The 72089-nt window shown below is 39.7% G+C and overlaps 3 protein-coding genes and 1 long non-coding RNA gene across 6 annotated transcripts in view; 1 reads left to right on the forward strand and 3 right to left on the reverse strand.

Annotated features, from left to right (window-relative positions):
* Positions 1-19186: 19186 nt before the first annotated feature.
* On the reverse strand, positions 19187-20556 carry LOC145790069 (heavy metal-associated isoprenylated plant protein 43-like). The gene is made up of 3 exons (XM_082867927.1): positions 20388-20556; positions 19955-20030; positions 19187-19676 (listed from the first exon to the last, which is right to left on the reverse strand). The coding sequence occupies exons 1-3, from the start codon at positions 20391-20393 to the stop codon at positions 19414-19416; spliced, it is 345 nt and encodes a 114-aa protein (XP_082724053.1). The 5' UTR covers positions 20394-20556; the 3' UTR covers positions 19187-19413.
* Positions 20557-26937: 6381 nt separating this feature from the next.
* LOC114260250 (alpha-glucan phosphorylase, H isozyme-like) lies at positions 26938-30893 on the reverse strand. Its single transcript, XM_028200334.2, has 6 exons — positions 30669-30893; positions 30408-30525; positions 30194-30322; positions 29498-29716; positions 29204-29380; positions 26938-27181 (listed from the first exon to the last, which is right to left on the reverse strand). Exons 1-4 carry the CDS (start codon positions 30848-30850, stop codon positions 29630-29632), a joined length of 516 nt encoding a protein of 171 aa, XP_028056135.2. The 5' UTR covers positions 30851-30893; the 3' UTR covers positions 26938-27181; positions 29204-29380; positions 29498-29629.
* Positions 30894-63789: 32896 nt separating this feature from the next.
* On the reverse strand, positions 63790-70477 carry LOC114260249 (uncharacterized). Of its 2 annotated transcripts, XM_028200332.2 has the most exons (7): positions 70266-70477; positions 69751-70150; positions 68783-68845; positions 68220-68315; positions 66756-66814; positions 66260-66350; positions 63790-64026 (listed from the first exon to the last, which is right to left on the reverse strand). In XM_028200332.2, exons 2-7 carry the CDS (start codon positions 70039-70041, stop codon positions 64012-64014), a joined length of 615 nt encoding a protein of 204 aa, XP_028056133.2. In that variant the 5' UTR covers positions 70042-70150; positions 70266-70477; the 3' UTR covers positions 63790-64011. The 2 variants fall into 2 exon arrangements, with proteins under 2 accessions (XP_028056133.2, XP_082724652.1); XM_082868526.1 differs by having other exon boundaries at positions 69751-70444.
* Positions 70478-71328: 851 nt separating this feature from the next.
* LOC114260252 (uncharacterized) overlaps positions 71329-72089 on the forward strand; it is a 2743-nt gene continuing 1982 nt past the window's right edge. Inside the window, exons 1-3 of one of the 2 annotated variants that reach the window (XR_003628578.2) lie at positions 71329-71412; positions 71560-71638; positions 71739-71829. This is a non-coding gene — a long non-coding RNA (uncharacterized LOC114260252). Of the gene's footprint in view, positions 71413-71559; positions 71830-72089 lie in introns of both variants that reach the window. The other variant, XR_014328712.1, reaches the window with a different exon arrangement.

Raw genomic sequence — 72089 nt, forward strand, 5'->3', positions numbered from 1 at the left:
CCAAAGCTATCTCCTTGATGAAAGCATATTATCAGCACCTGAAAGTTAGTTTTCACATAGGGTGAGTTAAAACCCAGTAAAGATAATTTTAGTGATCTATATGATGCTTAACAATGCCATATGGTGAATGCACAAGAATGCTATTACCAAAACATGCGTTTTCTCTTTTTAAAATATGTTATGATGGAGTGTAAATCACAATTAGTATATTTCTTTTCCCTCAAAATAGAAAACATGGCAGTAAATACACGCATTAGAAATCTCTAGATACATATCTGTAAGTAGACTAAAAAAGTACTACCAAAGCCATTTCATCGATAATTAACTAGAAGGAAGACATTTTAACCGCACATGTTTTTGGATTTTTTTCAAGGGCACATAGGTTAACTTAATTAATCATAACCACACCCCCTAATTAGATTTACCACGATATTCACCAATTTTTCTCAAAACAATGTTTTTCAATGCATAAGTATAAAACCAATGTTCAAATTGAATACATGAGTGATTGGATTCCAATTAACCTAGTTCACAAGCAATTTCTACAAGCAATGCTATCATTCATCGATAGCCAAAAACAAATATCTTTATCTAAAATAAAGATTTCAAGAGACAACTATAATTTCCATAACTTCAACATACAACAATCATATGTTCAAACTAACCTTTTTCCAACTCAAACCAAACCATAATATTTTCCAAAGATTTCATCATTTTTCTTTGTGTTCCAAACCAAGAATCATCAAGGGTTTCCATAAAACCAAAACAAATATTTCTTACAACATTTTCCATTTTAAAACAATTTCTTCAATTCCAAATACCATAAACAATTCTGACAATATTTCAAAGACACACATCCCAAAACTCCACTTTGTGAATCAATTCAAACCCCTAATCAAGTCCAAAGCTTTCCAAAGTCTAGTTTAATCAACTAACACATAATGAAAGTAAGTAACATTAAAACCAGTAAAGAAATTTCTATCTCAAAATTAGATGAAAAGAGGAACAAAACCCCAAAATTGACAAAGACAAAACTCAAAATTTTTAGATTAAAATGGTCCTCTCCTCAAGCTTTACCTTTAATCACAACACACTATGGTGACAAGATTTACAGATTGAAGTAGATCAGAAGTTTTAGGAAAGAATTTAGAGAGAGATGAGAGAAAATGGAGTTTTAGATATTTGTAGAGAGAATGAATCCAAAAAAATGAGTAAAAAGATCTTTTCTTACAGCTTTATACAAATAGACCGCTAGAGTGATCAAAACACCGCTCAAGCGTCAAACAAGAAATCGCTCAAGCGACCAAAACTAGGCTCAAGTGAAGAAACCAAACTCTAGGAGTGTAAAAATGGCTCATGGCTCGTGGGCGGCCCGAGGCCCTACTGCGGCCAAGGATGGGCCCGACCCGCTTAGGCCCAAACCCAAGCCCAGCCCGAGCCCTTGGGCATCGTTTTGAAGCTCGACCTAGCTCTTGGGCTTGACCCATTTGGCCTAGCCCATCAACCCATTTAAGGTCCACTTAGGGCCCGGTCCACTTAGGGTCTAGTGTATTTTTTAATGGAAAATAATAAAATTTTGATAGAAAAAATTTTTAAAAATAAAAAAAATAGTCAAGCCCGCCTAAGCTAGGCCCAAGCCCAGTGGGCCGGCCCACCAGTCCGTCCAAAACCCGAATACATATGGGCCTGGGCTAAATTTTTGGCCCGTAGGTCAGCCCGGCCCGGCCCAAATTTTGATGGGAGCCCGCGAGACCCGACATGGGCTTGGCCAGGCTAGATTTACACCCCTACCAAACTCCGAAAAGATCAACCCTGTAGAATAGACTGCTTGAACGACTAAAACACCACTCGAGCGAAGAAAACAAACTCTCAGTAGTTCAGAATACAAACAGACTCCTCAAGCAAAAAAAACCCTACTCCCAAAAGTTTAGATTGCAAACTCAAAAACTGAGAGAAAAGAAAGACCACTCGAGCGCCAAAACAGCACTCAAGCAAACCTAAGAACAAACAACCAAAACTTTCCCAAAAACCCCAAATCCTACATGTTTCAACATAACTCAAACAAATCCTAAAACTTAACTCAAAATATAACATTGGACTAGGATAGATATCAACCATACCAATATGTACAAAACTATACAAAAGAGTATAAAATGATTTGGTCTAAGCTCGGTCCGCTATAACTTCCACCTACACCTTACTATCGTCACTACCACTACCACTAATGTAACTAGTAGTACCTTGATTTCAAGAACACAAACAAACATAAAACAAATGTTTTCTATGAAAAAAAATTTTTGAAAAAAGTTTTCCACCAAAACAAACGGAGCGTACTTATTATTGAAATTATTTTTACTTATCACAACATTTGATTTTAAAATAAAATCTAATCACTACTAGAATTAATTTTATTTACTACAAACGTGACATATACTTAATAGTTTTTTTTATATTTTATTTTATATATCCCTACTATTATTACTTTAGAAAAATAAGGACAATAATTTTTTAATAGTAGTTCAGGTCCTTCAACAAACTTGGTTAACCATTTTGGATAAAAATGGCCCCCTTACAGTTAGTTACCTTTTACATTTTTTAAGTGATTTCAAAACTTTAAAATTTAATAACTGTTGATTTACATATTAATTTTATGTAAAATTTATGCTTTTCAATCCTATTGACAAGATCTTTCAAACAATATCTATGAGTAATATGAAATTCTGAATAAAAAGATTCATGAAATTTTATTGTGTTTGTTATTACGTCACAATAAAATTTCTCTAGCATTGTATAGAGTGAAACTTCACTTAGAGGCAGAGAAATTCGCAAAGAAAACCCTATTTCAACACAGAGATAGAGAAAATAGCAAGAAGAAAGGGAGAGAAGAGATGAGAGAAAAAAGATTTAAAACTCCAACATCAGATTTGTACACAAATCGGCAATAATGAAACAAATCATAGAAGAGAAAGTAAAACATGTTAAATCTATGCATAGATCGGAGAGAGAGGCTATCGGTGGTGATAAACATCGATAGTATGGTAGACGACGAAGCATTGGTAGATGTGGTTGACCGAGAGAGAGAGAGAGAGAGAGAGAGAGAGAGAAAGGAACGAATGCCAGTGGATATGGTGACGATGCCAGAGATACGGTAGAAAGGGGAACCAAAGTTAGATCTTGAAGCGAGAGAGAGAAAAAGAGAGAGAGAGAGAGAGAGAGAGAGAGAGAGAGAGAGAGAATGAACTATTGGTGAAAAATTAGAGAAAAAAATTAGAATTTCTAAGATTAAAAGGGCATTTTTATCCATGTATGTCAAAATTTGTTATTATCCTTCTAAAATTTTAATTTTTAGGGACTTTAGCTACCAAACTAATTTTTATTGTCCTTTAAACTCTTGCACAAACATATATAGAGGACCTCTCCCTAATTTTCTTATTATATATATAACAAATTAAATCATAAATTAATCTAAATGCCTTAATTTATTATAATAAAATTAAATTATTGAACGTTTAATCAAATTTTTAATTTTTAACTTAATTTTTTATTTATTAACATTTTAAAATAAACATAAACATACATATATGTACATATATGTAACAAATTAAATTGAACATTCTAATTTTATACCATAAAATTACTTTATTTAATAAAATTTTAAATTAAACATATACATGCATATATATATATAACAAATTAAATCATAAATTAACCTAAATAACTTAATTTATTACCATAAAATTAAATAAAAAGTACCTTAATTTAATTTTTAATTTTTATCAAATTTATTATTTAATAATATTTTAAATTAAACATGTACATATATATATAAATTTTAAATAAAAAATTTAATTACAGTGTATTTATATACCTAGGATTGAGTGTATATATATATAATATTATATGTATGTACAGGATATATATACATGTATATCATAATATCTAATTAAAATTAAAATTAGGCCTGTTAAAAAATTATTTAGAAAACTCTATTTTCTTAAATGATTTTTGTGTTAAGTTTTTATTTTTATTTTTTTTTACTTAGTTAGGAGGTAAATTTATTTATTTATTTACAAAGAGAGTCAAAAATAGAAGACATAAAGGCTATTTTTTATTGTTAAAAAACAGGTTTAACGTTTCATTTTAGTTAAAAATCACGTGAGTATAAATGACTATTTTTTAAAAGACAGGAAGGTAAAGTGAGAAGCTTCTATTTGTACACATCATTTCCAGTTTGTCCACATATTTCTCAATTCACACTTAAAAAATAACATTTGGTAACTATTTCGTTTTCAGTTTATATTTATAAAAATTTAAAAACTTGTTTGATAACTTTTTTAGTTTATAAATGGTTATCTCAGTTTGTAAATTTGAGGAAAAAACGTAAACTCAAAAAATGAGTTTGCGTTAGTTTTTAAACATAAATTAAAAAATTTGACTAACAATTTTTTTTTCCAATTAATTTTTTTTTCAATTAATTTTTTTAATTATTTTTTTTTCAATCATAATGTGTATGAACTCACTGTCATAAATAATAAAAAAATAAATATAAATATTTTAGGCCTAAATAAACATATTTTTTAATTTATGTTTTTAGAATTTTCAAATATTTTGTTCAAACCAAACGCGCTTGTAATTTATATTTTTCTAAAAATAAACAAAAATCAATTTATAAAACTTTTGTAAACATAAACCAAAAATATAATACCAAATGCTACCATAGTATATGCTCACTCCACGCAGTTTTTATTCCAAATATATCTTGACAAATAAAAAGTGTACACACATTATTCAAAACACACCCAAATCTATACACACAAAACCTAAACTTAAACATCCATTGAAAAAAGTTGAACCACCATTTGCAAATAAAAAAAAAAATTTAGTTCAATCTACTACTCAAGTAGTACTACCGAGTCAAAAATAAAAATTACAATACCTAACTATATTGGCTATGACGATGATATTTTACATCGCCCAGTTGTGGGGATCAATCTATGAAGTTGAAGATCTTTTTAGCAAATTTTTTTTATTTTATTTAATTGCTCCCTTATCTAAAAAATAAATAAATAAATAGAAATTGTCAAATCTGTGTACACACATCCAAATTTAAACGTCCATTGAAAAACTTGGATTATCATTTTCAATATGTGTGGGTGAAAATCTGACCACACTGCCCGCCTAGTAATCAGCTGGAGAGCACCGACAGAATAGATGGCTTCAGCAAACCTGTAACAGAAAGAAAGGCCTTCGGCGGTGGTTCTTCCACCCTGGGACACTCCGACGATCAAGTCAGTATATTTCTCAAAGATAATCAAGCGTTAAACTTATTGCTCAAAATATAAATTGCATACCTTAGACTCATGGGGGTGCCTTTCTTTTATAGTTTACTCAATCAAAGTCTCACTAGAAGTCTGACTTCTATGGATTCCAACTCAATGTCAACTTTGGACTCTTCATGAGATAAAGACAAACTCCCTAAGAGCTTTATCATTATCTTAGCAAAGTCTTCTCTTTACTCTAGGACTCTTGTCCCTTATCCGTTTATCTCGGATTCCGATATTTTCGGAGATCACCTCGGCCTTGCCTAGGTAACCTCGGCATAACTACCCGGACACGTGGCACCTCGGCTGATACGTCGGCATCACCATGCCACGTGTTGGTATTCAGAAAATACATCCCCACAACTGCCCCCTAGGTTCTATTACCTCGGCATTCTGAGGTGATGGAACCTATATCTGTATTTTCTTCCAGTACCTCGGCGTGAGAACTTTTCGGCCGAGATCATTCATTTTAGGCCGACATGCCTTCATCAAAGAACAAGAATTCAAACAAACTCCTCCACGCGTATGAGCTGTCATGTACCTTTTCTCAACCGTTCCCCTCACGTGTTTTATCCTTATTGGCCCGTGTCTGTGACGTGCCCATAAACCACGTTTTTTCTGCGCACGCCGCCTGACGTATGCGTTGCTCCAGGCGCATTTATTACCCTTTTTGCCGCCGTTTCAAGTTTTTGATAAAACTTTTCCCCCTTTCTTTTCGTCTCTTTACTTTTATTTTTGATTTTCTGGCTTTCTCTCTCTTAAAACTTTCTCAAATCCGCCATTGCTCTAGCTCCAAGCTCTGCAACCGTCTTCATTCTCCCTTTGAAGTTTTCGCAGTTCCGTCGTGTCTGCAACCGCTGCCTTACCTCGGCGACCTTTTATTCCGGCTTCATTTGTTCTAGTAAGCCTCTGTTCCTCTTATTCCCGATTTCTTTTATGTGCTTTCGTTTACTTACTGCCATTATTACGCTGTTCAAACCTTTGATTTGCTGAACTATTCATCTGGATGCCTCTTTTCCATGACTTTACTCATATCTTGAACACTTGCACTGTTTTAATACTTTTCTTGCCACTGTTCTTGACCTTTTACTTTTGTATTTCTTTCACTTTTGAAAACCATACCTCTGTTCTTCGTTTCTGAAACGTCATTCTTTGTTTCTTGTTTTCTGTTTTTCCTTTTCAGATCTGTGCCTTTGATTTTCATCTTCATAGTTCTTAAGCTTGGGATTTGTTTGTAGAACCTTTAATTTAGGGAAAACTGAAACAAATCGTACCAATACTCTCCTAGGTTTTTGCCGAGGTTCCAATAACCCTTTAAGAATACCATCTTTCTGAGACCTAGCCCTCCGATTTTAGGCCGACGTTATGGATATGTGGAGACATAGGGTAAATACCCCAACCAAACTTGAGTACTTTAGGCAAGAGTTCTCCATCCCCGCCGATGTCCACCTAAGATTGGTTGGGGATGATGACTCCATTATGCCTACAGACAACACGATGCCTTTTCCTATTGTAGCTTTTACTGAATGTGGACTCCGGCTTCCACTTAATCCCCTTTTTCGTGAAGTTCTCCACTACTACAGGTTGAACCCTATGCAACTTACCATCAACTCCTATCGAGTGATTAATGGTATCATAACCCTAGCTAGGCAGGAAAACGTTAGGATCACCCTTGCCGATATACAGTATTGTTACACCATGTGCCCCCTTAATCTGAAGGAAAAAGGTTACGTCTACTACCTCAAGCCGAGGTCTACTGAATTCAAAATTGTAGCCGACCTCCCAGACTCCAACAAGGGAGCCGGGGATGACTTTGTCATTGCTTCGGGAAATTGGGAATTTGGTCCAGACGAAGATGTTCACCTCTACCCTCTTTCTCGAACAGTTAAAGAGGGCAAGGGTAAGAGCCCAGCGTCAATACTTAGTTATTTCTTTTCCAAGTCTTTAAAGCTTTGTCTGTTTCTAATGTCTGTTTATTTGTCCTGCAGATCTTCATCAGCCACCAAAAAACTTCCGCCAATCCTTCTTCCCAGGAAAAGATTTAAAGACGCTCCTACATCTTCCAATCCACAAGCGCAAGGCTCCCCTATTACTGAATTTTATTCCGACATACAAATCCACATTGCCCGACGTCCCAAAAAAAAAGAAGAAGAGCCTATCTCCTCCCTCTGCTACCACTCTGCAAACAGCATCAACATCTCGGGCTGACCAAGGGTCAACCTCTGATCCAGCCGACCAACTGTCAACTTCAGCCCCATACTTAATCCCAATACCAGAAAGAAAACGTCGGCGACGACTCGTCAAAACTGCTGAGATGGGTCGCCTGAAGCTTGTTGCCCAAGATCTCCTGGCCGACCTTCCCACGGATGTTGACGCTCAACTGACGCAAACCATGCCCCCACCAAAGCCGAAGAGAATAAAAAAGGCTCAGCCTAAGGCCAAAGCTACTGAGGTTGAGGCTGAGGATGCTCTGCCCATCTCACAATTGGCAGAGAGTAAAAAATTTGCTTCTACTTCCGCAAAAAGGTCTGCTGAGGCCCAGCCATCAGAATCCACCCAACCAAAGAAGCTGAGGTCATCGTCTGCGACGACCTCGGGTTCCAAAAAATTTGATGTTCCTTGGGCTCCCCAGATTACTCTGGAAGATAGGCCCATAATGACCAATGAAAGCGTCGATGACATAAATGTCGGCATTGCCCTTACTACGGCGCTGCTCCTTCCTGGTGATTTGGAGCGGAATGCCGGGTATAGTGAATATGAGAACTATGCCCTAATGCTCCAGCACTCTGTTCAAGTAAGTGTTCATACTTGGTACTTTTTCTTCCATTCTGTTTTGCACTTAAAAATATTTTATAACACTTCTGTTTTCTTTCAGGCCATCCAGCATGCCCACTCATTTTCAATGCAATCTTTCCAGAATCGAGAGAAGCTGGTCGACCTGAGGAGGGAGGTTTCTGCCCTTCAAAAGGAGAATAAAACCCTTCTTTCAAAAATGAAAAAGCTGGAAGACCAGACTGAGGCTGCCACCAAAGCCCAAACCTTAGCCAAGGAAAAGGCCGAATCTGCTGAGGCCATCAAGACAGTTGCTGAATCCCAAAAGAAAGAGGCCGAGGCGAGAGCGGCCCAGGCTGAGAAGCAACTTCAGGAAGCCTTGGCCACAAAGGAAGCCGAAATCAAAGAGGCTGATAAGAAGGCATATGCTCAGGGCGTGGCCGACGTCACTGAGGATTACAAGCTTCAAGTCAGGCAGGCATGCAACAGGGGATTTTCCCTTGGTTGGATGTCCCTGATAAAAAAACTTGATCTCCCTGTTGACTCGTCTTTCCGTAATGCCGAAGCTATTCCTCTCCCATTTCCTCCTCTTCCACCTCCAAGTCAGGCCGAAGAAGAATTTGAGTCTGAGTCTGAAGCCGAGGATGAGGATAACAATGATGATGAGGCCTTGGTGAGGAAATCCAAGGATGCTGCTGAGGCCAAGGCCCATCCTCCAACTGAGCAAGTCATGGACTTAACCTTGGATGAAGAGGGTGATGAGGTTGGGAAGGCGCCCAAGGAAGCTGTTACAGGGCAATTATCATCCGACCTTCTCTTAGCTGAAAGAAGTCTTGACAAAATGCTTGCAGAGATTGATGCCGAGCTGGCTGCAGAGAAGGCTGCCGAAGTAGTTCCCCAGGAATCGGCCGAGGTCCAGACCCAAATCGCTCCTGAAACTGAGGAATCATAACTTTGGATGTCTTCCGTACTCTTTTTGTTTCTTTGGATAATATAAGCTTTTCTGTACTTCTGGTTTTTAAACAACGTAAGCTCTTCTAGTTAGCTGATGTATCTTCTGCTTCTGTTGAATACAACTTTATTTCTAGTTGGCCGTAGTGCCTTCTTTGCATACAATTGCAACTATTTTCGTCTGAATGCTTTAATCTTTAAGTTCTCTTAATTGTGTCTATCTGATTCTATACTTGGAATATTTTTCATGCCTTTCCATTTTGCCTCCTTTGTGCAATCTTCTCGGGTTTACGTACCTCGGGTACAATAACTACAAGCTTTACTTTGGCAAGATACTGTCCTGCAAACTTTTCATAAATTTCAACAAGTGTAAAACCTACACTATTCAATGTCAACTTTGCAAACTTTTTCTTAAGTTTTAACAAGTATTTTCAACAAGTAATTTGCAAACAGTGATCTCGGTCTAACCTACTTGTAAATTGCTACAAATTTCAACAAGTGTTAACATATACTGTAAATTTTTCTTAAGTTATGACAATGATCTACTTGGAAATTGCTACAAATTTCAACAAGTGTTTAAACAATATACTTAGCTTTTACCTCAACCTGTAGATTGCTGCAAATTTCAACAGATGATCACATGTCGGCTTAACGTTATCTTGTAAATTGCTACAAATTTTAACAAGTGAAGAAAAACAGTAATCTCGGCTTAACTTCAACTTGTAAATTGCTACAAATTTCAACAAGTGAAGATAAGGAATCAGCTTAATTCCAACTTGTAAATTGCTACAAATTTCAACAAGTGAATTAAGGAATAATCTCGGCTTAACTTCAACTTGTAAATTGCTACAAATTTCAACAAGTGAAGATAAGGAATAATCTCGGCTTAACTTTAACTTGTAAATTGCTACAAATTTCAACAAGTGAAGATAAGGAATCAGTTTAATTCCAACTTGTAAATTGCTACAAATTTCAACAAGTGAATTAAGGAATAATCTCGGCTTAACTTCAACTTGTAAATTGCTACAAATTTCAACAAGTGAAGATAAGGAATCAGCTTAATTCCAACTTGTAAATTGCTACAAATTTCAACAAGTGAATTAAGGAATAATCTCTCTTTTCTCTGTCCCCAATGTGAACCTGAGTTCTACTTGGGTTCTCATTATTCATGTCTCAAAAAATACAAATATGTGATGTTATCAATCATATGCGTTTTTAAAGAAAAAGGAAAAAGATTTTATTGATGACATCGGCCAAAAATTCTGCACATCTAATGATAGAAGAATTTCAAATTACAAGTATTCCAAGATCTTGGCAGTGCTTTGCCTTCGTTATCTTCAAGCTGATAAGCTCCATTGCCTAATACCGAAGTAATTCTGTAGGGTCCTGCCCAGTTTGGGCCAAGCTTGCCCTGTTTGGGCCAAGCTTGCCCTCTCTGGGATCTTTTTTGTTGCCGACGACTTTTCTTAGGACTAGGTCGCCGACTTGAAAATCTCTTGGATTGACTTTCTTGTTGTAAGCTCTAGCAAGCTGTTGCTGGTATACTGCGAGCTGAATTGCAGCTTTCTCTCTTCGTTCTTCTAATAGATCCAGATCTCGGGCTAAGATTATGTCATTGGTGCCATTCTCTACTCCCTGGGTTCTGATCCCTGGGATGCCGATCTCCAATGGGATGACTGCTTGGCAAAGGAGGATTCCCCTGTTAATCTTCTCGGCGTAGTCTGATATGCCCAAAGTACGTTGGGCAACTCGTCTACCCACTTTCCTTTTGCTGCCTGTAGCCTCTTCTTTATTCCATCCAAAATTACTTTGTTGGATGCTTCTGCTTGCCCATTGCTTTGGGGAAAACTTGGTGCTGAAAAGTAATTCTTGATCTTGAATTTTGCACAAAAGTTCTTGATGAGTTTGCTGTCAAACTGTGTTCCGTTGTCGGCAACTATTGCTCTTGGAATCCCAAATCTGGTGATGATGTTTCTCCATATAAAGTTCTTGACGTCCACATCTCGGATTTTGGCAAGAGGTTCTGCCTCTATCCACTTCGTAAAGTAATCCGTTGCTACCAGCAAGTATTTTCTCTGCCCAGTTGCCTGGGGAAGTTGCCCAACAAGGTCCATGCCCCATTGGGCAAACGGCCAAAGGCTGGATACTGGGTTTAGGTCAGCAGCTGGCTGATGTATCAAAGGTGCAAACTTTTGGCATTGTTCACATTTCTTTGCGTAGGCTTCAGCATCCTTCTACATGTAGGGCCACCAATACCCCTGGGTAATGGCCCTGTGGGCTAATGATCTGCCCCCAGCATAGCTTCCACAAATTCCTTCATGAATTTCATACAAGAAATCTTCAACCTGCAAAGGGTGTACGCACCTTAAAAGTGGTCCAGTGAAGGACCTTCTGTAGAGGTGTCCCTCTTCTGTTAGACAGAATCTTGCTGATTTCAGTCTGACTTTGTGTGCTTCTTTACGATCTTCCTGCAGCTTTCCTTCTTTCAGGAATGCAACAATTGCATCCATCCAGCTTGGCCCCATGTCCACACACATTGCTTCCTGTTCTGTGCTCTTTGGTTCTATGCTCGGGCCTGACATATAGTCGATCATAATTGTCCTTGTTTTTCCAGTCTGCATTGAACTTGCCAGGTTTGCTAATGCGTCGGCGTGGGTGTTGTCATCTCGGCTAACTTAGAGTAGTCGGCAGTTTTGAAATAAGGCTGCTAATCTGATGACCTCTTTTGCATACGCCGACATCCTTTCGTCCCTGGCTATAAATTCACCTATGGACTGGTTAACAATAAGTTGTGAATCACAAAAAACTATTACCTCATCTGCTTCTGCTGTTGCTGCCAGTTTTAGCCCTGCAATTAATGCTTCGTATTCCGCTTCATTGTTTGAGGCCTTGAACCCCAAACGGATGGACTGTTCTATTATTTCTCCATCTAGAGATATCAGCAGTACTCCTGCCCCCGCTCCTTGTCGGTTCGAACTTCCATCTACGAATAGTCTAAATGAATCGCCGATGTAGATACTGCAGGGTCTGAGTTTTTCCTTTCTTTGTTCTTTTGCCCTAGGCTAGGATTCCTTTTGCTTGTTGGGACAATGCTCATCCTGGCTTAACGGAGCCCGATGTTCGATGGTTTCAGGTGTGAATTCTGCCACGAAGTCGGCCAAAACTTGGCCTTTAATTGCTGTTCTTGGCCTGAACTCTAGGTCATACTAGCCCAGGGCTACTGCCCATCTTGCTATCCTTCCTGTTAAGTCTCCTTGTTGCAACAAGGACTTCAATGGGTGCTCTGTTAGGACCACAATCTTGTGCGCCTGAAAGTAATGGTTCAACTTCTTTGAAGCCACTACTAAGGCCAGCATTAATTTCTCCAGTGGTAGATACCTTGTTTCTGCATCGGCCAAGGTTTTACTTACATAATATACAGCTTTTTGCTCCCCTTTTTCTTCTCGAATTAGTACTGCACTGACTGCGTGTTCTGAAACTGCCAAGTATAAAAAAAGTTCTTCCCCTGGTTCTGGATTGGAAAGAATCGGAGTTGTGGTCAAGTACTTCTTTAGGTCGGTCAGAGGGGCTTCGCATTCTTCGGTCTACAGAAAGTCTGTGGCTTTTTTCACCAAGTTGAAGAAGGGTCTGCACTTATCTGAGCTTCTGCTGATGAATCTGTTTAGGGCTGCGGCCCTTCCAGTAAGCATCTGAACCTGTTTTGCTGACGTCGGGCTTTGTAGCTCTAGGATGGCCTTGATTTGGTCTGGGCTGGCCTCAATGCCCTTTCTTGTTACCAGATATCCTAAAAACTTACCTGATCCAACTCCAAACGTGCACTTTGATGCGTTGAGTCGGAGCCGATATGTTTTGAGTATATCGAAGACTTCTTTTAGGTCGGCAAGATGACCCTTAGATTCTTTGGTCTTTACGACCATGTCATCGATGTAGACTTCTACTATTTTGCCAATCAGGTGTTTGAACATCTTTGTTACTAACCTTTGATAAGTTGCTCCTGCGTTTTTCAACCCAAAAGGCATTACCTTGTAACAGTACAGGCCTTTAGGGGTGATGAACGTGGTCTTCTCCTCGTCTGGTGGGTACATGGAAATCTGGTGGTACCCCCTGTATGCATCCAAGAAACTCATCCTTTCATGCCCTGAAGTTGCATCTACTAGCTGGTCAATCTTGGGCAGAGGAAAGCTGTCTTTGGGGCAGGCTTTGTTGAGATTGGTAAAGTCTACACAGACCCTCCATTTGCCGTTCTTCTTCTTTACCACTACTGTGTTGGACAGCCATGTTGGGTAGTGAACTTCTCGGATGGCCCTGGCCTCCAGAAGTCTATCTACTTCTTCTTCTACTGCTTCGACGTACATTAACGTCGGTCTTCTGGCTCGTTGAATCACAGGCTTTGCCGACTTGTCGACATTCAGTCTGTGGCAAGTGACCTCGGGGTCAATGCCAGGCATCTCGTAAGGTGTCCAGACGAACACCTCAATGTTGGCTCTCAAGAAATCTTCCAGTTTTCTTTCCTCTTCTTCGGCTAAGCCTGAGTCGAGAAGAAAGAAGCGTTCTTCGTCGCCCTCCTGGACAAGGATTTTCTTTAGTGTCTCTTCACTTTTTTCGGTTGACTCCTTGCCGACATCGTCTAGGACCTCCATGTCCTCGTTTTCAATTTCTGCCTCTTTTGGTTTTCGAATGCTGCAAGTAGATTTCATTGCTGCCATGGAGCAATTTTTTGCCTGCAGTTGATCTCCTCTGACTTCTTCAATCCCATGCTCTGTTGGGAACCGTAGTAGTTGATGCAGTGTTGAGGGAACTGCCCCAATTGCATGCAACCATGGTCTTCCCAATATGATGTTATATGGCGAGGGTGTGTCAATCACCATAAATTCTGTCTTGATCTTCTTAGTACCAGCTTGTACTTCCACGCTTGCTGCGCCTAGTGGCCATGTCGGCGCTCCATTGAAGCCGACCATAGGGTTGCTGGATTGTTCCAGGTCGTCAGGGTGAAGGCCCAGCTCCTTGTAACATCTGACGTACATGATGTCACAAGAGCTGCCTTGATCTATCAGGATGCGTTTCACTTGGCATTCCCCAACCTGGAGGGATACTACCAAGGCATCATTATGCGGATGTTGGACCAACTCCAGGTTGGCTTTGGTGAAAGTTATCATTGGTCCTTGGCATTCTTCAGGCCGAGGTCTTTTGTATCCGACCTGGTTCACGTGCTGCAGGTGTTTTACTCTTTGGGTTTCTCCCCGAATGTTGCTTTTGTTCACTTTTGAGTGGATTACATTAACTACCTGTGGTTCTCCTACCTGTGGTTGCTGTGCTGGCGAAGGCGGTGCTGCTGGTGCTTGAGGCAATCTTGCCTGTTCTTCTCTTGTCCTGGCCTCATCAATAAGGTCCCTCAGATGGCCTTGCCTTACCAGGTCTTCTAAGTGTGCTTTTAAGGCTCTGCAACCCTGAGTTGGGTGTCCTTCTTCATTGTGGTAAGCACAGCGCCTACCAACGTTTCTTCCCATAAATTCTCCTAGTGCTCTTGTCGGTGCCCTGAAATAGGGTTTATTTCGTATTTGATCCAGGACTTTATGGATAGGGATTCGGAACACCGTTGTTATTGCCTCTTTACCCTTCAATTCTGTTTCTTGTTTGGTCAGCCCGTTGGTACCTCGGCCCCGCTTCGGCGAGCCGTTTCCCTTCTCCTGCTTTATCTCTTTGTTTCCCGACGTATCTTCCTCGACTCTGGCGTATTTCTCGATCCTCGCCATGAGTTCCTCCATGCTTTTCGGCAATGTTTTTGCCAAAGACTTCCGTAGTGGACAGTCATCTTTCAGGCCGTTCTTGAAAGACACGACCGCCACTTCTTGGTTGCATTCGGGTATTCGATTGAACACCTCGTAATACCTCTTCACGTAGGCCCTAAGGCCTTCTTCCTTGGTGATTCTCAAAGCCATCAAGGCGTCGACCCTCAAGGGCTGTAGTTTGTTTGTTACAAACCTGGCTACAAACATCTCGGCCAGGCCTTCCCATGTCTTTACACTTCCCTTCGGTAGTTTATGGAACCAATCAGATGCAATTTCCCCAAAGGATGAGGGAAATACTTTGCAGAGCAACGACTCGTTCCCACTGTATAATGCCATTGAGTTCAGGTATAGTCCAACATGAAAGTTGGGATCTGACTTACCATCATAAATTTGGAACCTCGGCATACTGAACCTTTTTGGTGCTTCGAATTTGTCTAGTTCCACCGAGAATGGTGTTCTCGGCTTAACTGGGAAAGTTACTTCGGCTTCAACATTCTGCTGCCTCCTTTTGAGGTAATCCCTCAAATCTTCTTTACTCCTACCTGGAACTCGACTATCTCTGGATTTTAATCTTTTTGGCGCACTACTCTCGGCTTCGTGGTGGGCTCGTTTTGATCTTTCTCCATGAGTTGTGTCAAAGCAGAGTGCTTGCCCTTGAATTTGCAGATGTTCTTTGGGCCCTGGTTCCTTCATGCAGTGTGTTCTTCAAGACTCTTCTTGCCTCGGCTCCTCTCGTCCGACTTCCCTAGAAGGTCGGTGAGAGTGCCTTCCACTCCTGGTGTGCTGAGGGGTTTCGGGGATTGCTTTCCTTCCTCCCATCTGGGTATTAATTGCTGGCATTGGCGTATCTTGCGGCGGGTATGGTGGCTGCATAACATTGTTTTGCATCATGAAGTTGACCACTGACTGTAGGTCTGCCAACTTGTTTGCCAAGTCTTTTACTTCCTCATCTCTTCGTAGGCACCTATCCCTCCATACCTGAAGATTATCTTCGTTATAATACTTGCTTCGGTCTGTTTGCTTCGAAGTACCACCCTCCTGGCCGACGTCTTTCTCTCCGTGGCCCTGGTCATGATTTTCTATACTGTGGTTGTCTCCTTCAATGTCAAGATCAATGGGTCTGCCACTCCTAGCGGGAGTGTCGCCCCCAATGTTTTCCCTTTATCCGTCACTGGCCATCTATTTTTCTAAGATTCCCACAGACGGCGCCAAATTGTGTGGGTGAAAATCTGACCACACTGCCCGCCTAGTAATCAGCTGGAGAGCACCGGCAGAATAAATGGTTTCAGCAAACCTATAATAGAAAGAAAGGGCTCCGGCGGTGGTTCTTCCACCCGGGGGCACTCCGACGATCAAATCAGTATATTTCTCAAAGATAATCAAGCGTTAAACTTATTGCTCAAAACATAAATTGCATACCTTAGACTCATGGGGGTGCCTTTCTTTTATAGTTTACTCAATCCAAGTCCCACTAGAAGTCTGACTTCTATGGATTCCAACTCAATGTCAACTTTGGACTCTTCATGAGATAAAGACAAACTCCCTAAGAGCTTTATCCTTATCTTAGCAAAGTCTTCTCTTTACTCTAGGACTCTTGTCCCTTATCTACTTATCTCGGATTCTGATATCTTCGGAGATCACCTCGGCCTTGCCTAGGTAACCTCGGCATAACTACCAGGACACGTGGCACCTCGGCTGATACGTCGGCATCACCATGCCACGTGTTGGTATTCAGAAAATACATCCCCACACAATACATAAGACTCAAACAATAAAGAAAAAAATAAAATAAAATAGGCTGACAATGCCCAAAACAATAATAAAAGGTGAGTTCGGAAATTTAGAATCAAAATTATAAAAAAAAAGGTTTGAAACTGAAGTATCGAGAAATAAAAATTTGTTTGGAACTTGATAGTTGAAAAAAAAAAAGATGTTTTCAGAAGAAAAGATAAAACTTTGTTCTTTACTTGGTTGTTGCAAAAAAATTCTTCAAAACTAGGTTTTTGAAAAACTAGTAATTTTTTACTCTGATTTTCCAAATGATGCTGAAAAAAAAAATGGACGATTTTAATTTTCAAACTGACATTGTTATTGATTTTTTGTCATAAATGACGATATCATTCTCAAAATTGAAACTTTCATTAAGCAAATCTTCAAACTAAAGCTTCGTTTGGGAACAGGCTTTTTAAGTAACTTTTTGACTAAAATGTGATTAAAAAAAACTAGTATATTTAGAATGATTTTTTGTCTTTTTATGAAAAAATGTGCAAAAAATAGAGAAAAAAAGGAATCTTTGACTTTTTAGTATTTGTTATTGATTTTTTGATTTTTTTAGTGACTTTTTGACTTTTTAACTAAAAAAATCACTTGTCAAACGAGGCCTAAATTATAATGGTGATATGCAAAGGAGAAGGAAGAATCTAATCTAAAGTAATTAGAGGGTTTGATAAGGGATTGAAAAAGATGAGCACCTTTGGAAGGTGACAATGTTGAAAAATCTAGAAATCCACTAGATATTGATTTGTGATTATGTATCAATTTTAAGCAATAAAACAATACCAATCAAACAATCAAGACAAATCGACACAACGATTTTAACGTAGAAAAATCACAATTGGAGCACCTCCAATTGTGATAAAAAATCACGGGCAGCAGCCACAAAACAATCCACTAAGAAGATATAAAGGAATTACACAGGTATACTCTCAATTACCTAGCGAATTTACGCCCGAATTAAACCCGAATTAAACCAACCCCTATGTGCCTCTTCCAGCCCCGTCTTCACCTCGGAATTGTCTTGACGATGAGCCACTCCAGAATCCACCAAAGTTTCAAACTCGAATTCTTCAGAATCCACCGAAGAACAACTCTCTCTTTTATATAGAATGAACAAACAATCCTTTGATGTATCCTCCTTAAACCATGAGTTGAATACTCAATGAAACATCAAAGAAAACTAGCAAAATAGCCCCAGATATAAACCGTAGAACCCAAGAAGAAGATCTAGAGGCGTAACCCTAGATTTGGAGCAATATGCAACATGCGAATTTATAGAATCTGAAAATCGCGAGGTCCGCTCGAGCGTGGGAATGGACGCTCGAGCGGGGACACTATATGACGTGTTCCAAACCAGGATGTACGCTCGAGCGGGGATTTTGACGCTCGAGCATGAAAACACGGATCACAGTATTTTTACAGACACGCATACTTTTGGAACTCACCAATCTCCGCTCGAGCGGGGAAATGTCCGCTCGAGCGGACATGCAACTTTGAATGCATTTTTGTATTTTTGCTTCGGGGGTGCTGCCCCACGACCCCGCTTGGGCGCTGCCCTGGACCCGCCAAGGGGCGCTGCCCCCTGGACCCCCGCGAGTTGACCGGACAGCTCAATCTCTGCCATAGTCAGCGAAGTGGCAATCTTGAAAGAATTAAACACCACAAACTTCTCTGCAAGGCACGATTTGAGTTGGATTCGCATCTAATAAATTCATAGACTCATTGAAATAAAAGTGCGAAAACAAGTATAACTGAAAGGAGTTTTGTCAAACGGAATTGCCAAGAATAAAACCTAACAAATGTAAACAAAACTAGGGTGATAATAGATTGGAAAAATCATAACCTTTGGAAGATGACAATGGGGTGAGTGAGAAAAAAATATTTTTGAAGGTAACAATAGAAGTAGGGTTTAGTGTTTTTTTCATAATTGATGTGTATTGAGATTTTTTATTTTATATTATTATTATTTCTTTTGGGAGATGTATACTGAGAAAACATGAATTTCAAATGAAGTATGTACTCTAATATCTATATTTGTAATTTTGTTTAAGGTTAAAATTGTAATAAATTTTTCTTTCATTAAATATGTGCACATGGTGGAAATAGAAGCTCCAGATAAAGTGCTATCCTGTCGTAATATAAGGATAAATGGATTTTGCCCTTTTCTTTTTTTAATATTTACAAATACAATAATGAACTATGCTGCACACTATTGAAGGTATAAATAATAACATGATTTCTATCTCTAACAACTTAATTGCTCCCTCCGTCCCAAAATAATGATCTCTTTTGGAGAATTCAACTTTTTTTGGTAGTACAATTATTGCATTTGAAAAAAGTTGATTTATCAATATTATTCTTTTGATAGTACATTTTTTAGGAATATCAATGTCATAATTGTACTTTTTATATTGTTTATTAATTTAAAAGAAGGGCAAAATAGAAAATTTATATTATTTTTGTACTTGATTTTTGAAGAGGGACTAATATTTTGGGACAATGAAAAATGGAATAAGAGACTAATATTTTAGGATGGAATGAGTACATTTTTTGAACTAGCGGTGATCAAACATCATATTGGAGCAAACAATAAATCATGCTATAACTGAATGAAATTGTACAAAGAGTTTTTCCAAAACTTGACACACATTAAGTTTTAAATAATAAAAAAAGTGGAACAAGATAATAATCATAAACTAGTTGTAAATAATCTCACACTTGTCTACCAACACGACATAACATATCCTATTAACAAAACCAAAAAAACAAAAAAACAAAAAAAAAAAAAAAGATGACTTTATCTCTCACAGAATGGAGCAAGATGATCCACCATAATAGGGAACAAAGGTGATGCCTACAAGCTCGCATTCCTTACAACAAGGAGGAAGACATATAGGAGGTTTGCAAGGTTGAGGTTTTGGGTCAGGAGGCTTTGGTGGACCAACACTGATTAGTTCTACTACTTTTCCAGTCTTTCTTCTCACTTGGGTTGTCACACAAACTGGATCAACATTTCCAATTACAGTTAGTGTCCCTTTTTCAGCATCCACTGATACTTGATCTATACCTGTTCAATCCAAATAACCTCATGTATAATTATATATCTTAGTCCATAATTAAAAACTGTGTTTGGATCATGGATTTTGATAGAGATTTGGAAAGAAAAACGAAAAATGCATGTAAAACGTATGTGAAATGTAATTATATTTCATTCATATTTCACTCATATTTTTCCTTCCTTTTTGTAAATATCCATTCAAATTCATAATCCAAACATAGGCTAAAAGAAAATTTCTCAAGGGTTTTAAAAAATGGGTGAGAATTAGAATATGTTGAAGCTCATGCCTGTAAGTTTTGTAACTGCCTTCAACACCTCTGTTTTGCATTTATGGCAGTAAATGCCAACCTTCAACTCTATTTTCTGCAAGGGGAAGAGATAATCTTCAGAAAATAGGTACAGAATCTGCTACAAGAATGATAAGGCAGCGACATTTATGTAATTAACAGCTAACTTGATAGATTTTTTGTTTTAAAATGATAAGCCCATAACACTGTCACATCATTATGTATAAATTTTTTGTATATTTTTTCTATTTGTATAGTATCACTCAGTATTGTATTATACAAAAGTATGTGAATATGAACATGTCGGGACAAAATTTCAGATACCCTTGTTAGGAAGCGAAAAAAAGATGAACATGAATTGAAGGAACTTGAATAAATATATCAAAGCTTCACCAAAATTTAGTTGATTTAGGGTTGAAGATGGAACATGTACCTTCATGGAAGTGCAAAGCAAGATGGTGAATGGAACTATATTATGTTCCCAAAGCTCAATGTAGAAATCTTTCGAAGCCTATTTGTAGGAATCAACAAAAGAAATTAGTAAAGAAGGCTTCTTGAAGTTTTTTGTCCCACCCTTTTATGCATGGAAATTAAGCGTTAAGTGGTTGACCAACCTTCAGTTTAGAAAATTTTTGAAAGGTAGTTTTGTTAAAAAATATAAAATAAAATAAAAACTATGATGGGTTCAAATCATCTTTCAAAATCAGCTCATGATAATTCGAAAAAGTACGAGGATAGGAATTCCAAGGGCCAGCTCTTGCTAGAATATGAAGTAAACATCAAAAAGATTATGAAATTGTCAACATAACGATAAATTTACATAATTATTATATAATCATTAGACAAAAAATTATGATTTTAGAAACCAAAATTTAAGGACAAAATTATTTTTTAGGGACCAAATGTTTTTGTTGCGAAAATTGTCGTTAATATATTTTTAGCAACAAAAATTAGACATTAGTGATGAATTATTATCTTTTTGGAACCAAATTTTTTGTCTTAAAAAATAAACCATTTTGAGATCAAATTATTTTGTCCTTAAAAGTCTATTTGTTAGTGACATTTTTAAAATTTTGTCACTAAAAGCCTTATTTTTGACTTTTCGGGACGACCTTTTAGCGACTATTCTCATGATGGTAGAAATTAATTCCTAAATGCCATGATGGTAGAAATTGGTCCTTAAATGTCTTTTACAACAAATTTTTCACTTTTAAAGACCAAAATATTTTTGGTCTCTAAAACTCTTATATATTGTAATAATAACATAGATTCTCTATTACAACTTTATAATGATATGGATCTAGCTCCATTTAAAACCGAGAGAGTGGGTGTTATTGAAATGATTAGTTATGACAACTAATAAGAATATAGGATATAATGTGAAATGAAAGATTGAGTTGCTGACTAAACTACAAAACATTACTTTAAACAAGTCTCGTCACTAAAATATATGACCCTTCTAAGTAAAGTTGAAGGCATAGTCTGTCAAATTGTTTGTTGATCTACATCACTTAAGGAGCTTCGACTACAACTGTCCTTCATATACATACCATAACCATGTCTTGCATTGTGAAGATATTGCTTTCATGTATTAATAGCTGACTATGATGCATACCCACCTAAACAAGAGGACTTTGAATAGGTCTTCTTTTAGGTCCCGCTTGTTTAGAGAGTTAGAGGGGGGATTGAGATTGGTTGTGAGATGGGATTCACTAATATTGTGTTTGTTTTGAGAGATGGGGAGAGAATTGATAATAAGCTCCGGATTAGGATAGGTCTTCCCAAGGGGATTCGGATGGGCCTCCAGGACTTGGTATTAGAAAAATAGTTCGGCGGACTAAAAATTTTTTATTTTTATTTATTTTTTATTTTATTTTTTACATGTCGGGCATTTTTTTTTGAACATTAATATTTAATTTTTTTTATTTTTTGTTAAACAAAAATCATTATTTTATTTGATTTATTTTTTTCTGGAAATTTTTTATTTTATTTTTATTTTTTTTATATTTTTTTTATTATTTTATATTTATTTTATATAAAAATAATTTGACAATCCCTACACTAACAACTATCATCAAAACAAATACAATTTTACTTAATCCCCTCACTATTAATCCTCTCTATTCTATCTCTGAAAACAAACAGAGCCTTACACTATTGCATCACATGCATGAGCCCACTAGCTATAATTTGCTCCAACTTTCCACAGAATTGAGTAGAAAACTTTATTAAATTTGAACTAAAGATATTGTTTCAAGGCTTAAATGAAAATGAAATTTTTTAATTGCAACTATTGTTTTTTTTAATTACATTTTTCTCTCTAAAATATTAGTGAATTCACACTTTAGCCTTAATTTGTTTTGTTACTCAAGTTAGTCCTTACAGTATATGATTATTCCTAGTATGTCCTTATTCCCAATGTTCGTCCAAATTTTAATGAAAAATGTCACGTTGGTGTCATGCCGCGACATGTGGCATCTTTTCCCACCCAAATCAAAGGAAAACCTTAGAAAATATGATAAAAACCACTTTTATGTGTTAGTATTCCATTTTTCTTTATTTACCAGCACAAAAAAAAAAAAAAAAAAAAAAAAGAAATATTTGATCCTTAGCTTGAATCGATTTGGCTACATGCCTAGCAAGGAATTAATTGAGAGAAGAGGGAAGAAGAAAATAAAAGTGAAGGAGAAGAGAAAAAAAGGCTTCAACTTCTTTGTTATTGTGGCAACATAGAATTAATTAATGAAGACATCTTGAAATTTTCACTTTCTAATTGTAGTAATTTTTTTTTTTTTTTTTTTGGTACTAAATTTTTAATAACCATATTTTAGTATGTGAAACATAGACACTCCCTCATAAATATGCACAAAAATTATAGAAGTGTTAGTCACACTAGTAATGCAGTTCCAACAAGTTACAATGGAAAAGCTCTACCAGTTTGATAAGGGTGCTTCTGATTTGTTGGCTAGAAAACCATATATGTATTGGTTAGGGGAAAAAAATTTTGAAATTGAAATTGAAAATCTGCTTATAATTGGAGAAAATTTTGAGTACAACTGGATAACCACCTAATTGGTGGGAAATTTTCCCTCATGGGGGAAATAATGAAGGGGCCAATGTAGGAAAGAAATTTTTAATTACATATTGCTCTTAGATTAGGGTTGGTTGAAATATGACATCGCACCATGTGGAATTTTTTGTCAAAATTTGGACAGACATTGATAATTGGGACAAATTAGGTACAATTAGATACTTTAAAAAATAAATTAGCTTAAAAATAAAAGTTAAAAAATTCAAGGATCAAAATTTTGAGCTTGCTTGTATTCTTGGTCTTAATGTAGATGTCAACGCGGTTGGTTTGTTTCATTGCATTATCATAAACTACTTAGTTGCAAGATCTTCCACTCAATCTCCCAACCTAAACACATCCTATATTAAAAAAATATATAATTTAAGAAAATCCAAACAATGCAAATCAGTAAATTCAACACCAACAACCACATCATCAATAGAAAAAAGAATTCATAAATAGTGGTGCAACTCAATCTGGTTAAGGGATTGCCAATCCTAACTTAAATTGTGTTGAGAGTTACTGAAATCCACTCAAGTCCAACTCTTCATCCGAGCTTGTCGACCCAAGACCAACCGAAACTCAATAAATTAAACTGCTCGAAATGTCCACAAATTTGAGTCTTAAGTGTTTTTTTGTTTTTGTTTTTTTCATTGCTAGGCTAGTTATATTTCTGGAGTTGGACCTTACTAACACTATTTTGACAACATCACAAGTAGTATGGAACATAATAATCTGCATTCCTCATAATTTATATACTTGAGTTATTCTAACAGTTGCTATAATTTTAGCCTAATTCAATGACTAATATTTTGGGATTCATGTTATTCAAGTTGCCCAGTATATCTATTCAAGTTAGGTCTAAATTTAACTTAAACTTGTAAATTGTTATCTATACTTGTATCGAATTTATATATATATATATATATTGGTCAACCCTTAAAAATTAAGAAAAATTAATTGAGCCGAAGCCTTAAAATTTTATGATGTATACCGTGTGATGGAAAAAAAAAGAAGCCTGATCATTGGGGTGCAAGTTGTGTGATTGAAATTACAATAAAAAATTAAGGTTTTAAAGACCAAAATTTAAAGATAAAATTATTTTTTAGGGACCAAATATTTTCATTGAGAAAAGTGTCGTTATTATATTTTTAACAACGAAAATTAGACATTAGTAATGAATTATTATCCTTTTGGGACCAAATTTTTTTTCTTAAAAAATAAATCATTTTGAGACTAAATTATTTTGTCTCTAAAAGTCTATTTATTACTGATATTTTTAAAATTGTCACTAAAAGTCTTATTTTTGACTTTTTGGGACGACCTTTTAGCGACTATTCTCATGATGATAGAAATTGCTGCCCAAATATCTTTTGCAACAAAATTTACATTTTTAGAGACCAAAATATTTGATTTCTAAAATTCTCATACGTTGTAGTGAATGTTAAAAAGCAAGGGGAATGTCTTGATTAGTAGGTCTTAGTTATAAGTTGGTTCACCAAATATTAGATTAGAAAATTCTTGACAATTAAGAAGGGTTGAAATCCTCTTCCAAAAACAAGCTCTTGGCCAACTCTTCCGATATAGGATAAGGACAACAGAAACAACAGTGCAACTTTCAATGGGAGAAAGAGAGATATACATAAGAGAGAGTTTTGTCAACCTCAATATATTTTTAATTAAGGAAAAATTACAAATCAATGATGTCTTCATAAAATATTTATAAATTTATGAAAAATATTATAATTTTAATTACTAAAATTGATAAAGTTTACAATAATTTGAATTTCTTTTTAGAAACATGCACTGGATTGTATTTTTTTTCCTTCAATTAACAATTAAAATTATTTTAGCCAATCTTGTTATTTTAATTGTGTTAATATCATATTTTAGCACGCTATAGGTGTCAAAATATTATATTTTGAGACATCCACTCTAGTATTGTATATGCTATTTTTTAGCACGATTCAATTCCTACATACAATGTAATTAATGTAATTGGAGTGAGGGGCTACTATGTGGCTATTTATTGCAGCTTAAATGAGCTTATCATAGCTGATTTTAATTTAAAAATTTATATCAGACTGTTTGATATAATTTTTACTTACATCTTATTAGGATTAAAAAAGCTTACTAAAGAAAAATAAAATAAAATAAAATAAAAATCCCAGTGTTGGCCTTCACTACAACAAAATGCACATTTGGCGACCAAAATTGGCGACTAAAAAAAATTTAGTCGCCAAAAGTTGTGAAATTGGCGGCCAACTAATTTTTTTAGTCGGCAAAAGTAAAATATTTAGCTACTAATTTTTTTTAGTCTGGGTTTTTTGGTTTTTGGAGACTAAAAAAAATTTTAGTCCCTAAAAATGCTAGAATTGGCGACAAAAAAATTTTTAGTCGCCGTATATTGAGTTTTGGCTACTGAAATCATTTTGTCGCCGAATGAAAAATAAAACAATATTTTTTTACCTTTGGCGACCAAAATTTTGATTGCCAAAAGTTTATTTTTAGCGACAAAAAAGAATTTTAATCGCTGTATATTGACTTTTGGCTACTAAACCGTTTAGTCGCCAAATGAAAAATAAAAAATTATTTTTTTAAAAGTTTTTTCAGCAACAAAAGAATTTTAGTCGCCAAAAAAATAAAATTTTTGGAGGGAGATATTTCAAATATGTTGGAGGGATTTATAAAATACTTTCAGCGACCAAAAATATATTGGTCGCTATTACTCAATTTTTGGCTGCAAAATATTTGGTCAGTATTTTTTGTTATTTGGTGACCAAAAATTTATTCGGTCGCTAAAGGTTGTATTTTTGTTTTAGAGGGAAACAAATTATTTTTGGCGCCCGATATATTTACACTCTGTTCTGTCTCTCTCTCACACACATACACACGATATACACTTCTGTCTCAAACACTACCAAACCTCACCCCCACTCACCACCCCAACTCACCATCCACTGCAACAAATTTGGGATTTAAAGATGAAACAAATTTGTCCCAAATGTATATATTTTGTCACTCATACTAATTACGATGAAAATTTTTTGTCACTCGTTTTGTTGCCAAAGCGTCATCGCTAAGGGGTCTTAGAGGCGAAAAAACAAATTCATCATTGAAAATGATAAATTTGTCACGAATTTTTTTGTCTCCAATACACTCTGTTGAGAACACACTTGTAAGTAATTAGCGACAAAATATTTTGTCATTAAAGAAAGAAATTAGAGACAAAAATATTTTGTCATAAATATAAGAAATAGAGATGAAATAATTTTGTCACGTTTAATATAAACGAGGACAAAAAATTTTTGTCAAAAGAAACTACCAATAAAAACAAAAACAAATTCATCATTAAAAATGATAAATTTGTGATGAATTTTTTTGTCTCCAATACACTCTGTTGGAAACATACTTGTAAGTAATTAGCGACAAAATATTTTATCATTAAAGAATGAAATTAGAGACGAAAGTATTTTGTCATAAATATAAGAAATAGAGACGAAATAATTTTGTCACGTTTAATATAAACGAAGACGAAATTTTTTTGTCAAAGAAGCTACCAATAAAGACAAAAACAAATTCATCATCAAAAATGATGAAATAATGTCCAAAAAAAAATCGTCACACATTGAGGGTAATAGTGACAAAATATGACAATACTTTTCGTCATGAGAAATTCATTTAGCGACGAAATAAAGAATTCATGACAAAATTAATCTTCCACCTAAGTCAAATAAGAGACGAAAAAACCTTCTTTGGGGATGGAAAATTTTGTCACTAATTCCATAATATTTTTTTCCACATTATATACCTATGTTATCAAAATCTGAATTTTAGTTTAACAAATATAACCCTGTTCATGTTGAAACCTGTTGAATATAACAATTCCATTCACAGCTTAACGTAACCTGTCATCAACACATTTACGAATTAATAAAATGAAAATATCCATTCATCATTACAAATAATTTCATCCTAATACAATAAAATAGTGCAATATCCACAAAATATCCAAAAATTATAACTTATACAATTCTACCAAACATCCAACAATAACTAGTGCAAATCCACAAAGTATGTGTATCCTTATCAAACAAAATGAACATTCAAGCAAATTACATCATTGTTGCACGTCAAAAATGCCACCCCAATCCAATCTGCAAAAAAATAAATTAAAAGCTTTAGTAATTAATTAATTACACAAAAGATTAAAAACATTAGTAACTCATCAATTTACAATTAGATCAATTATATAATTTATCCCTCTAACATACTTTTTTTTGAGATTATGAGAACAAAAAATTAATTTTAAGGCTAATTCACAAATGGTGCATCCCATTAATGTGCCGTAAGTTCATGCAACTTATATTGGTCCCTCCTAAGGTGTTTCTGTTGGTTCCTGTACAAATAATTTAGCCTTTCAATGACCTTTTTTGAAGCTTTAAATATAGAGAAAAAGAAATATTTTTTAGACTAATTCACAATTTATACATCTCATGCACCTGTACAAATTGAATGTCCTATGCATGTTTCCATTACTTTCTAATTCTTCAAATATATATTCTTTTATAAAATTTGTTATATTAAAGTTAACATACTTTACCAAGAAGAATGTCCACTTGTGGATGAGTCCCCTCCTCTTCCAAAGTGTCCAATGAAGCCTTTGGTCCTCAAAAAATTGACAACATCAGCCATTGTCTCCCCTTGCTTCTTCATACACTTTGGTACTCAAAACTAGTTTGTCTAGAATGAAATCCGGCTCTAACTCCCAAATCGGGAACCCGATTCGAGTCCCGACTTCTCCCACAAGTCTCTCATGCCTAGGCGGTCGTGTGTGCCAAGTTTCGTGCTAATCCGACACCGTTTGGTGATTTTGGGGCATCAACACCTCGAATTCTAAGTTTCTTAAAGAATTAATTCGCCTAGAGTGAAATCCGGCTCAACTCCCAAACCGGGAACCCGATTCGAGTCCCATCTTCTCTCACAAGTCTCTCGTACCTAAGAGGTCATGTGTGCCAGGTTTCATGCTAATCTGACGCCGTTTGGTGATTTTGGGACGTCAACACCTCAAATTTTAAGTTTCTTAAGGAACTAGTTTGCCTAGCATGAAATCCGGCTCTAACTCCCAAACCAGGAACCCGATTCTAGTCCCGAATTCTCCCACAAGTCTCTCGTGCCTATGTGGTCGTATGCCAAGTTCCGTGCTACTCCGACGTCGTTTGGTGATTTTGGGGCGTCAACACCTCGAATTCTAAGTTTTTTAAGGAACTAGTTTGCCTAGCGTGAAATTCGGCTCTAACTCCCAAACCAGGAACCCGATTCGAGTCCCATTTTCTCCCACAAGTCTCTCTTGCCTAGACGGTCGTATGTGCCAAGTTTTGTGCAACTCCGACTCCGTTTGGTGATTTTTGGGAGTTAACACCTCAAATTCTAAGTTTCTAAGTTTCTAGGGATGATTGATCAATTGTCCCTCTCAATCCACACTTATTAAGCCATATTTTCACCTATGTAGCAAGCTTCATTTGAGGAAGAAACATGTAGGGCCATTTCAGAACCTTATCCAACAACAAAGTATTCTTCGGTTTTCTATACAACTTCTAAAACAGCTTTTCCAAATATTAGAAGTGAAAACTGTTACCTGTTATTGCATGCATCATCAATTTAGCATAATGTGAATCAAAAGCACTGAAGTGAACATATGCATTAACGGATAGATAAATAAATATATGCATAAATGCATTCTTGTGGAAGAAAATAGAAAGGAATCCAACATTTTCTGTTGAGCTTGTTCAATCAATGCATAGCCCAGTACCCAATTTACAAAACTACTCGAATCACTCTTAAATTTTTGCTAAATTGAAAGATATACTTTGAAGACTGGAGCTTAACTTCATTGAACTAATTGCTTGTAAAAGATTATAATCATTTCAGGATTTTACCATAATAAAAAAAAGGAAGACCAGACCAAATTATCTATTATATGACTGTCAGGTGCATTGACATTTATGAATTATGAACTCTGTTAACATACCCAGATATATGTGTGTGGAGAATATATTGACACAACAAACTTAGTGTATGTAGGCAGTAGGTGTAATGAAATTTTGTTAGCAAGGTAAAGTTATTTAAGCAAAAAAATTACATGATTAATAGTTTGAACACAGAGAAGTTTGTGATACCTTTAACTTCTTGTACCTATAGACCACACCCAGAATATTTAGCAGCTGTCTTTTATATTCATGGATCCGCTTGAACTGTAAGTCAAAGGTCAATGCTTACACTTGTCACTTGAAATATGAACTGAGCTAATCGCTGCTTGTCAGCCATCTTGGCTGATTCCCACTCAGCTTGGAAGTCTGCATCGTCAGCAATCAATTGGAGAAGAAGGTTTAGTAGTGACATTTATAACCATACAGAAAAATTCACTGACAGATGATTTTTAATATGATCTAAAAATCATCTCTAGTACATACTTTCTGAAGATCTACAAGTAGGTCAAGGTTGGTCACCCATTGATCATTTTTTAACCATTTGGTGATGATGTGTCTGAGTTCAGGGCTACAAAATCAAAGCCATCTGCGAGGAGTTATACCATTGGTTTTATTCTAGAACTTCTTAGGCCATATAGAGACATAGTCTGCAAATAACTCAGACTTTAAAATGTCACTATGCAACTGGGCAACACCATTCACCTGCAGGTAGATGGCCAACGAGAGAAGTCACTTTTTCATTTCCAAATGAAATTGATCAACAAATTATAAGAGGTAGTAAAGGATTAGTGGATCAAGGGCTTAACAAATGAGCATGACTACGGGCATATGACTAAATAAAGGCAAGGAAGCAATATAACAATAATAGTAGGTCAAGGGGACAACATGATTCAATCAGCAGGATTTTTCAGCTTTTGATAGTATGATCTATATCTAGTTGGAAATTAAAATTACTGTAGCTCCCAAATCAACATAAAAATTGTTGTTTAACAATAAGAAAAGAAAAAAAAATCAATATTCAATACGGAGATGTTCTCAAGAAAACTTATTAATTGTTTAATACAATTTTCTACTTTCAGCTTTTCAACAACTATCACTCGGTAATTCTCATAAGAGTTTTAGATTATGGGTGTACACAATATAATCTGTTTGTTGATCTACAAAGAAGGGAGCTCATACCGTATGTGAAGACGCCACGCATAAATTTGCCATCTGCACAACTGGTTTTTGGGGATTGTTATCCATAATGCGCATGCTGGAATGCTTACTTTCAAGTTCTGGTTTTGTTGAACGTATCATTGCTATAAACTGCAAGAATTTCATCTTCTTTTTTCAAAAATTGTGAAACAATATGCACATAATAAAGAGAGAAAATAAGACAGGATGGACAAACCCTCTTGTCGATTTCTTCAATGATTTCCATATGGTGAGGAAGAAGTTTCCACATAACAGCTTGCGAACATTTCTCCAGTGCCTCAGGAAGGACAGTATGATTTGTATAAGCAATTGTCCTGGTTTAAAATTTCCCTTTTTGTTATTCATTAGCACCAATCATAATTTTGGACTATGAACACATTAAAAGTGGCAACAGAAAAAATAGGTGCTGAGAAAGAGTAAATGAAGCAAAACAATTAAGAGAAAACGATAACTGCACCTTGTTGTCACATCCCAAGCTTCATCCCATCCAAGTCCATCATCATCCATTAGTAATCGCATTAGCTCTGGAATTGCAAGAGTAGGATGCGTATCATTCAGCTGTACCGCAACCTTATTGGGAAATTCAGACCACTGCCACGAGCTCTTTCCATCTTTTCTCTCCTTAAATCTGACAATCATGTCGTGAGATTGATCCCATGATTAGAAAACAACATGGAAAAGTAGCAACTGAGATTGATATCAACAAAATTAAATAAGCAAAAGGAATCACGAACTTAGTACTAAAGAAGGATGGGGGACCTAAACAAATACAGAATTGAAAAGGCAGCCAACCTGAAGTGATGCACTGCACAGGAAAAATTGTTGCTTTAATCGCAAAAGCTTTCCATTTTTTGTGGCATCCCCAGGATAAAGAACAACACAAATTTGCAAAGGCACATTTCCAGATCACTATACCACGCAAAAACAATTGAAACACAGATGAGAACAGAAGCAACTTTCCAACAGTTACAGTTACATTTAGTCTGAGAATTTATTATGAGAAAGAAAAACGTAGCAGTTTTAATTCAGGACACATTGCTTTTTCCTTCAATGATTTTGTATTTCACAATTACAGCTCAGAACGAAGACCAAAACCAAAGTTTCCCTGGACAATTATTCACAGCCCTAGAGTAGAAAGATAGTAGAAGTTTTGAAAGGAGTGAATGACATTTTGGACAACAAGAATGTAAGGGACCATTGTAGTATGTCATGAATTGTGTTCTTTGGCCAAAAAGGGAGGCTCGCTCTCCTTTATATAGTAAGGGAAAAACCAACCTGCTGAGCTCTAAAATGGAGTTGTGCAGCCGATTCATACTGTCCATCATTAAATTGAAAGATGTTGAAGTCTTCAGCACCAGCTTTGGCTTCCCACAGATGAAGATTAATAGTGTTCTTGGTTTTGTATCTTGGAATAGGAACATCATATGCTAGAGCTTGTGCAACCTCTCCACCAACCCATTTCCGCTTGCAATGCATCCAGAAAGAACCATCACATGGAGAACGTGCAAAAAATCCAAGCAACCACGCAACTACAAATTTAAATTCAGAACCAAACTAAGACTTATAATCGCTTTCTTGAACCTAAACATATGAGCAACAATCCAGTTATACGCAAAGAATCCTATAAGTCACACTGTAGACACCCCATTTTTGACCGACCTTAAGACACAGACGTCACCGATTGAGCACTCGATGATGACGCGTGTTGTGCTCGTTCTGAGGATCCGGAGTCTCGACTGAGAGCCTTGCCTCTGGACTTCAAGACTCTTTTGTGCTTTGCGTCGGTTTACGAACCAGGTCCTGTTTTCTCTGTTTTCTCTTCCCGAAGGGAGGGAGAGGTCCTGAAGATCATCTCTCAGTGGCCGTAGGCTACATTTCGTGGTCGTAGGCCACTATTCTCGTTTTGAGACCAGTTTTCGATTTTCGGAGCCGTCGGCCGTGCACCTCGGTTCGGGACCGCTTAACCTTCTCCGTTTGCTCCGATTTTTGGCACACACTTTGTTTCCTCTCTCTTGAGGGACACTGTGGCCCGAGAGACCACCTTCGTGGTCGCACACCACTTCCGGTGCCTAATAATCAGTTTTCGGGGCACCCGGCTGCGCTTTTTGGCCCCTGAACCCTCGTTTTGCATCGGTGTGGGTTCATTTTTGGCATGGACCCTATTTTCATTGTTAGGAAGGTGGTAGTATGGTGGGAGACCACCTTTTCTTCTTGGAGACCACCTTTCCCCGGTCGGCCAGTTTTTCTTGGCAAGTAAGTGGTCTCCCTCACTTTTGGTCCATAATTTATGGTCTTCCATGCCACCACTGTGTTGCATTCATCTGGGAGGCCACCTATTTGGTATGGCCGACCACCTTTGGTGCTTGACCCCTTTTGACCCCTTGGTCTCCCTCACTTTTGAGCCACAATTTCTGGTCTCCCATACCACCATTGTGTTGCATTCACCTGGGAGGCCACCAATCTGGTATGCCAACCACCTTTTTAACCTGACCCTTTTGACCCCTGGTCGGCCGACCACTTGAACTGGTCAGCCAGCCATCTCTTTTTTTGTCTCCCTAAGTGCAATACAGCTATGCCAGCTGGGAGGCATTTGCCCCATCCTCCGAGATTTAACCCTTTTATTTTGCCTTCTTAAGGAAGATTTGGTCCCTTTTACTTAGCTTCTAAGAGAAGCTTGACCCCTTTGGTTTAGCTTCTTTTAGAAGCTTGGTCCCTTTGCTTGAGGCTTCTCCAAGAAGCCTTGGACCTCTTCTCCTATAAGAGAGGCCCTCCTCTTCATTTGCAAGGGTTGGAAAATTTGGCTAAGGCATTGCATACACCTCTCTCTATCACTCTACATCCAAGCTTCAAAACTCCATAGTTCTTGGCCATTTGAACTACACCTCCAGGCACAAAACCTCCACTACCACTCTAAGCAATTTGGAGCTAATTTTCAGAGGTTGAAGGCTTGCTACATTGGTCCAGAAGCTGCTGGTTCTCTTCTCTACAAGGGTAACTCTCTATTTCTGTCTTTATAGCATTATTTTGCTTCATATCTTAGCTCCATTTGCAAGCATTTTTGAGCTTTGGAACAAACTGAAAAGAGTCTTATTTTGAGTCCCTCTTGAGGTTTGTTTAAGGACATTTTTCTAATAGAGGTCATCTACCCCCTTGTATGCTCCATCTCTCTTTTAAGGCTTATTTTACTTTATATCTTAGCCTTACTTGCAAGCATTTTTGAGCCTTGACATAAACTGAAAAAAGTCTTATTTTGAGCTCTTCTTGAAGATTGTTTAAGGTCATTTTTCTGTTGGAGGTCATCTACCCCCTTGCATGCTTGTTTGCATCTTGTTTTGAGCCTTGCATCTAGGCCTTGGTTTTGTGCTTTGTTTGGCCTTATAGCCACTGAAATCCAGTGGATTTTCAGTGGCTAGCATACTATTTTAAGAGCCAAAATCAGAGGGGGTGACCCCCTCTCTCCTTGCCCTGTTTGTTGGCCCTTTTGGCCTTACAAAGGAGCTCTATTTTGCATGTTTTGAAGCCATGTTTCAGGCCCTATTTGGTGAGTTTTAAGGTCTGCATAAGCTCTGTCCAGAGCCCTTTTGGCCATTTTGAATGTCTATTATGCATGTGTAAAGCAATCCTATTCAAGGCCTTTCAAAGGGGCTTTTACTTGCATGCTTCCTAGCTTCATTTCAGGCCATTTTTGATGAGTTTTAGGGCCCTTATAACCTCTGTCCAGAGGTGGTTTTTCCATTTTGCATGTCTATCTTGCATGTGTTGAGCAACCCTCTTATTGGCCTCTCAAAGGAGCACCTCATTCTAACATGTGTTGACTGATTTTCCATGGGTTTTTGGGCATATTTTAGCATGACATACTTCTGTTTTTGGCTGGTTTGGTGACCCCTCATGTGCTTCATATAGTTGTAGTGCAAATCATGGTTCACTAGCTTACTTTGCATGTTTTGTTGACCCTTGATTTTAGCACTTTTTGGCCTTGCCTTAAACTGATTTTGTGTATATTTTGGACTGCCCTAGCTTTATTTTTGGTTCTCATGGTTGAATGCTGTTTGTTTTGCATGCTTATAGTTCAATACACTTGCCTAGCTTTGAGATTTGAGGTCCATTGCATGCATCTACTGAGGTGTTTTCATGCTTTGGGGCCATTATACATTATATTTCAGAGCTTATGTGAATGCCATATTCCCATGTTTTATACTCTTTAAATGCGTTTGAGAGTCGGGCTTGTATGCCTCATTTACCGACCATTGAATGAGCTCCATTTCTTTGCATTCTGAACCATCATTTTAGGCCATTTCCCCACTGTTTCAGACCTGCCTAGGGTCTGTTTGGGGTTGGTTTTTCCATTTGTGCATTGCTTTGTGTACCTCTAGTGTAACGCACTTCACTAGTTTCGGTACCCGGGCCATCTAGCTTGCATTGCGTGACATATTTTCATGATTCGGGACCATTGTGCATCATGTTTCAGAGCTGGAAATTTCATGTTTGTAGGCCATCTTTCATCCCTTGCCATGCTTTGGTAGAGTGGCATTTGATGCCTTAGGACCGGTCCATTACATTCGTTCATGTTTGCATGTATTTCGGTTGTCTCATTTTCATCATATGGCCACTGGTGTGAGTGTGGCTAAGGTCCACTCATATTGGTGTAAGTTCATCATGCATTGTGTATGCCATTTTAGTCCATAGCATTGCGTATGCGAGGTTGCATGTTAGTGCATTGTGCATGCCATGTTGTGTCACGTGCATTGTGTATGCCATTTTAGCCCATAGCATTGCGTATGCTAAGTTGCATGTTAACCGCATTGTGTATGCCATCTCATTGCATTGTGTTTGGCATAGGAGTTAGCCCAAACACGGGAAACGAGGGACGTTTCGTACCCAAAGTGACGGAACGTGTCTCAATTCCCGGTCGCCGACACTCCGGATTACCCATGATGGAGTCTAGGCCTTGTTGTGTTGTCATGTGCATTGATTTCACATCGAGTCGTGCAATTCGACTCCTCGGCCATCATGCATCGAGATGCGTGATTGGTGGCACGAGGATCGAGGTGTGCATACATATGTGAAAATACTTTGCCATGCCCCTTTCTTGCTCTCTGTTGCAGCAAATCAGAAATCAGCAACCTTCTAGAGCTTTGCACAGCATCCCGGGATGAATTGCAAATAGAGGCAAATCGGGCATCGCGAGGAATTTTCCAACGAGGCGACTCGAGCATGCATGTATCTTTCATCATTCGGAGCAGAGATGGGGCGGTCCATAGACTTGCATGCTAATTTATTTTCTTTCCTAGTTAATTTGTTAATTAATTAGGGTTTTGTAATATTTAATTGTTTATTCGGGCTGTAATTATTTATTCGGACTATATTATTTATTCGGACCCTCCGAGCGAGGGCACAATTGTAATAAGTGTGCTTGTGTGTGATGTATGTCTTCCAACCCCACGTCTTTCTCCCTTTATTTATCAGCTTATGATGGTTAGATTAGGGCATGTTTCAATTAGCATACTTATGCTCTCATGTTTGCATCCATTCATCTGTCTTGCATGCACCGGGCTCGGCGCATCATACTAACTGCATCGTATTTCAATTCCAAGTTGAATACGTGTTAGCTGTAGTATCTCATATGTCATTCTTAGAATAGCCGAGCCTATTATAGTTGCATTTTTGCAGGTATTGCATTAGGCATCTCAGCATAGTTAGCATCCATGCATGTTTTCTAATTAGCTTCTTTCTTTGGCTTGGAGTACTCGGTAAGTATTTATGCTTTAGCATCCTTGCATGCGTGTGAGTGACTGCCACGATAGCATGCTTACCATGAGGCTATGTGCTTATGTGATATACCTGCCTGAATGCCTGTGGGTGAAGGTTGGATTATCCGAATTGGAATAATGCATTGACTGTGAGTTTTAAGCCCACTAGATAGTGGCAAAATCATCTTTTCTAAGCCCACCCAAGGGTGGCAAAATCTGCATTTTAGCCTACTTGCGAGTAGCGAACCATTTTCAAAATGAACATTAGATGTTTTGTTCTAATTCAGGCGACCCAGTCTATACTTGTATGCTGTGCGCATCACATAGTAAATCTAGGCTAATAACCGGAATACGAACGCATAACGTTTTCAAAACTCAATATCATGGTTAGTAGAGGCCGATCTTTGATCGGGCGAGCGGGGGTGCTCACGAAGTGACCTTCCCCAATCGTACCCAAGTTCCTGAGCCGAGGCAACTTTGGTGATGACGGATACGTGGCCTTAGGCAACGAGTCAGGGTTTCCTAAATTTTTCCAAAATAAAATATTTAGGTGGCGACTCTGTATCTGGCAAAGCGATCCATGTTTGGCACTTCTTTCAAAAAAATCTATTTTCAAAAATGATTTGCAGGATTTGGACTCTTTGATGATTCATCGGTCTTGCATTGCACTCTGTGAGATTAGATACAGGACCGTGACTTTGAGTCCTGAACTGTAGTGAGCCCAAAACGGGATTCCTTCCCGAGACGTTCGGGGACGTCTACAGTTTCTGGCGACTCTGCTGGGGAGTTAGAGAACTTGACTTGAACTCATGATATCTTGTTTTGACTACACTTATGTGTTTCTTTGCATTGCATTTTCATTGGTTTGCCTAGGACACTGTGTTTGCCATATGCTATTCTTGAACGGTTTGCCGGAGGCTCACTTTGCGAAGCGTGCCATAAGGTTGACCGATTGCGGGCTCTGCCACAACAGGAACACAAACCCTGGTTTTACCGGGGCACCCTTTTTGACCATTCGACCTAGTGCATATTCGGAATCCATAGTGACTATTCCAAGCTAGGACAGGTTACTTACCTAATCATAGGTTGTTTGAAACCGCTGCGTGCGTAGTGAAACCCTAGCTTCTGACAAAATAGGACAGGGAAACCCTACCCCAACATAGGGGTGTTTTGGCTCTCACTTGCTTGTTATGTGCTTTTAGAGTGCGTTTCTACAAGAATGCATGTATCAGTTTGCAAGTTTGGGCATCAGGCCTGCGGGCACCAGTTCAGTATTTTGGGAATCAGTTATCTGCGGGTTTCAGATTCAGTTTTGGGGGCAGTGATTTGAGAATAATGATCAGTGTTTGAGAACAGTATTTTTAGCTTATCGAGTGTGTGTTATGTGTTTATTTAAAGTCGTTATGCTGTCCATTTGTCTGGTTGTTTATTTCCTTATTATTGCTTTATTTATCTTTTTGCTAGGGGGTAGTTTAGCACAATTGCTTCAGACCAAGCAGATATTCCCCAAGCACTCTGGACAAGAGGTCGCCGACTCAATCGATCTGAGGATCTGGTCGACGGACAACCAGTGTTCCACTCTCTACCCCCGGTTATCAGATGGAGGCCGAGAAAACACAGTGTATCTGAACAGAGGTTGCCAGAGCAGTGGTTTACCCTATCAGTGGACAGTCGGGCTAAGGTCTCAATTATTGCCATAGAGATAGATATACCAGTCAGTCAGATGGATCAGCAGAACACGTCAGGGATGGAGGCAATGATGCGGCAACTCCAAGAGAGTATGAAACTCATGCAGCAAGACGCTGTCCGCCAAGCGGAATTTTTCAAACAGCAGGCTGCGATCATGGCCCAGCAGGCCGGGCTAATCACCAGGCTGCAACTGCAAAACGGAGCATCTGCTTCGCATCAAGCTCCTCCACCACCAGGGGTTCAGACACCTAGGGAAACACCAAATGTCCAAGAAGGTACGGACATTCCGATAGGGCCGGCTTCGCCCCTAATCTTACCCCAGCTGTCCAAAACACCTACCAACCTACCGGACTCTCCCTTCAAATTCGAGGTCGACCCTACAGCATTGAAATTGAGCAAGCTTGAGAAGTTGTTCAAGAAATCCCAAGGGGTAAAGTCCATCCCAGACATTGAGGACGGATATACCGACGTGGCTGTAACGCTGCCAGATAGGTTCAAAATGCCACAAATCGACCGCTTTGACGGATCTGGGGATCCCATGGTGCATCTTCGGTTGTTCTCAGATATACTACGGCTGATGGGCCTCAATAGACCGTAGAAGCTTTCATTATTCAGCCAGACCCTGTCGGGTGTGGCCGCTATCTGGTACGCAAAATTAGAAGACGATGTCAAATGGAACTGGGATAAGATGGCCGAGGCTTTCATTGCACAGTACTCCTATAACACTCAAATCAAGATTATAACCCGTGATCTTGAGATAACAAGGCAGGAGCTTAAGGAGAGCTTTTCGAATTTTGTAGCCCGGTGGAGGGCCAAGGCCTCAATGATGACCTTAAGGCCCACTGATAAAGATCAAATTCGGATGATTGTGCGCAATCTCCAACCCAAATTGATGCAGAAAATGATCGTGCTCCCCTTCCCTACCTTTTCAGATTTGCACGAGATGGGAGTACAGATTGAGGATGCCTTGAAGCAGGGCTTGATTGATAGTGACAAAGAGCAACCCAGAAGAACCTTCAACCGCAACAATAATACAGGCATCAGCAGTGCCACGAATACCAGAGCTTCAAAAGTAAGCATGGTCACCACCATTCCCCCTCCAAGACCCATGGCAGCTACACCTTTCTCCGGCGCGTCCAGAAGCAACACACAAACCACCAAATACCAACCTCGAGGCCAAAGAACCTTCACCCCATTATATATGCCCCTGTCCAAGGCTCTAGGGGTATTAATCAGGAAAGGGCACTTAAAGCCCCTGGAGCCAAGGCCATTGCCAAATCCACTCCCTCCCTCTCATAACCCAGCAAAATACTGCGCATATCACCAACAACATGGTCACGACACCGACCAATGTTTTAGATTGCGTCACGAGATCCAGGATCTCGTTGACAACAGGGTGATTGTGCCTCCAGAAAAACACAATGTAACAACAAACCTTCTCCCACCGCACAACCAAGCTCCACTCCCCAAACGCATCAACTTTATCCAGACTGGGGTCGTATCTTACGATCCTAGCATATATATCACCCCGTCCCACCGACCTAAGCCGGAGGTGCTCCTTCCTGACTGCACTGACTTGTGCATGTTGGACATCTCCAGAGCCCAACCCGAACCAATGGTGGTGACTGTCGAAGACAGAACAGAGGAGGTTTCAGGGGAGAATGGGATTGTTAAATCAGAATTTGAGGAATCTGGGAGTTTTGCTGAGAAGGTATACAATTTGAGAGACTACATTCTATCAGTAGGCCAGGTTGTGCCAAATGTGGAATTGCCGGTAGGAGCAGAGCTTTGTGTGATACAGGGGATGAATCTGGTCAGAGGATAGATGACTTAGCAGTTGTGGAAGGGGACTTTGCTAACCTCCAATTTTTCGATGAACAAGATCTAGAGGGCATGGTAGTCAACTGGTCAGATTTTGAGGAATCAACAGAGGTCACCGGGTGGCTTGATGACCTACCAGATGTTGTCAACGAAACTCAGTTAGAACAGGGCCGGCAGGGGCAAGGGCATTAATTGTGGCTGAAAGGGCCGGAGACCAGAATGCATCGCCAGAGAGCGCCGGTGCTAAGAATTTCGCTCAGGATTCGGGCATTTTGAATACAGGAATTATCGAACAGCCAGCTGTACTGACACAGTTGGAACAAGAAAGATTTGGGGATTCTGAGAGAATCAGGAAAGCTAAAGCCCCCGTGGGGACTGAAAGTGCTGTGTGCACGGGTATAGAGAATGCTGCGAGCATATGGATGGAAAATACTATAAGTACAATTATACCAGAGGTGGAGAGGTGTCTGTCGGCTACCGACGAAATGTGGTGGGAGGACGATGATTTATGTCTTGCCCACACTGATAAAGATTGGGGGAGTAACCAGCCAGACGATACCTGGTACATTGGTGAAGTCGACCATATGACTAGAAGCGGGCGGTACTTCAAGCCCCCCCACCTAGATCAGCCAGAGACGTCTGGGAAAGATAAGGAGGCTGAGAAACAGAAAGAGAAGCAACTCGAAGAAGAGGCTGTACTGAAGTAGTTGAAAAAGATACAAGCAGACATCTCCATCTGGGGACTTCTTATGGCATCGCGAGTGCATCGACAAGCTGTCTTATCGGCCATGGACAAGGCCAAGCTCTCAATAGACACCATGCTTGAACAGCTGGTGGGCTTAGTTTTTCCGGGAGGAGCTACCCCGATGTTGACTTTCTCCGACAAAGAACTGCCACCTGAGGGTGCGAACCATAACAAGCCACTCTACATCTCTATGGAGTGTAGAAACAAATGGATACCCGTGGTGCTTGTCGACACAGGGTCCGCCATCAATGTGTGCCCGGCAAGAACTGCATATGCAATCGGTTTAAAGACCGCGGACTTTGTGCCGACAGCCTAGGTGATTCGGGCATATGATAACATGAGCAGAGAAGTAATAGGGACAGTAAAAATTTAGACCAAGGTCGGGCCGGGACAGCATGAGGTAGACTTTCACGTCTTAGAAGTTCCCGCAACCTTCAATCTACTCTTGTGGCGGCCGTGGTTGCACCAAGTAAAGGCAGTGTCGTCCACCTTGCATCAAATGGTGAAATACCCCCATGGGAAGGGAGTAGCCATCGTTTTTGCAAATTCGTCGATCCATCCACCGCCAGAAGTATCTACGCCAGTTTTGGAAATTGAGCACGGTATGGAGGATGTGTTCATGTCGGGTTTTACCCTGGCTGAAGTCCAGGTTGTGTAGAACATCTTAGCTATTAATGAGGGGGTGTATGCTAGCGCACAATCAGTATACCTCATGAATAAGCTTCAACACATCCCCGGGATGGGATTAGGAAAGAGCGACCGGAAGGGCGTTGCAGCGTTGGCCGAAGTGCCACACAACCCACACACCTTTGGCTTAGGTTATCTACCCACCAAAGAGGATTGGGTGAGAAAAGGCAAGGAGATGGCCGGGAGAGCCAAAGCAAAGAGGGCAGGGAAGCCTTTTGAGTTAATGCACCGACCCATCCAGGGTACCCTAAACGAACGTTTCGTCCGGGAGGGGGAGGACTTTCTGTTTTGTGGCTTCCCAAAGCTGTGGCTGAATGCGGAGAGGAAGTGCGTGCCAGGTTTTGAGATCTTCTTCGACCTGCAGTTATCCAGGGATGACGTTTCCGAAGAGCAAACAGACCCATTAGTTGAGGCTGAATAGAGCAAGAAAGCGGAGTCTGAGGACGTCGAAAGTGAAATGAAGGTAGCGCTGGCGTGTCTACTTTCAGATCCTCCGATCGAACAAAAGTGCTTGGGGGATAACTTCTCGGTATATGCGTGATCGGGAATACAACGGCTGCGGGCCTACCAGTAAACATTTTGGATGCATCCATCGCACCGTCTCTCATCTGGCAGTACGAGGAGGGATTTTTGTTAAGCAGCACCGGGTCAGGTAGCAAGCCGGAATCTGATTCCACCGAATCTGTTGAGTCGGAATCAGGTTCCAGCTCGACTGAGTCTGAGTCCGGTATTCCAAGGGGGTGATAACCCGGATACCACAGTCTTGTCTAAGTCATCTTTTTCTTTCTCTTTTGAGTCTGTTGTAACCGAAGAATCAGACGATTTGGATGTGCTTAATGAGAATGATGTGGCTGTGGTTTCAGAGTACTTTTTTGTGCTATTGATTTATTGCATTAACTCAGACTTTCAAAATTTTGATGAAAACGACGAGGAAGAAATTCCTCCGGTTTTGCAATGCTTAATTGAACAAGAGCAGGAAAGATTTGTTAAACCCTTAATGGATGAAATCACTACTGTGAATATTGGTACTGAGGAGGACCCCCGGCTGGTCCAGATCGGGTCCACGTTGTCTTCGGAGGAATGCGAGCGCTTAGTCGCCTTATTAAAGATTTCAAAGATGTTTTCGCGTGGTCCTACGAAGACATGCCTAGAATCGATCCTGAGATTGTATAGCACCGAATCCCTCTTGACCCTGAGGCCCAACCCGTTAAACAAAAACTCAGAAGGATCCGTCCGGACTGGGCTCTCAAGATTAAGGAAGAGGTCACCAAGCAAATTGACGCAGGGTTCCTACTGGTATCCGAATACCCAACTTGGTTGGCCAACATCGTTCCGGTGCCGAAGAAGGATGGTAGGATCCGGGTGTGCGTGGATTTCAGGGACTTGAACAGAGCCAATCCGAAGGACAACTTCCCCTTGCCGCATATCGATGAGTTAGTGGACTTCACAGCGGGGCATGCTTTGCTTTCATTCATGGATGGCTTTTCGGACTACAACCAGATAGTGATGGCACCTGAAGACCGAGAAAAGACTACATTCACCACCCCGTGGGGGACTTATTGCTACAGGGTAATGCCATTTGGGTTGAAGAACGCTGGAGCTACATATTAACGAGCCACGACCACGATATTACATGACATGATCCACAAAGAGGTAGAGGTGTACGTGGATGACATAATTGTCAAGTCCAAAGAAAGAGAGGGCCACTACATCGCCTTGCAAAAGTTCTTTCAAAGGATCAGAGAATTTCGGTTGCGGCTGAATCCTCAGAAGTGTACGTTTGGTGTTACAGTAGGGAAAATGCTGGGGTTTCTGATTACACAGAGAGGTATCGAAGTCGACCCTTCCAAAATCAAGGCCATCCTAGAAATGCCACCACCAATGACTGAAAAGGAGGTGCGAGGCTTTCTGGGTAGAGTGCAATTCATAAGACGGTTTATCTCAAAATTAACCTTGACTTGTGAACCACTTTTTGACCTCCTGAAGAAAGGAAAGAAGTTCCAAAGGGACGGCCGATGCCAAGTTGCTTTTGAACAGATCAAGGAATACTTATAGAACCCACCCGTATTGTCACCGCCTGAGCCGGGGAAGTCATTGATTTTGTATCTTTTAGTAACTGAGACTACAATGGGTTGTATGCTCACGCAAGAATTAGAGGACAAAGTGGAGAGAGCCATCTACTATCTGAAGCTGCGGCACTACCTGTTAGCTCACTCCGTAATGTTGGTTTCACGACTAGATCCCATCAAATATCTTTTCGAGAAGCCGACACTTACGGGTAGGCTAGCTCGTTGGTTGCTGTTGCTTTCCGAATTCGATCTGAAATATGTGACACGCAAGTCAGTCAAGGGAAGAGCAGTAGCAGAATTCTTAGCCGATCATCCCGTGGAAGGAGGTGAAGCAGTTGAATACTTATTCCCAGATAAGGCCATTTTGCATATTGAAGATGAGTTTTGGACGATGTACTTTGACGGAGCGTCGAACTAGTATGGGTATGGGATAGGGGTGTTGCCGATAGCACCCGACAATTCCCGTATCCCTTTAGCATTTAAACTCCGATTCAAAGTCTCGAACAACGAAGCAGAATATGAGGCATGCATTGCCGGTCTAGAAGCAGCCCTAGAACTAGGGGCAAGACGGTTGGACGTCATTGGGGACTCGAACCTTGTTGTATCCCAAGCTAAGGGGGTTGGAAGGTCAAAGAAGAAAAGATGATAATGTACCACCAGACCTTGGACTTGATAATTCCTCGGTTTGAGAAGCTAAACTTCACTCATCTACTAAGAGAAAACAACAGGTTCGCAGATTCACTAGCAACTCTATCTTCCATGATAGACATCCCGTTTGGAGTCCGGATGCGTCCAGTCATTATCGACCAGAAATTTGTGTCGGCTTACGAGTCAATTGCTGCTATAAATGAGGTTCAAGATGAGAACCCCTAGTATTACAATATTTGGAATTTCTTGGAGAAGGAAGCATATCCACCAAGGGTAAATGCCAAGGATAAAAGGGAAATCAGAAGAATGGCCGTTCAGTTCATCATCTGCGGAGGTAAATTGTATAAAAGAGGTCATCTGGGAATGCATAAGCTGTACGTTGAGGCTAAAGAGTCAAAACGCCTTATGGGGACCATCCATGGAGGGGAATGCGGTGCACATATGAAGGGGGTAATGCTAGTGCGGAAGATCCTCAGACAAGGTTATTATTGGTCGACCATGGAGGAGGATTGTATCGGCTTTGTTCGGCGATGCCACAAGTGTCAGATCCATGCAAACCGCATGAACATTCCGCCGTCGAAGCTGTACAATATGACTTTGCCATGGCCATTTTCAGTTTGGGGAATCGATGTGATTGGTGCTGTTACTCCGAAGGGGTCAAATGGGCATGAGTTCATCCTAGTCGCGATAGATTATTTCACGAAGTGGGTTGAGGCCCAATCTTATGCGGTGTTGAAGGCGTTTCATGTTGCAAAATTTATCAGAAACAACATCATCTGTCGTTGTGGGGTCCCAAACGAGGTCATTTCAGATAATGGTTCCCACTTCAAGAAGAAAATGATTGACTTGTTAGAGAAATACAACGTGGCTTTTCATAAGTCATCCACATACCGGCCGCAAACCAATGGAGCGGTTGAGGCCGCCAACAAGAACATCAAGCATATACTACAGAAGATGGTGGAAACTTATCGGGATTGGCCAGATAAGCTGCCGTTTGCTCTGTGGAGTTACCGGACGTCAATTCGAACTTCTACTAGGGCGACTCCGTATTCATTAGTTTATGGGATGGAGGCCGTTCTACCTATTGAGATTGAGGTTCCGTCTTTACGAGTGTTGGCTGAGTGTCAAATAGCTGAAGCAGATTGGCAGCAGAGCAAATTTGAAGAACTCATGCTCTTTGATGAAAGAAGACTGAAAGCATTGTACCATGTTCAAGGTTATCAGCGCAGAATTGCCAGGGCTTTCAACAAGAAAGTTAAGTCTAGGAATTTGGAAGAAGGAGATTTGGTGCTCAAGGACAACCGAGCTCCCATCCATGACCTTAGGGGCAAGTTCAGACCCAATTGGACTGGTCCTTACATCATCAAGTCAATCTGGTCGGGTGGAGCTGTCGTTCTGATGGACCTAGATGGCCTAGAGTTCTCCCAACCGATCAATATGGACAAGTTGAAGAAATATTACTCCTGAGTGGCTCGCTAGGCCAAAAACCCGAGAGGGCGACCTAGGCAAAAGTCAGAGCACAAAAAAATTTGAAATTATAAAAACTGAGCTCGCAAGGTTGAAAACCCGCAAAGGGCGGCCTTGGCGTAAAAGGAAAGTGAAAATACTCGAGTGAACCCGAGCCTAAACTACGTAAGGCTTGATTCCCATCTTTGGGATACGTAGGCAACTTCATCCTGAAGTTCAGGCATAAACTTTTCCCTGATCAACTTTGTCCATTTGATCATCTCGGCCATCTTTGTCTATTCAGCATTCAAGAGTTCGGTTATGATCTCCGGTGTAGTGCTCTTCAGGCTAGGGGCAACTTTCCGTTGCTGTGTAGTATCACGGTACTATTCAGACTACGGGCAACTTTCCAGTTGCTAGGATCCGAGGTTGTGCATCTCAGTGACCGATTTCAGGCGTGTCCAGTTCTGATCCATATCGAAAATGGTTTTGAAAAGTATTAATAAAAGTTGACTTTGTTCAAAATTAATCTTTTTACAACTTAGACCATTTTTGGACCGAAGCAGAAAATTTTCAGTACCCACAACCTTCAATTTCATTGATTTCAATACAGAGTTCTCCAGCTCTTACATACAAATTGAAGTTGCTTTTTATTACATTCATAAAGAAAAATTGAAAGTACTAATAAAGCAATAAATCCGGGGCATAGATAAGTCAGGTGTTCCTGCGCTCCCTCCCAGAGCTGGTCGAAGCCTCTAATGCCAAAGTGGGCCCTTCATGTGCCTCTTCATTGAGCCAATCCAAGCACTCATCAGACAAAGTGCAACTGAAAGTGGGAGCGGGGGCCAGGAGCTCTCTAGTCCTCCATGCTGTGGCATACCAGGCAAGCTGTGCGCCTCGGGCTGGGAATGCAGCAGGGTACTCTATCCCCTCTGGCAGGCAAGTCTGATCATGTCCGAATTGGCGTCGGAACCGAAACGGAAAATAGAAGACACAGTGTGTCATGCCAATCAATTAAATCCTAGGTTGACGGGTCATGTTGTAACTCATTGCCGGTAGATTAAGCCAAGGGCAGCGCCAAGCAATGCGGTTTGCAGACAAACTGCACATCCAGTTATACCACCACCCCTCATCTAGGGCATCGACCAGGCATTGTCGAAAAAAGTAGCCGCGAGCTAAGTATGCTGGGCAAGACTCCACAATCTGTAACTTGTCCATCAACCACACCTGGGGAGGGATGAAAAATGAGAGAATAAAGAATAGAGAGATGTACGATGAGAGAAAAGTAAAAAAAGGGTTTTGTGGGAAAAATCGAGCCTGAGGGCCGCGTGATGTGAGCAATACATATGCGAGATTGGGTGGGAAACATTACCTGCAATAGTAGTGGGCTCCCCGCAAGCCTAGCCGTCTCCCGATGATGAAAAACGTCTAAGCCCATCAATGTCTCAGCCAATGTCATGGCAATGCAGCTCTTGCCCTCCTTTAAACCTTGGGAAACCTCGATCAACCAGACACTGAATCCACCGGAGCCCGGGGCAAGCAAGAAATGAGATAGCAAGCATAGGGAAAGCGCGTGTCGCCGATAGCCCTGCCAATGATGGTTGCCGTGGTCACTAGCATCAGAAAACCAGCGAACCAAGCTTAGGATGTCCAACTCCTCGTCGTGAACCAATGATCGAGCATCATGCAAAGTGAGGTCGCACATTCATCCTAGGGCTTGGACGTGGCCAAATCGGAGTTGAGGCAAGATTTCCTCATTGCGCTCGGATTCCATCAAAGCTTGGAAATCTTCGAAAGTAGGACACATCTCTTGCCCGCTAAAGCTAAAAACGTGTGTTACCGGATTCCAAAACCTTGCCGCGGCATGGAGGAAGGGAAGATGCAGTGGATTACGGCTCAACGTGAATAGTGCATTCAAGCCGAACCCTCGGAAGTTTAACTTTTCTGAGCCGTCTAAAGTAGCAATCCGAGCTGTGAGATTTTGGATGAGGAACGCCTCCATTTTGATGCAAAACTGAGATGAAATGAATGAACCACGAAGTTGGGACTTTTATAGAGGATAAGGCACTGTTCGGGGGACACGTGTCAAGAATCTAGTGGTTGCTAAGCCAGGTGGTCGGCCGACCACCTTTTCTGGTAGGCCGACTACCCCCTTGGTCTCCAATAAAAAAAGTTGGTCGACCAGCTTCCTTAGGTGGTCGGCCATGGAGGAAAGTGGGGCTTTGGTCTTGTCCTAGCCTCTAGAAGAAAGTTCCTAGCATTTCCATGCATCGGGAATGTTGAAGGTGCGAGTTTTCCTCTGTTTCGGATGTGTTCCGTCACTCCGATCGTCCGAAATGCATTTTGTTTATCGAGTTGTTGTTGAGTCTTGCTTATCGAGTTGTTGTTTTGCTTATCGAGTTGTTGTTTTGTTTATCGAGTTGTTTTGTTTATCGAGTCTTGTTTATCGAGTCATCGAGTTTCATGTGTTGAGTTGCTACTCTTTGTTTAATCAACATTGTTGTGTCTTGCTTATCGAGTTGTAAACTTGCTAAGGTTTTGTTGTTTCTTAGTAAGTTAAGTTGTTTAGTTTGTTGTGTCGGTTCACTACCTGACTTGGCAATTTTCAGTGCACAATTCCATTCAATCTCATTTTCGTGCAAAATGATGCGATGCAATGCTAAGAACATAAAATACAACACTTTTTCCAGAAAATCTGTTTCATTCCATCATGCTTCCTTTGTTACAACATTTTACAACAAGGGTACAAGTTTTACAGAAAATAAAACTGCCTAATAATGTACAATGTGCTACAACTACTAGTAAAAAAGGCAAATAAAGCAGGAACAGCTGCATCAGTGCTATCAAGCACCGGAATAAGAGGCCCTCTTCATCCTCTTCTGCGGGATAACCTCTGCACCATCATCATCATCGGAATCGGAGTCGCCGCCCTCAAAATCCTCATCGGCATCATCTCCACTGCCGGAACCGGAACTAGAGTCATCCTCTCTACCAGCGGATGTCTCTGACTGGGGATGTGCAGACTCCTCCTCCTCGCTGGACTCCTCCTCTATGACAGGCGCTCTGCGTCCGCCTCAGCCGCGAGTCAAACCCCCTCTCCCAGCTCTCCGAGAAGGCCTGGATAGCCTGGCCTGTGGCCCAGTATGTAGCGGGGGCATCTGAAAAGAAGGAGCGCAATTTGAATACATCAGCCAAAGTATGTATATCAGATGCAGATGCAAGAAAACTACATAGAGTGGGTGTATCAAGATACAGTACATGAATGTGGTGTGTGTTAGATGTGCCCTACACATACAGTCAATCAATGCAGTGAAATGTTCAAGTTCAGCATGTCATCAGAAGTATGATAAATGTAAGAAAACTAAAGAGTACCGAGACACCGACGATGGACAACTGCGTCTCCTTCCGTAGGACCATGCCCTCGAGTGAGGCTACTAACCCAAGTAACCCCACCATATACTCCCTGGGGGGCTGCAGATACAAGCTCAAGTCATCAATGAGTAAATGAATGCTTAAGTATCTGAGTGGTACATGAAAAGTAGTGGAACATACTAGCGGTGAGTCAGGATCACTGACGTATCGGTGATCGGCCATAGGGGACTCTATCGGAATCGGGTAAGAAGTCCCGTATCGCCATCCTGTCAACTCAGTCGGGATATCTGGCCATCCGGCGTGATGATAAGTCGGGGGAATCAGGGGGACCAGTCTAGCCCCACCTCTCAATGTACCGGCCCTACTGGTCGAAGGAATATCTGCAGCCCGGGCCCGGCTCGATGATGGCATGCCAGCAGACCTCCTCGTGAGAGTACGGACACCTGTCAATGGAGGCATCAAGAATGTATAACGGTAAGTCGCGTACTCTCCCTCCTCCAAATGTAGAAGTACGTCAGTACCCAGCATGCCGCTATCGACATCCTGGGGAGTGAGCCCCTCAGTAGACCGCATATCGTTCGGAGGTGCTGCGGGGACACTCTGCTCAGGGTAGCCCATGGTCTGGCGCATGAAGCGGTCCCCCAGAAATCAAGCCCTACCAACGGGCCCCTCAAATAGGATCCTGTACCGAGAAGCGGCCTATCTCCCAACAAACTGAAATCGGGTACCTCCACCCAAGGGCGCCTAGGGCTGCCATGTGATCTGCGGATAACCAATGCATAAGCTTATTAGAGATCGTAAATGTGCAAGATGAATCAAAGATGAAAACAAGGAGAACTGAGAGTTCTGAATTACCTCTGTCGGCCGCACTGTATCAAAAAACTGTCGTAGGTAGGGGAGAGACTCCCAAGCTCCGGGGCTAGCGTCGAAAAGTACAAGCGAGTAAGGGATCGTGAGAGGCACCTCCGCCTCAAGCTCCGGGGCTAGCGTTGGAAAGTACGCGAAAACCCATAGTTGTGGAAAACAGGGCAATAGCCATCAGAATACAGAATGCCGAGTGCAGAATGTGAATGCAGAATATACAGAGAATGCAGAATGCCGAGAGCAGAATGCAAAGTACAGAATGTAAAGTGTGCTGTGTGTGCAATGTACAAATAATGAAAAGCAAAAATGTAAATCAAGAGGGCAGAAAGTACCTCCCAAGCTCTCCAATAGCCGTCGACTATGTTCCCCCGTCCGCGGGAGGTCGCACTCATGTAGCAATAGAGGGTAGCCAAGCCAGCGCCACCCCAGTCATACCGACTGACTTGTGATAGGTCTACCAGAGCACTCAGCAGATAGAGTCCAACGGTGTTCCCCCTATCGGAGAACAGAGTGGTCCCGAGGAGGAACATCAAAAACCCTCGAATGTACTGCGCTATCTCCTCAGGAGTCTCGGGCTCAGTCCTCCTGAAATGTGTGGAAAACCAAGTGTACCGGACCCTGCCCGATGATCTGTCAACCGGTGGGCGAGCTCCCAACAGATAAATCCATGCAGCCTCCCACTCGCCCATGTCCTCGTCATAAGGGATCGACCAGCTTCCCACGTCATGGCCAGTCAGCACAGCAAAGTCAAACGGGGTCATAGTCATGTCCCCAGTAGCTGAGAAATGAAAGGAGTTGGTGGTGTCCCACCATCTCTCTACAAGGGCGCCCATCAACGTCCTGCTAGCAGGATAGCGAGATATCCCCGTGCAGAAGGGTCCAAACCCTACCTGGTCAACCCAATCACGAACGGCCTCCGGGAGCTCCGTGTACCACTCCCTCGCAACGATGGAGCCATATCCTCGTGTAATACGAGAAGATAACTGCATTCAGAATGAACACATGTATTCAGTTCAACATAAAAATATGAGCTGGCTGCAAATCAAATCAATTACAATGTTGTGAGCTGTGTGTTCAACATGAAGTATATGAGCTGTGCTGTGTGTTCAACTCAAGAGTTTGGGCTGCATGTTCAGATTTCAGAAATAATGACCCGTGTGTTCAACATCAAGTGTTTGGGCTGCGTGTTCAGACTTCAGAAATAATGGGCTATGTGTTCATCTCATAGTTCGAGCTATGTGTTCAACATCAAGTGTTTGGGCTGCGTGTTCAGAAACTCAACAGTTTGGGTTGCGTGTTCAACTCTCAACAAGTGTGTGCTGTGTGTTCACAATCAACAATGGGCTGCGTGTTCAAAAATTCAACAGTTTGGGCTGCGTGTTCAACTCTCAACAAGTGTGTGCTGCGTGTTCACAATCAACAATGGGCTGCGTGTTTAGAAACTCAACAGTTTGGGCTGCGTGTTCAACTCTCAACAAGTGTGTGTTGTGTGTTCACAATCAACAATGGGCTGCGTGTTCAGAAATTCAACAGTTTGGGCTGCGTGTTCAACTCTCAACAAGTGTGTGCTGCGTGTTCACAATCAACAATGGGCTACGCGTTCAGAAATTCAACAGTTTGGGTAGCGTGTTCAACTCTCAACAAGTGTGTGCTGTTTGTTCACAATCAATATGTGGGCTGCGTGTTCAGAAATTCAAGTGATTGAGCTGTGTGTTCAAAATGCAAACGGAATACTGTGTTATAGACTAAGTGTTCAGAACAAGCTGTGTGCTAGAATGAGCAGATAAGCATAGGGAAAGCATGAAATGCACGGAAAATGCATAATACATTGCGAAAAATGTAAAAGTGAAGTACATACCTCTCATACCTGATGAGAGAGGTGGGACTCCAGCTCCCGCAATAGCAAATCCACAGGTGCTCGATCATCAAAATCGGTAAAATGGTAAAAAACGACCCAAGGAAGGATATGCTCCCGAGGGTGATACCTCTCGGGATCGAATGGCCGAACCCTCAGAGGCAAAGACATAATGTCTGGCTCACCCCCTATGCCTAGAGGACCTCCGCCCTGAGGAAAATGACCCGCCATCTGAAGAAATCTGCAAAAAGGAGCAAAAATGAGCAAAATAAGCCAAAATTGGAAAAAGTCAACAAAAGTCAACTCTCGGGAAAGAAAAAAGTCAACAAAAGTCAACTCCCGCGAAAATGTTCCAAATATTGAGACAAACTTACCTCAAGTGGTGAAAATGGAGAAAGAAGCTCCGAAATCAAATTTTAATCGGTCCAAAGTGAAGAAAACTGAAAGATTTCGCGAAACAACTTTGCGTGGGGCATTGGAAAACGCGTATAGAGCGCAGATCTGAGAGGAAAAATGGTCTAGGAAGGGAGGAGAGCTGATTTTGGACCTAAAGTTGTGAGGAAAAGTGTTTTGGCCTACTGTTTTAAAGATCCGAGTGCAAATATACCAAACTGCCCCTGTTTTTGTCTAGGTGGTCGGCTGACCACCTTTTCTGGTAGGCCGACCACCCCCTTGCCCCAAACCTGGTCGGTGGCCCTCTAAGTTGGTCGGTGGCCCTCCCAAGGTGGTCTCCCATGCCTCTTTGAGCTCCCTGCAAATTTTGGTGGTGATCGGAGTCCCCGGCATTGGAGAAAGTACAAGGAAAGTGCACTTTTCGTCGCGAAATCCCTTCGCGGGAACTTCAAATCCAATCTTCGATGCATAGCTCATCATTACTCGCCGAGAGCAAGAGGTATCCTTTTTTAGTACGTTACGACCCCTCCAGGAGGTAAACCGGAGGTTGCGATTGAGTTGTCCTCGTCAAGGATCGCATTTCTTTGCTCGATTGTTTTATTTTAAACATGCTCGTAAAGTCGCGTTTATCTTGCGTTGTTATGCATGCCACTCGCATTGTTGTGAACATCGCTTGCATTGTTGTGTATGTTTCACCAGTATTGTCATACCTCCATGCTTAATTTGCGTAGTCACGCGCGTTTCTCTTGCATTGCGATGCACTTTTCCATCGGCACCATGTTTGTCTGCGTTTGATATAGCGTTGAACATATGTTGCTAACTATATTGTGCTTGTTAAGTTTCTCTCTTTTGCAGGCACGATATTGTATGTGCGGTTCATTTGAAGCTGGTGCGACCAGACGAACCACACAGGTATTGTATCTTCCCCATTTGAGACATGGTGAGAATTGAATAAATTCTCCGCATTCTTAAACTACATGAAATGTAGTTGTTGCTTTGCATTCTTGCTTAAAACTGTTGCATCTATTGTGAATATTTGCTTCATTACAGCTTGCTTCTTGGCATCGACCATGAGTTACATCCGTCTTTATGCATATTCGTTTTGCATTTTTCCTCCGCTTACGGGCACGCCTGCGGGCACATCTCTTTGTTTATCTTGCCTGTTTGTCTAAGTCTTCGACCTTGTCAAAAATAGGTCATCTCTGGGCTTTGACATTCACTCCCATCAATTACGACTTCCGAGTTCTGTCAAAGAGGGGCAACTGTAGACACCCCATTTTTAACCGACCTTAAGACTCAAACGTCACCGATTGAGCGCTCGGTGATGACGCATGTTGTGCTCGTTCTGAGGATTCGGAGTCTCGACTGAGAGCCTTGCCTCCGGACTTCTGGACTCTTTTGTGCTTTGCCTCGGTTTGTGAACCAGGTCCTATTTTCTTTGTTTTCTCTTCTCGAAGGGAGGGAGAGGTCCCGAAGATCATCTCTTAGTGGCCGTAGGCTACGTTTCGTGGTCGTAGGCCATTATTCCCATTTGGAGACCAGTTTCTGGTTTTCAGAGTCGTCGACCGTGCGCCTCGGTTCGGGACCGCTTAACCTTCTCCGTTTGCTCCGATTTTTGGCACACACTTTGTTTCCTCTCTCTTGAGGGACACTATGACCCGAGAGACCACCTTCATGGTCGCACGCCACTTCCGGTGCCTAATAGTCAGTTTTCGGGGCACCCGGCTGCGCGTTTTGGCCCCAAACCCTCGTTTTGCATCGGTGTGGGTTCATTTTTGGCATGGACCCTATTTTCATTGTTAGGAAGGTGGTAGTATGGTAGGAGACCACCTTTTCTTCTTGGAGACCACCTTTCCCCGGTCGGTTGGTTTTTCTTGGCAGGTAAGTGGTCTCCCTCACTTTTGGGCCATAATTTCTGGTCTCCCATACCACCACTGTGTTGCATTCATCTGGGAGGCCACCAATTTGGTATGGTCGACCACCTTTGGTGCTTGACCCTTTTGACCCCTTGGTCTCCCTCACTTTTGAGCCATAATTTCTAGTTTCCCATACCACCATTATGTTGTATTCACCTGGGAGGCCGCCAATCTGGTATGGCCAACCACCTTTTCAACCTGACCCTTTTGACACCTGGTCGGCCAGCCATCTCCTTTTTTTGTCTCCCTGAGTGCAATACAGCTGTGCTAGCTGGGAGGCATTTGCCCCATCCTCCGAGATTTAACCCTTTTGTTTTGCCTTCTTAAGGAAGATTTGGTCCTTTTTGCTTAGCTTCTAAGAGAAGCTTGACTTTTTGTCAAGCTTCTTGAGGAAGCTTGCCCCATTTGGTCTAGCTTCCTCAAGAAGCTTGACCCCTTTGGTTTAGCTTCTTTTAGAAGCTTGGTCCCTTTGCTTGAGGCTTCTCCAAGAAGCCTTGGACCTCTTCTCCTATAAGAGAGGCCCTCCTCTTCATTTGCAAGGGTTGGAAAATTTGGCTAAGGCATTGCATACACCTCTCTCTATCTCTCTACATCCAAGCTTCAAAACTCCATAGTTCTTGGCCATTTGAACTACACCTCCAACCACAACACCTCCACTACCACTCTAAGAACCTTGGAGCTAATTTTCAGAGGTTGAAGGCTTGCTACAATGGTCCAGAAGCTGCTGGTTCTCTTCTCTACAAGGGTAACTCTCTATTTCACTCTTTATAGCATTATTTTGCCTCATATCTTAGCTCCATTTGCAAGCATTTTCGAGCTTTGGCACAAACTGAAAAGAGTCTTACTTTGAGTCCCTCTTGAGGTTTGTTTAAGGACATTTTTCTGTTAGAGGTCATCTACCCCCTTGTATGCTCCATCTCTCTTTTAAGGCTTATTTCACTTCATATCTTAGCCTTACTTGCAAGCATTTTTGAGCCTTTACATAAACTAAAAAAGTCTTATTTTGAGCTCCTCTTGAAGATTGTTTAAGGTCATTTTTCTGTTGGGGGTCATCTACCCCCTTGCATGCTTGTTTGCATCTTGTTTTGAGCCTTGCATCTAGGCCTCGGTTTTGTTCTTTGTTTGGCCTTCTAGCCACTGAAATCCAGTGGATTTTCAGTGGCTAGCATACTATTTTAAGAGCCAAAATCAGAGGGGGGTGACCCCCTCCCTCCTTGCCCTGTTTGTTGGCCCTTTTGGCCTTACAAAGGAGCTCCATTTTGCATATTTTGAAGCCATGTTTCAGGCCCTATTTGGTGAATTTTAAGGTCTGCATAAGCTCTATCCAGAGCCCTTTTGGCCATTTTGAATGACTATTATGCATGTGTAGAGCAATCATATTCAAGGCCTTTCAAAGGGGCTTTTACTTGCATGCTTCCTAGCTTCATTTCAGGCCATTTTTTATGAGTTTTAGGGCCCTCATAACCTCTATCTAGAGGTGGTTTTTCCATTTTGCATGTCTATCTTGCATGTGTTGAACAACCCTCTTATTGGCCTCTCAAAAGAGCACCTCATTCTAACATGTGTTGACTGAGTTTCCATGGGTTTTTGGGCATATTTTAGCATGGCATACTTCTGTTTTTGGCTAGTTTGGTGACCCCTCATGTGCTTCATAGAGTTGTAGTGCAAATCATGATTCACTAGCTTACTTTGCATGCTTTGTTGACCCTTGATTTTAGCACTTTTTGGCCTTACCTTAAACTGATTTTGTGCATATTTTGGACTACCCTAGCTCTGTTTTTGGTTCTCATGGTCGAATGATGTTTTTTTTGCATGCTTGTAGTTCAATACACTTGCCTAGCTTTGAGATTTGAGGTCCATTGCATGCATATACTGAGGTGTTTTCATGCTTTGGGGCCATTATACATCATATTTCAGAGCTTATGTGAATGCCATATTCCCATGTTTTATACTCTTTAAATGCGTTTGAGAGTCGGGCTTGTATGCCTCATTTACCGACCATTGAATGAGCTCCATTTCTTTGCATTCTGAGCCATCATTTTAGGCCATTTCCCCACTGTTTCAGACCTGCCTAGGGTCTGATTAGGGCTGGTTTTGCCATTTGTGCATTGCTTTGTGTACCTCTAGTGTAACGCACTTCACTAGTTTTGGTACCCGGGCCATCTAGCTTGCATTGCGTGACATATTTTCATGATTCGGGACCATTGTGCATCATGTTTCAGAGCTGGAAATTGCATGTTTGTAGGCCATCTTTCATCCCTTGCCATACTTTGGTAGAGTGGCATTTGATGCCTTAGGACCGGTCCATTGCATTCATGCATGTTTACATGTATTTTGGTTGTCTCATTTTCACCATATGGCCACTGGTGTGAGTGTGGCTGAGGTCCACTCATATTGGTGTAAGTCCATCGTGCATTGTGTATGCCATTTTAGTCCATAGCATTGCGTATGCTAGGTTGCATGTTAGTGCATTGTGCATGCCATGTTGTGTCACGTGCATTGTGTATGCCATTTTAGTCTATAGCATTGCATATGCTAGGTTGCATGTTAGTCGCATTGTGTATGCCATCTCATTGCATTGTGTTTGGGATAGGAGTTAGCCCAAACACGGGAAACGAGGGACTTTTCGTACCCGAAGTGACGGAACGTGTCTCAATTCCCGGTCGCCGACACTCCGGATTATCCATGATGGAGTCTAGGCCTTGTTGTGTTGTCATGTGCATTGATTTCACATCAAGTCGTGCAATTCGACTCCTCGGCCATCATGCATCGGGATGCGTGATTGGTGGCACGAGGATCGAGGTGTGCATACATATGTGAAAATACTTTGCCATGCCCTTTCTTGCTCTCTGTTGCAGCAAATCAAAAATCAGCAACCTTCTAGAGCTTTGCACAGCATCCCGGGATTAATTGCAAACAGAGGCAAATCGGGGCATCGCGAGGAATTTTTCGACGAGGCGACTCGAGCATGCATGTATCTTTCATCATTCGAAGCAGAGTTGCGGCGGTCCATAGACTTGCATGCTAATTTATTTGCTTTCCTAGTTAATTTGTTAATTAATTAGGGTTTTGTAATATTTAATTGTTTATTCAGGCTGTAATTATTTATTCGGACTGTATTATTTATTCGGACCCTCCGAGCGAGGGCACAATTGTAATAAGTGTGCGTGTGTGTGATGTATGTCTTCCAACCCCACATCTTTCTCCCTTTTATTTATCAACTTATGATGGTTAGATTAGGGCATGTTTCAATTAGCATACTTCTGCTCGCATGTTTGCATCCATTCATCTGTCTTGCGTGCACCGGGCTCGGCGCATCATACTAGCTGCATCGTATTTCAATTCCAAGTTGAATACGTGTTAGCTGTAGCGTCTCATATGCCATTCTTAGAATAGCCGAGCCTATTATAGGTGTATTTTTGCATGTGTTGGATTAGGCATCTCAGCATAGTTAGGATCCATGCATGTTTTCTAATTAGCTTCTTTCTTGGGCTTGGAGTACTCGGTAAGTAATTATGCTTTAGCATCCTTACATGCGTGTGAGTGACTGCCACGATATCATGCTTACCATAAGGCTATGTGCTTATGTAATATACCTGCCTGAATGCCTGTGGGTGAAGGTTGGATTATCCGAATTGGAATAATGCATTGACTGTGAGTTTTAAGCCCACTAGATAGTAGCAAAACCATCTTTTCTAAGCCCACCCGAGGGTGGCAAAATCTGCATTTTAGCCTACTTGCGAGTATCGAACCATTTTCAAAATGAACATTAGATGTTTTGTTCCAATTCAGGCGACCCAATCTATACCTGTATGCTGTGCGCATCACATAGTAAATCTAGGCTAATAACCGGAATAAGAACGCATAACGTTTTCAAAACTCGATATCATGGTTAGTAGAGGCCGATCTTTGATCGGGCGAGCGGAGATGCTCACGAAGTGACCTTTCCCAATCGTACCCAAGTTCCCGAGCCGAGGCAACTTTGGTGATGACGGACACGTGGCCTTAAGCAACGAGTCAGGGTTTCCTAAATTTTCCCAAAATAAAATATTTAGGTGGCAACTCTGTATCTGGCAAAGTAGTCCATGTTTGGCACTTCTTTCTAAAAAATCTGTTTTCAAAAACGATTTGCCGGATTTGGACTCTTTGATGATTTATTGGTCTTGCATTGCACTTTGTGAGATTAGATACAGGACCGTGACTTTGAGTCCTGAACTGTAGTGAGCCCAAATGAACAAAACGGGATTCTCTCCCGCGACGTTCGGGGACATCTACACACACTTGCGATCCAAAGGGATGTACTTCAACTTGACCAAAAAATCTGACAGGGAACACAATGTCATGTCTGACAACTTCCCAATGGCTAAACTTCTGCACAATTCCCACCAAATTTAGGCTTAGTACCCTTCCATAATATAATCAATATTTAAAAGGACTATCATGTAAAATCAAACCTCAAGTCAGTCTTCGACAATTTCTTCTTGGCCCTCTTTGCCAAACCGCTGCTTGAACAGCGCATATCTGTACCTCAAACCATACCCCCATGCAGGCAAATTTAATGTTGCCATAGAATCTAGAAAGCAAGAAGCAAGCCTTCCCAGACCCCCATTTCCAAGAGCTGCATCTTTCTCCTACGAAAAAAAATATTTCTGAAATAATCAATAACTTGATACAGTTACAAACTAAAGTTAAAGAATGAATATAGCCCAAAAACACACTAAATATTTCTGTTTTGCAAATGGTGAAAGGCTGATATGTCTACCTAAGGTCCATAAGAATGTAGAACCTTACCAAATTACTAACAAAATTGAACCAATAAAATTGTGTCAAATATTATAGATGCATCTTTTACAACAAAGCACAAATAATAATAGATTTTCTCAGCTTTTTTGAGCCAAAATCAGAAGCCAATATGAAATCAAATGAGATGGGTAGTTATATATGGTAAATCTAAATGCAAAGACCTCCATGGTAAAATGCTTAGTACCTAAGTATTGATGCTTATTTAACAAAACTAGAAGCTAAGTGCTATGATATCTAATCAGCACATCTTTATTACCATGCAATTTGTTATTGAAGCATAGTTCCATGGAAAAAAAGTAACACAAAGTCCTAAACATAGAATTAAAAGGTAAACAGGAAAGGAATGAAGAATGGAAAGAAGAAAAGTACTGAAATAAGTCTAAAATAGACTAAAATACTAAGAAAACATTAACTACAAGAAGAGTGAGCTTATAATAATCATTGAACAAAATGAAACTATCATTAGCAATCATTTCAAACTTCAAAGGGCAAAGACAAACTCAACTGCTATGCCAAAAAACCTAGAGAAAACTGAACGCAAAACAATGCCAAAAGGCAAGATTTTCTTCTGTATTGAACATGAGAAATGTTGGAAGAACTATAATTAACAAAACCCAATTGTGCTGTTATTGACAAAACATTAAAGCTAATTACGACATGCATTTAATTCAAAGGAATCTATCTAATCTCTTGACTACAAAAAGTGAATCATGAATTCAATTCCTTTGAAAAAGGCTACATAAATCCTATTTTTTCTTTCCACTCAATCAAGGATGTAAAATTAATCTAAGTTATGCACTCAAGAAGTGGCTAATTGCTCTGTTACTAGTCAAATTTTGTCCTCGTCTTTTGTTCGCATAAAATTTCTAATTTAAAGCTCAAAAGGAAAAAAATAAAAAGAGGCACCTCTTATTTGGCTTTATAAAACTTTTGAATTTTTTTTTTTTATTTAACTATCTTGTACCTGGTGGTGTCACTAATTTTAGTAGATTACAAGAAATTTGCTATAAATCCCAAAAATGAGATTTGAGAAATAGTCAAGTTTTGACAATCTTTATACATCTTAAAACATTATTTTGACCATTTTCCTATTTATTTAGGATCACCCAATGCTTTGAGGGCAGATAAGGATGACAATTTGTTATGGAAAGCCAGGAGCTCTGGTTAGTTTATACTTTAGTCCAAATTCCAATGATATAAGAGGAGTTGATAAGATGATTTGGCAGAATGTAACGCCACCCGAAGTCAGATGTTTTGCTTGGTTAGCTTGGAGACAAAGATTGAAGACTGCTACATACTTGCAAAGAGTTTGTGTTATCAATGGCAATGCCAATATGGATTGTGTGTTCTATAATGTTGAACCAGACTGTGAACCATGTGCTACTATGGTGCCCACATATCTGGAGAATTTGGTCTGATGTGCTACTATGGTGGGGGATCCATTGGGTGATGCCAAAATCTGTGGAAGAAGTATTGCTTTGGTGGTCTGGGTTCACATTCAACAAATTTGAATAGAAAATTTTGGAAAGCCTTACCTCTGGTAGTATTGTGGTCCATCTGGAAGCTGAGGAATGTTGTTTTCCTGGGTAAGCAACTAGATTTGCTGGTACTATGCGACTGCATTAAAACTAAAGTGGCCATGTGGGTGGGTTAGAGCTTCATCTCCAGGTGTGCGTTTCTATGTGGGTTAGATGACTGGACACTTGGACCTATACCTATCCCCAGGTCCATGTAATATAGCTTTAAAGGATACATTGAAATACTACTCAAGTACATTAAGGCACAAAAACAAATTGAAGATGCTTGCATATTAACAGAACATTACATGTCATTGATTTTAGAGTTACAAACCTAAGCATTGATTATGTAGTCCTGTATTCACCTTAAAGGTCAAACAACTGAAAAAGGCTAGTCTTAGAGCATGATGACAAGATTAAAAATATTATAGAACTTTGCTTAAGAAACTTTCCCCTTATTGTTGGCATTACTAACTGATCTTTGATTAAATAGACTGAGTTAGAAAGGATTGACCAAAACTTCATTCTTGCATCACTTCTACTTCATAAGTATCGTATCTATTTGGTTGGCAATGATTTAATATTCCAATGAAGCAGGCAAAACTGCAAATGAGGTGGGGGTCATTGATGAGAGCAACTAGTACATCCTCTTATACACACATGGTTAATAAGTTGTTTTAAATTTACTTCACAGATCTTTGACTTCTGGTTTCATTTGTATTTTTTATATATCAATTAATATATAAGAAGTCACTTCATTCTTATTTTACATACCCAGATAACTTATTTGGGAATGAATATATATCTTACAAGAGGAAAAAAGTAGTTATACTTCTTATAGATCATATTTAAGGAACATACATCTGCTCAAATTCCTTTGTTGCTCTATTTAAGCCCAAAAAAAAATATGAATTTACAGCAGTTACACTTATAGATCAAATTATATTTCAAGATATTCTTGAGCATTTTAAGCTTCAATATACATTTTTATTTACAAATACATATACATATTCAACCTCCCTTTTAAGCAACCAAGAAAAACCAAGAAAGATAGACCTAGAAATGGAATGGAGAATGTAGAGAAATTCAAAAATAATAATAAAAATAAAAATAATAATAATAATAATAATTGATATCTTATTAGTGAATCAATGAATTTCAATTTGTGAATCAATGAAATCAAAAAAAAAAAAAAATACAATCCTAGATCTTATCAATGCATCAATGCAGAAACAAAGCAACAAAACACAACAATTTCAGACAAACCTAAGGGTTTCGATTTCCTCCAAACCAATGTTCGATCAAATATGAAATTGCTATCTCATTTCTCTCTCTAGAAGTACAAATTAGTTACCTGGTGAATGGGAGAGGACAGATCGAAATTGATATCCCTGCTAACAGTCACCATCGAACTTCCACCACCGACCATCGCGGCTCTCGCCATCGTTGCTCACCATCGCGGCCCCCCTCCCAACCACATTCAGGTTTTTCTTTCTTTCTCTCTCTCTCTCTCTCTCTCTCTCTCTCTCTCTCTCTCTCTCTCTCTTTTTCCCTTCCTCTATTTCCCCATTTCACCATCGCGGATCTAGGGTTTTATTTTATTTTTGATGCTGTAGGATTTTGATAAAATCATTTTAGGGTTTTCTTCTTTTTCTACATTTGAAGCACATATGAGCTCCGAGTTATGTTTAATTCCAAACTTTTGTTGCTTTATTTAAGCAATCGTGAAGAATTGCTTAAATTGCTGAGTAAAGTTATATGCATGTATATATGTATAGTATTATTAGGTAGATAGCAATTGATTTAAGGTACTGAACAATTTAAGAATATTATTAGTAGGTAAATTAATGGAAAAATTTAGGAGTATACTGATATAGATTATATATGCTTACACTTCTTTCTCTAAGGAGTATTGATTGATATACATTATATATGCTCATGCTCTGTTTTTTTCCCTTCTATTGCTTCAGAGTTATACAGTTGATGAGAGGAAATTTTAGTTGTTGATGCTCAGGCTCTGTTTTTTTCCCTTCTTGAATGACACTGGGTAGATATACAAGTGTGCCAATAGACAAGCACAACTTTTTTTTTTTTTAATATGCTTTATTTCTTATGCCATATAATGAACCAAATATGCTCTAAATACCTATAAATCTTTCCTATGTATTTCAACAAAAATCAGCTTAATTAAAATCTTCCAACCATTCATGTTTAATTAAATATATCAGTGGTTCAATCTAGGCAAAGCTCTCCCTTCCCAAGGCTACAACTTCCGATGTTGTTGTATATATATATATCATAAGCCATAAACAAGAACCTTTTCTTTAAACAGAACTCTTCAAATATCCTCTAAAATCTCAACCACCTTTGAATAGAATAACTGATGATAGTGAATAATGGATCTCCACAACATCTCCCTCCCTTGTCCAATGACAAAAACCCAAGTTTCAACAGAAGGTAACACCTGTCCAATTGCCTTCCACATGGTTAGTACACATGTCAAGCAATGGATTGCTTTGAAAAACTATAAATTTGAGTAACTCTGAGATCTCCACAATTATGTACTTCTCAACATCCATGGCACATATTAATTGGTGCACATAATTAACTAGTTAGTTTAGTTAGTCAGAACTCTTTCACCTCGTTAGGAGATTAAGAGCACAGAAAAAGAAGAAAAAAGAAAAAAAGGAGATTGATGTGCAAATGTTTGTTATATTTGTTTCAGCAAAAGGGCAACTAGATGATGGACAAGGCCAGCAATGCTGCCCTATCTGCTAAGGAAAGCATGCAAGAGGTTCGTGATCTTTTATTTTATTCTTTTAAATGGATTTACATGTTGATCTGTTTGTTTACAATTATTCTCAGTTTCTAAATGACTAATGGTTTAGCTGTTTGAACCAGGATATCAACACTTCACAGTTTTTTATATTTAAAATGTAGTAAATATTTATCTAAATTACATGTTCATTTTTTTATATTCAGAATACTTGTGTTTGATAATTCATTTGGTGATTATCAAGCATACTGCACTTAAGTCTTCAATATCAAAGTTACAGCAACTAAGCTCAGTTTCATTCAGGACTGGCCCTGAGATTTAGGGGTCCTAAGGCGAACTTTGAAAATGGGGGCCCCTCTTACATTGAAAAAAAAAAATTCATGAATAAACGATAAGTTATAACTTTTTTATTTATTTGTAGCCACAAAAAAATTTACTTACACATATAATCATTAAAATTATAAACAAAACAATTTAATGAAACAAAATTAGGGCAAATAAATTAGGAAAAAATTATTCAATTAAAACTGATAAAGACCTAGGTAAAAAAATTTGGACAAAATTATTTATTCTACTAAAATCTAATAGATAAAGAAGGTTAAAAAATATATATATATAGGGCCCACACTACAAAAAAATTGACTTTTTGCGATGGTAAAATACCGTCGCAAATACTCAAAATGCCATCTCAAAAGGTTTTTTGCGACGGCAAATGGCTTTTAGCGACGGCAAGTGAGAGGTCGCAACAAAGGAGGTCGCAAAAAGGTTTTAGCGACGGCATGTTGCCGTCGCCTTTTTTTTGCGACGGCAAGTTGCCTTTTTTGCGACGGAATTTTTCCATCGCCATTAATATGGAAAAATCTGAGATTTTTTGAGACGACACTATTTTCCCGTCGCTAAAGGTGTTATTTGCGATGACAAAAAAGCCGTCTCTAAAGAATTTTTTGTGACGGGATACCTGCCGTCACTAAAAAATTATTTGAGACAGCACGATGCCCGTCGCTAAAAGAGTATTTGCGACGGCTAAGGGTACCATCGCAAAAGGCTTACCTCAATTCTGCCAATATTATTTGTGACGGTAATGTGATGTCGTCTCAAAACAAAAAAACTGTAATAAAATTATTAAAAATATGAAAATTACCTGTATTAAATGACAAATAATTGAAAAAGAAACTAATAATTACATAATAATATAAAAATTCCAGTATAAAAATAACAATTCATCCATAATAAAAATTTTCTTGCATTCATTCATTACAACACATTAGCAAAATTATCCTACTACATAATATTGCATAATACATATACAATGTTTAAATACATAATGTTGTTCACAATTCAAAATAACGTAAATAAAAAACAAAAGTTTCCCTCATGATTCTTCCGTGGGTAACAAAAATAAAAGTAAATCGCAATCTTCAAACGCCTGTATTCCACAAAAGCAAACTGCTACTCGAGAAATATCTGAAAACAAAAAATAAAAATAATTAATGACAATATAATTAGGTGTTAATATTTTAATTACAAAAAAACATAAAAAATTAACTACTATATAATTACATATATAATTAAGTAAATAATTTTGGCTAGACGGAAATCCGGCTCTAACTCGCAAATCGGGAACCCGATTGAAGTCCCGTCTTCTCCCAAAAGTCTCTCGTGCCTAGGCGGTCGTGTGTGCCAAGTTTCGTGCTAAACCAACGTTGTTTGGTGATTTTGGGGCGTCAACACCTCCAATTCAAATTTCTTAATAAACTAGTTTGCCTAGACCGAAATCCGGCTTTAACTCCCAAACCGGGAACCCGATTGGAGTCATGTCTTCTCCCATAAGTCTCTCGTGCCTAAACGGTCCTGTGTGCCAAGTTTCGTGCAAAACCGACGCCATTTGGTGATTTTGGGGCGTCAACACCTCCAATTCAAGTTTCTTAAGGAACTAGTTTGCCTAGAGTGAAATCCGGCTCTAACTCCCAAACCAGGAACCCGATTAGAGTCCCATCTTCTCCCACAAGTCTCTCATGCCTAGACAGTCGTGTGTGCCAAGTTTCGTGCTAAACTGACACCGTTTGGTGATTTTGGGGCATCAAACCTCTAATTCAAGTTTCTTAAGGAACTAGTTTGCCTATAGTAAAATCGGACTCTAACTCCCAAACCAGGAACCCGATTGGAATCTCATCTTCTCCCACAAGTCTCTCGTGTCTAGGCGGTCGTGTGTGCCAAGTTTCATGCTAAACCGACACCGTTTGGTGATTTTGGGGCGTCAACACCTCCAATTCAAATTTCTTAATAAACTAGTTTGCCTAGACCGAAATCCGGCTCTAACCCCCAAACCGGGAACCCGATTGGAGTCCTGTCTTCTCCCATAAGTCTCTCGTTCCTAGACGGTCATGTGTGCCAAGTTTCGTGCAAAACTGACGCCATTTGGTGATTTTGGGGTGTAAACACCTCCAATTCAACTTTCTTAAGGAACTAGTTTGCCTAGAGTGAAATCCGGCTCTAACTCCCAAACTGGGAACCCGATTGGAGTCCCGTTTTCTCCCACAAGTCTCTCATGCCTAGACGGTCGTGTGTGCCAAGTTTCGTGCTAAACCGACGCCGTTTGGTGATTTTGGGGCGTTAACACCTCGAATTCAAGTTTCTTAAGGAACTAGTTTGCCTAGACCGAAATCGGGCTCTAACTCCCAAACCGGGAACTCGATTGGAGTCCCGACATCTCCCATAAGTCTCTCGTGCTTAGGCGGTCCTGTGTGCCAAGTTTCGTGCTAATCCGACCCCGTTTGGTTTTTTGGGGCGTCAACACCTCAAATTTAAGTTTCTTCAGGAACTAGTTTGCCTAGAGTGAAATCCGGCTCTAACTCCTAAATCGGGAACCCGATTCGAGCCCCGTCTTCTCCCACAAGTCTCTCGTACCTAAGCGGTCGTGTGTGCTAAGTTTCGTGCTAATCCGACCCCATTTGGTGATTTTAGGGCGTCAACACCTCGAATTCAAGTTTTTTAAGGAACTAGTTTGCCTAGAGTGAAATCCAGCTAACTCCCAAACCGGGAACCCAATTCGAGCCCCGTCTTCTCCCACAAGTCTCTCATGCATAAGCGGTCATGTGTGCTAAGTTTCGTGCTAATCCGACCCCGTTTGGTAATTTTGGGGCGTCAACACCTCCAATTCAAGTTTCTTGATGAACTAGTTTGCCTAGAGTGAAATCCGGCACTAACTCCCAAACTGGGAACCCGATTGGAGTCCCGTCTTCGCCCACAAATCTCTCGTGCATAGGCGGTCATGTGTGCCAAGTTTCATGCTAAACCGACGTCGTTTGGTGATTTTGGGACGTCAACATCTCAAATTGAAATTTCTTAAAGAACTAGTTGTGTTGATGCCTCGAAGTCACCAAGAAGTCCAAATACTCTAACATTACAGTTGAACTTTTTAACACCTGTAATGATATCATGATAAATGATTCCAAAAATTCTTTAGAGAGAGGGAGAGAGAGAGAGAGAGATCGAACAAAGATCATCAATAACATGTAATTCTTGGTGACAGCTGGGCTCTCTGGATGCTCATTAAGCACAAATTGCAGTCTCCCAAATGATAACATGAGGTGCTACTACGGAATAAATAAGTATTTCCTAAAAGAACAGACAATAATGTGATTGTCTTCATATGCATTCAAAGAATGCAATAGATTCAACTTCATTAAATACTTACATATTTAGCCAAAAAGGACCTTTCTGGTGGCTTTAAACCTTCACCCTGTCCATTCTCACCACCAAGTATCTCTTCTGCAAATGCTGGAGTTCTGTTTCAAGAATTGTATTAACCAACTTGCAAATGCAAATGGAAAGACAAAATATGATAATTTTCTTCATGGTCAAATGAGAAATGTAGTTGGGCATTAGATGAAAATGCAGTAGGATTACAAGTTCATCGGATATGGTGGGCGATGAAAATGCAGTAGGATTACAAGTTCATCGGATATGGTGGGCTGTGGATATTTTGAACATGCAGGTGGATTACAATGCCACATATTATACGAGAACACCAAATTCATTAGAGGTATTCACAGTCACATATACTTCTCTCAAAATCAAAAGTTGATTTCTAAAAGCTTAACCTCTGAGGTCCAATAAAAATTTAATCAAATCCTTCATAAAACTTTTATTTTAAAAAATGGAAAGATTAAGGCAATGCATGAGGTATTTACCTTGGTGCCTGCTCGCTGTACTGTAAGACAGTGTGTGAGTTGAATGACCACTTTGCAGGCTGAAATAGAGGCAATAAATCGCAGATCAGTGGGATAGTTGAATTGGAACAAGAATTGAGTGTCTAAGGTGTCTGTAGTAAAAATGACAAGTGAGACTGAGTCAATTAACCATCTTATAGGCACAAGCAAGCATCCCTTTGACATGAGTGGTTTAGGATATGAGCACTTAATTGGAAAACAATTCCAGACTGTTTTTGTTAAACCAAGGGTGAGGTCTCTAGTCCCTCAACTAGTCAACCTACAGCTCCTCCATCCAAGGTTGAACCTAAGAAAGAGAAATGAGTCGAAACCTAGGTCTACTTTTGTTTGTCATCATTGTTGAGTCAACAGTCACATTTTATCCAATTGTTTTCAACTGAACAAAACTACAAATGTTAACAGAAGCATTTGAGCTGAAAGATTATGAATTTCCTGTTTCACATATTTAAAATAATTGAATCCATAACAAAATTAAAACGTTGTGTCGTGCTACAATACTTTGGAATCACATGAAAAACTAAAAGCCATAATCATTTCAACTTTAAGAATTGTTTAGATGACATACTTTATAAGAACAAGTTTAAACTAATGAGCTATCAGGGCCAAGACAACAGCCCCAGTAAGGCAGCCCAGGCGCCAGTTAGCCAAATTCAACCCAGAAAAGCATAGGATTCTAAACACTCGGGCTTGTCATAAATTGTCAGTTTCTTTCTGTTGCAGGAGTTCTAATTGCAGAAGCTTAAAGAGAGATCAAAAGAAGACATGTTATCTAGTTCTGCATTTTTTTTTATAACAAACGCATTGAATAGAAGTAGAAGGAATGGATGAAAGAGAGAGAGAAAGATTGGAAATAGAAACTGCAGACCCAGACCCAAACTCATTGTTTTCTTCATCATCGGGCTGTGAAACCCTGTATTTTCTTATAGCTTAGGGGGATCAACCTCCAACAAACTTCCCCAACTCATCTAGCTTAATTGATCTGAGGTGCAAAGCTACGGCTTAGGCAATGTTACATGGATTCTTCTAAATATATGTACCCATGTAGGGCACTCAACACTTGGGTAAGGCTACAGGATATGTCATGGGTGTCTGACATGTGTAATCAAAGACTCCCCTAGCAAACATATTTCATAATTCGAGTTAACCATAAAATTATGCGAAAAACCATAATGTTATTGTAGAAATTTTTCAAAGCATATTACTTAAGGATGTGTGATGCATCCTTCCTCGGGAGAAATACTTAAAGAATCTAGGTGCAATTGCTAAAGGTTTCTCATGTTCTCTTCTCTTTATTCCTGTCTAACCCTCAACTTCTCATCCTAAAGGTCATCAATTTCTAAACTTCCATACCCAAAAGCAAAAACCAAATAGCAAATACATATGTATATACACTAATGCATTCAACATGGTTTATAGAAGACTTGCCACTTTCACTGATGAAATAATATACTCCCTTCCAGGAGGGCTCAATACATTGGATGGCACTCTTATCCTGTAGAAGTCATCACCTTCCAATAGCTTCTGCAAGATCATTGCATCAACATTGCACAATGCTCAGTTGCTCATTTTAAGAGTAAATAAATAACTCTTGATGGAGGGAAAAAAGAATAGAACCATAGACTTTTATGGAGGGAAAATACTTTAGTTTCCTTGATTTCACTGTGACATTCAAGAAGGAAAAAAAAGTGAATGATTTATAAAAAACTTTGTCCCGCACTTGCCACAAATGGGACAAAATTTGGGAAGAAAATTATTTGGTACAACAAATCAAGAACAAGTTACAACTGCTTAAATAAGATGCAGCTGTTTTCCTTCCTTAAATTTTCTATGCACTCCCTTCTTCAATTGGACAAGAAGAAATATAAATGTACTTTCTAATTCCTTCTTTTTCCTCTTATTTTAAAATTTCTCCAATTATCTCACTCTCTAACCAAACACACAACAAAAGTAAAAATATTGAAACCAGATAAATGTGGATAGTGAATTACCTTGAACTTTTCCTTGTCTGTTTCAGTAAAAGCCTCCCTTGAAAAACGAAGTTTGGTGAGAGTCTGTTACAAACAACTTATAACGTTAAACTAACAAAAGGAATGTAATTGAAACACTCAAGCATGCTTAATAAATAAAAAGTAAATAAGAAAGATAAGGCAGGTAAATTTCCAAGGAAATAAAATTGCCAAAAAAGTATAGAACTTGTTTTCTGAAAAGATTTATGCTGATGAATTATGTCGTTGCGTAACTAAGAATTATATATAGCATTTGAAGACCAAATATATACATATATTTAAATATTCCAAGATGTGATGTCCCAAGGATAAAAATTTTAAAACCAGGAATTAAAAGGCATGATGTGCCATTATGTTAACCGAATAGAAGACAGTTTGAAAAACAAAAATTAAAGTTGAGGTAAGAGTAATTAGACAAGGACAACTAGTTCGGTTTGCTTTCATGAATTTTATTTTCCTAAATTTTGAATAAGCAATGCAACATGATACATAAGATTGAGAATTCAAATTCATTTTGTTATGCTCAATAGTTCTGACTGTAAGTAACCCTCATAGTTACTGAAACTAATATTCCAAATTTCTGTCTCTCTCAGTTTCCATCAGCAAACCAAAAACAATAAAAGTAAAATCAATCCAAGATGTAATAAATAAAAATAAAAAACTCATCTCAAGAACCAAATCCAAAAACAAAATATAATATTTCCAAGTTTGTTTGGTTCCTATTTATTTTCCCTTAATTTTGGCAGCAGCCAAACAGACTACTACTAGTAGTAGTACACACAGAGAACAGAAGAGAGCAAAATCAATCTCTAAAATCATTCCCACAATACAAGTAATAGAGCAAAAGCATGAGATAATGAATTCGAATATATACAAGTTTGTTTGTTTCTGTGAGTTTTGTCAACAAGCAAACAAGGAGAGAGGGAGGAAAGAAGAAGAAGAAGAAGAACCTGGGAGCCATGAGAAGAGGTCTTGAGGCGAGCAGTGAAGGTGCCGGCGAGGGAGAAGTGGGAGTCACCGAAGGCGTGCTCAAGGGAGAACTGGACCTTGGAGTCGGAATCGGGATCCGAAGACCTCCTCTTCATACTACTTATCGGAACAGCAGATGCAGATGCAGATGGACTAGTATTAGTGAGGAGATCAGGGGGAGATCGGACCCCTTCGAGTCCGTACTCTTCGTCGTCCACCAGGAGCTCGTCCGATTGAACAGCACCCAACGACGATGAAACCAAGACACCCATACACAGTATCACCACCAACCATAATTGTCATCCCATCTTTCCAGAACCCAAAAAAAGAAAAGAAAGAGAGGTTGTGTTGTGTTGTGTTGCATTGCGTTGCGTTGCGTTCCTTCGGAGTATGATCGGATCAGTGTTTGCTTGTTGAGAAAACTCACGGAAACAAACAAAATCGTTCCCACAATATATGTGTGTGTGTGTGTGTGAGAGAGAGAGAGAGAGCATACTGATTGTCGTCGCTTTGGGAACTCGAATTCGTCTCTGCGATTGTGATACACGAACTCGATTTAGGGATTTCGGGGATTTAGGGATTTTGGGGGTTTTGAGGGAGAAAGGTGTTAGGGATTTGGGGGAATTTGATCGAGCGCCATTTCGGCTGAAGGAGGGAGATGAAATTTTTCAGTACTATTTGCGACGGCATGGAAAAACCGTCACAAATGATCAATTCCATTTGTTAAAACGACGCCATTTTAATAAGTGTTTTTTTTGCGACAGAGAATTCCCGTCACAAATGTCCACTATTTGCAACAATAAATTTCACCCGTCTCAAAAAAAAAAAAAATTTGCGACGGTACACAGTGCTGTCACGAATACTTCAGTATTTAAGTGACTTTTTACTTGTGCTTATTAGCGACGGGAAACTGCCGTCGCAGAAAATATTTATTTGAGACAGCTTCATATGCCGTCGCAAAAGACCACTTTTTCTGATGGTATACACGCCGTCGCAAAAAGTTCCGTGTTTTATACCTACTTTTCTTGTAGTGATATATTGTATGTATTGTTTTTCTTGGGCCCAAACATTTTTTTTTTATATATATATTTTCATTTTAATAAATATAAGCAAAAAAACTACATTTATAAATAAGTATGGGCTAAACCATACATGGACCCAATAAATATTTTGGGGCCCTTTAAATTGATCCTAAAACCAAAAAAAAAAAAAAACATTGAGCCTATAATATTTTACCAAATTTGGGAGCCCTATTTTTGGGCCAAAATTTTGGGGCCTAAGGCCCAGGCCTTACTGGCCAAGGCCGGCCCTGGTTTCATTTAACATCAAAATAGCTTATACAAAATTCCATATTACAAGTAACATTGATAGTGTAATAGAAATAAAGAGGATCAGATGCAATACTTCTTCTAGTAACACATAATGTGCTGCTTAAGAATGCGAGTTGAAATAACCTAACATCCACACTCCATTTTGGGAAAAACTTAATTAAGCATATGTGCACCTCTGTTGTACATCATGCATTTATACGAGCCAGCATAAGGACACTTTTGTTCTGCAGAAATGAAGATAAAGAAGGCCAGATAAAATGTCCTGTACAACACATGACAATTGCAGCCTGCAGATCCATGATTGTGCATAAGGTATTAATTTAATGATTTTAGATTGTGCATAAGGTATTAGATGTAAATACAAGTATTTATGACAAGGAATTTTTATATTCAGAATTTTGCATTTTCTAGCTGCTACACCACTTATTTTCAATTAATGATATAATTGTTTATTTCCAGGGGCTCATAACAGGCTCATTACATCACCACCTGTTGCTGTTTTTCCTCACCACCTTGCAAGTGATCTTAGTTTCTCAAGGTTTGTAATGTAGAGGTTCAAAAATGTTTTTATTGGAATATGGGCATTAAATCTCAAATAAAAACTACTCTATTTCATCTCAACTTTTTTACTTGTGCAGGTACTGGAATTACTTGAGGAATCACACATTTGTTCTGGAATCATACACCACAAAGGTTAACTGGATAATGAACCGGGCATTACTTCTCGTGGTAAGAATACTACTTTTACAAGTAGGCTGTAAGTGTTAAAGATTGATGAGCAGAATCGTGAGTGTCCATGTCCTACTGATTTTAAAATTATAAAAGTATCTAGCAAAAGGCATCTATAATTTAATAATAGCCCATTGAAACATAATGTCAGATTAAGCCCATTGATACAATTCCTTGTATGAAAATAGTTTTGTACTTGGAATAAAAAGCTCAAGCTAGAGATTGAAGTGTTGGGAGTTCAACTTATTTCTTCCGCAGTG

Source organism: Camellia sinensis, chromosome 5, assembly GCF_055761805.1.
Source record: "Camellia sinensis isolate YWXY chromosome 5, ASM5576180v1, whole genome shotgun sequence".
Lineage (NCBI taxonomy): Eukaryota > Viridiplantae > Streptophyta > Magnoliopsida > Ericales > Theaceae > Camellia > Camellia sinensis.

Coding starts and splice junctions, on each gene's coding strand:
- LOC145790069 (XM_082867927.1), bottom strand. Junction 19,677..19,954: donor GGCAGTTACAAAACTTACAG/GCATGAGCTTCA, acceptor TGGATTGAACAG/GTATAGATCAAGTATCAGTG.
- LOC114260250 (XM_028200334.2), bottom strand. CDS start 30,850: ATGATTGTCAGATTTAAGGAGAGAAAAGATGGAAAGAGCTCGTGGCAG. Junction 30,323..30,407: donor TTGAAGAAATCGACAAGAGG/GTTTGTCCATCC, acceptor AAATTCTTGCAG/TTTATAGCAATGATACGTTC. Junction 29,717..30,193: donor GCGTGGCGTCTTCACATACG/GTATGAGCTCCC, acceptor ATCTACCTGCAG/GTGAATGGTGTTGCCCAGTT.
- LOC114260249 (XM_028200332.2), bottom strand. CDS start 70,041: ATGGGTGTCTTGGTTTCATCGTCGTTGGGTGCTGTTCAATCGGACGAG. Junction 68,316..68,782: donor CAGACAAGGAAAAGTTCAAG/GTAATTCACTAT, acceptor ATGATCTTGCAG/AAGCTATTGGAAGGTGATGA. Junction 66,815..68,219: donor TTATTTCATCAGTGAAAGTG/GCAAGTCTTCTA, acceptor CCTCTATTTCAG/CCTGCAAAGTGGTCATTCAA.